Source organism: Oryx dammah, unplaced genomic scaffold, assembly GCF_014754425.2.
Source record: "Oryx dammah isolate SB20612 unplaced genomic scaffold, SCBI_Odam_1.1 HiC_scaffold_28, whole genome shotgun sequence".
NCBI lineage: Eukaryota > Metazoa > Chordata > Mammalia > Artiodactyla > Bovidae > Oryx > Oryx dammah.
Window position 1 is genome coordinate 12,565,119 of NW_024070212.1, and position 72,089 is coordinate 12,637,207.

At 42.9% G+C, this 72,089-nt stretch overlaps 2 protein-coding genes and 1 long non-coding RNA gene across 4 annotated transcripts in view; 1 reads left to right on the forward strand and 2 right to left on the reverse strand.

Annotated features, from left to right (window-relative positions):
- The window catches only part of LOC120855657, a 22,989-nt gene extending 3,104 nt beyond the window's left edge, over nt 1–19,885 (reverse strand). The window contains exons 1-8 of one of the 2 annotated variants that reach the window (XM_040230201.1): nt 19,690–19,885; nt 19,189–19,302; nt 15,066–15,446; nt 12,051–12,347; nt 10,135–10,269; nt 9,843–9,934; nt 9,089–9,571; nt 1–3,380 (exon numbers count right to left, since the gene is read on the reverse strand). The exon at nt 1–3,380 is cut by the window's left edge and continues 3,104 nt beyond it. In XM_040230201.1, the coding sequence (XP_040086135.1) occupies nt 9,479–9,571; nt 9,843–9,934; nt 10,135–10,269; nt 12,051–12,347; nt 15,066–15,446; nt 19,189–19,302; nt 19,690–19,729 (1,152 nt within the window). In that variant the 5' untranslated portion in view covers nt 19,730–19,885 and the 3' untranslated portion in view covers nt 1–3,380; nt 9,089–9,478. Of the gene's footprint in view, nt 3,385–9,088; nt 9,572–9,842; nt 9,935–10,134; nt 10,270–12,050; nt 12,348–15,065; nt 15,447–19,188; nt 19,303–19,689 lie in introns of both variants that reach the window. The other variant, XM_040230200.1, reaches the window with a different exon arrangement.
- A 10,241-nt stretch (nt 19,886–30,126) lies between these two features.
- On the forward strand, nt 30,127–55,632 carry LOC120855658. The gene is made up of 3 exons (XR_005719284.1): nt 30,127–30,142; nt 41,270–41,272; nt 55,433–55,632. It is a non-coding gene; the product is annotated as an uncharacterized LOC120855658 (long non-coding RNA).
- Nucleotides 55,633–60,360: 4,728 nt separating this feature from the next.
- Nucleotides 60,361–67,759, reverse strand: LOC120855659 (SLAM family member 8-like). Its single transcript, XM_040230203.1, has 3 exons — nt 67,539–67,759; nt 63,630–63,926; nt 60,361–61,823 (listed from the first exon to the last, which is right to left on the reverse strand). The coding sequence occupies exons 1-3, from the start codon at nt 67,732–67,734 to the stop codon at nt 61,639–61,641; spliced, it is 678 nt and encodes a 225-aa protein (XP_040086137.1). The 5' UTR covers nt 67,735–67,759; the 3' UTR covers nt 60,361–61,638.
- Nucleotides 67,760–72,089: the final 4,330 nt, after the last annotated feature.

Sequence of the window (72,089 nt, forward strand, 5' to 3'; positions counted from 1 at the left end):
GCTGTGTGGTTAGAGTTTAAGGAGAAGCTCCTGAGTTAATGTATCTTATTCTCTGGAGAATTCCAAAGTTTAATCATTGTTCTCCACACCCTCCAGCATAGGATTGAGACAGTCATTGCTTCAGGCAGAGGCCAGAACCCCACTGAGGATGCAAATCTCTGTTCATCCTTTGACTTCCAAAATAGGCAAGAGCCATATGTTATTGATAGAACAAAAGAGACGTGTGCTCCAAAACCAGACAGCAGACTAAGAAAAAGAGTTCATTTGGCAAGTCACAAACTTAAAAGATGCCAGGTAAGACATCGGAGTGGTTTTATATATATACCTGGAAGTAAGTAGTCATTTAAAATGCCTTAAGGATGAGACTGTAATTAAAAATTAAAAGGAATGTGGTATGTCATTCCCTAGGGGCTCAACAGAAAAGGTCTCTGTGGCAGGGGTGAGGAGCAAGCCAGGTGATAGGAATTCCAGATAAGATGAGCAGGAATGCAAATCAGAAGCAGCATGGGTCCCACTTCTTTTGTAGGATAGTACCTCCTCCTAGGGAATCATGTTTAGTAAATTGAGCCACATGTGTTTGGACAATAAAAGGCTTCTCTAGAAGCACTACAAGGTCCCTTTAGCTTGTGTTCCATGTTGGGGAGGTTCGGATGTTCTCAAGGGTTCCTAAAAGGGAGATGAGGTGCTGAGAGGGGCCATAGGCCAGAGAGTGCCTGAGTTCAGAATAAGAAAGGTCAGCATACAGGGACCTCACTCCAGAGGAGTGGCAGGGACTTAGGTCATCACCAGTGTTACCCACACTTGCCCCAGACAAGTAGGAATAGCCGCATCCACAGAAGATGCAGCAGAAGTAGAGTGAGAGCCAGACCAGGGCAAAGTTCCCTGGCAAAGACCCACAAGGATCAGAGAGAATAGCCAAATAAACTGAGCTCTCTCCCTGACTCCACAGGCACAGGGAAGCCATGAGGAACAGTGAGGAGGATGGTGGTTGACTCTTCCTATCGTGGCGATCAAGCTCTTGGGTTCTCTGGGTGTGACAGCATTTAGGCTTCTGGTTGTTCCTCTCACAGGGCATTTTCATAAGTCCCTTGGATGCCTCTCCTCTCCCATGCTGGGGATCTCACCTACCCTGTCATAGGTGACATTCTCAGGACAGCCACCTGTATCATTCTCTTTGGTTCCTGTGTTGGCTGGTCTGTTTTCATAGGCTCTCTTTGTTAGGAACGTATTGCTTCTCCAGATGCCTTTCTTGTCAAAGTTCTTTTAAGACCCTACTTCTAGTCGATTAAAAGCATGTTCATTTAGCTCATCAATGTGTTTGCAGTTTCTTTCCAATTAGAAGCTAACACCTGAATACTGCAGGCTGTTTCTATAGCATCTCATCCCTTCATTTTCTCAGGTGTAAATCAGACACCTGTCCAGTGCCTCCCCAAGCTGCAGGGAACACACATCCAGCTCTTAGAATGGTCTCACTGAAGCCTCTGTCACCATGTTGAGGTGAGAGGCAGGTACCCCTCAGATTAAAAGGGGACTTACACAGCACAGCTCTCCAAAGCCATTCTCTTCCCCTTTATCTCCAAATCCTAACTTTATGTCTTCAGTTTGGGTGAGAGAGGGTTAAGAATCTCAAATGGGTTTTCAGAACCTTCTTTAAAAATTCTACAAATGAAAAAAGTATTTGCCTAAGAAATTTTATTACACTGTCCAAGTGCTAGAGAGATTGTGAAGGTTCTTTTATTTGTTAATGTAAATGTATTTTCCCCATTGGTTGGATGGCATCACTGATTCAATGAACATGAACTTGGGTGAACTCCAGGAGATGGGAGGGACAGGGAAGCCTGGCATGCTGCAGTCAGTCCATGGGGTCGCGAAGAGTCAGACATGACTTGGTGACTGAACAACAACAAATTTACCCATATGTTATTTTATAATTTTTTTTTAATATTTACTTATTTGGCTATGCCAGGTCCTGGTTGCCACATGCAAACTCTTTATTGCAGCATATGGGATCTAGTTCCCTGAGCAGGGTCAAACCTGGACCCCTTGCATTGGGAGTGTGGAGTCTAAGCAACTAGACCACCAGGGAAGTCCCAAGAAGTTTCTGAAAATGCAAGTGGAGGGCAAACAGATGTGATTTCAGCTGTGTGTGGTGACAGTTGAGGGGTACCACAGATGAAAAAGAGCTGACAGATTGGCTGTCTGCACTTCTCTAAACTGAGATTTGGTACTGCTTTCTCATATAATTTTGAAAACTATTTTACGTCTCTAAGCCTCAGTTTCTTTAGCTGTGAAATGCCCTGTCTTCCCAGTTGACTGCTCAGAACGGCATGATATTGGGTGAGTAACAGTCTCTCCAAATACAATAATAAGCTTTTGTTCCCTCTTGCCCCTTTCCCAGATCCTGGCTGAGTAACAATCCATCACACAGGCTGGTGCAATGGTCACCCTGGACCACAGGGCCACAAAGGACCTGAAGATGACTTGGATAATCAAGAACCCCCCAGGGAGCTGGAGCAGAAGAACCCTGGGACCAAGCTCTGAGTCTGCCCCTGAGCCAGCCCAACTCCAGTCGCACCTGTGTGGTCAATGACCATGTGGACCAGAAAACTGCCACCATAGACCTTGGGGAGCTCTGTTTGGGATCAAAAGCATGCCAAGCAAAGTGAGTGTGCCCATATGTAGATTAATTTTATCAATTCATATATTTCTAGAAATTATCCATTTAATGAAAATTTAAAATTAAACAGACATTAATTAAGAACTACATTCTCTCAAGAGTTTCCCTAGTTATTATTGTTGCTTTGCTGTTTTAAATGTGAGATCTTGCTGAAAGGGTAAGTGATAAATTAGGTGACACTTCCAGCCCTGAGAGTCACAGGATCCCACAAACCAGTTTGTAGCTTGTCTTTCTGGGTGAAAAGCAAAAGCAATTTGGTGGCTCAGCTAGTGACAAATGGTGTATTGAGGGAGTATCTTCACCCTCCACATCCTCAACTACAATTTGGAAATGAGAGAAATAGGATGGGTATTTTAGAGGGATTATTTTTTACTGCTAGAGATTAAATAAAACACTATATATCTGGATCACAGGCCAGATATCAAGGAAAGTCTTATTCTCACATATGCCCATAACCAAAAGGATGTCAATCAGAAGAATGGTTAATAAGAAATGGGGCATAAAGAGAGATGAATGACAGAGGCAAACAAAATGCTCCATCAGGCTGGCAGGAGAATTCCATGCCCTGGGCGCTTAAGTCCTACCATGAAGATGAAGAGCTCAGATGAGAAGGCCTTTGGAATCCACACCAGCAGCATCTGCTCACCTGCCCCAACTCAGTGGTCCCCAAGTAGTCCAGTGGTACCTCGGCTTCCAGTGTAGCCTATCTTTGGGAAGAGGATGACTTGGTCAGGCTAACAGGAATATCCATCTGAGTTAGCAAGTATACTTCCCACTGTAAATTAATAAATAAACATTCTTGTTTTGTTTAACCAGGGTCATTTCACATCTATTATCAAGGTTTTGCACCCACAAGGCAAAAGGGTGAAATGGAGGTTCTGGATTTTGGCTCTGAACCTTGGTGAACATGTTGAAGTACAGTTGATCTTTGAATCATATGGGTTTGAACTGCTAGGTCCATAGGTATGTGGTGATTTTCTTCAATAAATGTATACAACAGTACACATGATCTGTGGTTGCTTGAACCAGTAGATGTGGAACTGTGACTACAGAAGGGTGACTATAAAGTTATATGGTGAATTTTTGACTGTACAGGGAGTGGGAGCCCCCTATTTTGCTCAAGAGTCAACTGTAATGACAAACTGTAGGGTTTTGTCATTCATTCATTCCTTAGCTCAATCTATTAGAAACAAAAGACACATTGAGAAACAATTTGGAAGATACATTCACAGACTTTCTTTGCCATGTACATTCCCATTTGAATTTCATGAAGACTTCGTGTAGGCCCAAGGTTTCAGTTCTCAAGCCTGAGCAAACATCTAATGAGTATTTCAAAACATAAGTGCACTGGGATGACCCAGAGGGATGGGATGGGGAGGGAGGTGGGAGGGAGGTGGGGTGGGAGGTGGGAGGGGGGTTCAGGATGGGGGAAAAAAGTTAAAAATAAAATATAAGTGGTGCCCAGTTTCAGGATACAGTCCAAGCATCTGTTCTAAAAGTTCTCTAGTTGATTTAATGAACATCCTGGGTTGTGCATGGGGAGTGTCCATTTGGATAAAAAATCAGACCAAAATTTTTGCTTTGCCTGAACTATATAGACTGATGTAGACCAGTTAGGGGTTATTTCAATAAAGCTCCTGAAGCCATAAATCAATAAAATAGAAAGTGGAAATAAGCACAAGTTCGTTAGCTTGTTTAGATGATAAAGTTCTTGTTGGCATATATGTGGCTTTATCTATCTGAAGCGTTTCTTATCATGTCACTCCACTGTTCAAAAATTTTAATAGATAATTTTTTTAGTTAGTGTTGTAAAGAAACTAATGATACAGAAAAGGAGACAGACCACAGAAGTTAGCTACTGTTAAATTCTTGACATACTTACTGTTGGAATACTTCATGCCCACATAAACATATTTATATATATTTATAATATAGGCTAATACCATGCACATTCCATAACTAATTTAATCCTTCATGAGAAACTTTCCATTCAAATATATAAGGATATAATTAACTCTTCTTAGTATACAAATAGTATTCCATCATATAGGGAAAATATAATTTATTTCACCAGTATATAGGGGTCAAGAGCTTCAGAATCCAACTCCAAGATTCCAATTCCAGCTCTGCCATCTATTAGTTATGTGACTTGAGTAAATTCATTGATTTACCAGTGTAGCCATTTCCTGGGAATGATAATTGTATTTGCATTACAGGATGGCAGTTTATATTTTGAGACATCAATACGTACTGTCTACAGCCCAGAATAACTAACTGTACCCTGTCACACTAGCTATGGAGAAAAATAGCACAGGGAGCAGGGAGGAGGCCACCAGAAAGAGTTTGCAGTTTTATATAGGGAGGTCCGTGTAGGTCTTACTGAGAAGTTCGCATCTATAAAAAGACTTGAAGGAGGTCAGGGAATGAGACATGGATACCTAAAAGGAAAGAATTCTAGAGAGGAAGGAGCATGCATGGAGTATTGAAGGACTGGCAGGAAGCCCAGTGTCCTATAGTGGATTAAGGAAGGAGGGGTGTGTGGGAGAGGAGGCCAGCTGATACAGAATCTTCCAGATAAAGTGGAAGGTTTGAGCTAACAAGTAATGTAATGAGGTAGTTTTGAGCAACAAGGAATGTGATGCAACTTAGGTTTTAAAAAGATTCATCTGGGTGATATTATGAAAATAGACATTAAAGAATTAAGGATAAAAGTGGGAGACTCTGAGGCCACTGTAATAATCCAAGTGAGAAATAATGACGAAATTGGACCAGGGAGGTGATAAGAGGCATTTTGTTACAAACATATTTTTTCATATAGATATACAAAAATAAGTATTCAACTATATCTAGAATGTTGAGCTATCAGTATTTTCTAATAGAGAGTGAAAAAGAAATGAAAATGAAGAAAAAAGAAGGAAGTTAAGGATGACACCCAAGTTTTATGGCCAGAACAAAGGGAAGGACTGAGGTGATATTAATAAACTGTATAGGAAGCATGTTTGGGGAAATGCCTGTTATACATGCAAGCAGAAATGTCAAGTAAACTGTTGGATATTCACACTGTGGAGTTCAGGGGACAGATCACATCTCTAAGTCCTTTTTACCAGATAAGGTCATATGGTCACAAGATTACTGCATGGCCAGAGCATCAAACAGAAATGAGTGCAGACAATGAAGCGAGGTGGTCTGAGTATGAATCTTGGTTATTCCAAAATTTAGAGGTTGGAAAGATACTGATAAAGAAAACTACAGAGCCACAACCCAGAAAATAGCAAAGTGAAAACAATATTTCCAGGAAATATATATCCACTGTGGCTTAGAACTTATGGGAATTGAGGATTGAGAATTGACCACTAAATTTAGCAATGTGGAATTCCCTGGTGACTGGGAAAAAAAGCAGACTCAGTGGAGATGCAGGGACATTGCATAACAAGAAAGAATTCAAGAGAGAAAGAAATTTCTTCAAGTAAAGTCAATATGCTCATGAAAACATGTCAGCATAAATCATTTGAGAAATGCAATTCAGAACCACAATGAGATACCACTTCATCAGCACTGGGATGGATACAACCTAAAAATAACAAGAGTTGGTGGTAATGCAGAGAAATTCCCACACACTGCTGGTGGAACTGCAAAAATGGTGGTGGAAGATGGGAATGAAAGAAGTGGAGGAGAATGGAGTACAGGGAGATTTATGAAGGATAGCACAGTGGAAGTTGGTAACTGATTGGGTGTCCAGAATGACAGAGAAAGGAATCAAAATGAGTGAGATTATTATCCCCTGTGATCATGCCTATGTAGCTTACACTCATGAGAACTTCTGTAGAATACTTAATATCTCTGGGTTTTAATTTTTTATTTGTACATTGGGGATTTCAGCATCACATAGTTCTCAAATGAAATTATGAATAATAATGAAAGGGAAGCTGACTTGAGAACAGAGATGCTGAAATCCACAACACACCTTGTACAGGAGGAAGGAATTCCCATAAGACCCAAGAAGAAGAACTCTGCTCTAAATGCCTCCTCTGAACCAGAGCACAGGACCTGTCATTGCATGTCTGCCACCGACATCTGCCACTCCATTGTCCTCTTAAGGAACAGTTCCCCTTTCACCTACCAACTGCTCCATTCATCGTCAGGATGAACTCATTCAAGTTGAGGCACTTGAGTCAGAACCAGGAACCTTGGAAGAGGATTGCTTGAGGGCTTGATGTCACCCACACTGTACTGTGGGGGGTCTTCTCCTCTCCCTGGGGGTCTTCCTCTCCTCAAAGCCTCTGTCTCCTGCCTTCAGTTCCAGCTCTTGAGTTGGAGATGGACTCACTCTGGTACAGAAAAGAACCCTTTTCCGAATACTCCAGGATTCCAAGAACTTCACTGACCACGTGGCAAAGGAAAAGATATAAATGCTGGAGTTACCTAGCCTTGAATTTAACAATTTGCTCTGCCACCAAATATTTTGGGATATTAGTTCCTTGTCCTACAAAATAGGAAAAGTAATTGCAACCCCATGGACTGTAGTCTACCAGGCTCCTCCATCCATGGGATTTTCCAGGCAAGAATACTGGAGTGGGTTGCCATTGCCTTCTCCAGGGGATCTTCCTGACCCAGGGACTGAACCCGATCTCCTGCACTGTAGGCAGACACTTTACCATCTGAGCCACCAGGGAAGTCCAGGAATAGTAATACCTACTCTAAAAGAGTCATGTCAATGTATGGCAAAACCAATACAATATTATAAAGTAATTAGCCTCCAAAAAATAAATTAATTTAAAAAAAAGAGTTCTTATAAGAAGAAATAATATTTATAAAATTCATGGGACAAAAGCTGGTTCAATATAGGCTTGGAATGTTGAGTTCCCTTCTTTTTTCTTTTTTGTCTTATGCTTTGGGAATCGAGGTAGGTGGGAGGCGGTCAACGGGTGGTCACATCACACACTGCTTCTGGGCTGATGGCACTGATACCAGCTATGACTGGTCACCTAAGATTCCAGTGAGAGAAGTCATCTTCTTCCCTTTAGCCTTCTGTTCAGCCTGACAATAAACAGACTAGAAACAGCCTTATTAAGGAAACACTGCTTCTCCCTTATCCAGCAGAATCCTAGCATTGCTTCTTATTGCTCAAGATTTCAGTTCAGAACTTTTCTTTCTGAGGTCAGAAATGAAGAAGCTAAGATTGCTGAGCTGGGTGGGAAACCAAGAGATTCAAGAATGCAGGCCAGCAGACAAAAGGACACAGATCATGGTACCAGAGTGAGTCCATCTCCAACTCAAGAGCTGGAACTGAAGGCAGGAGACAGAGGCTTTGAGGAGAGGAAGACCCCCAGGGAGAGGAGAAGACCCCCCACAGTACGGTGCGGGTGACATCAAGCCCTCAAGCAATCCTGAGTAGGCAGGATTGGGTTCATTACGTCCATCTTTGCTTCCTTGTGGACTTACTACCAGAAACACCTTCGGTAGACGCTGTGCTCTGAGATCAATCTGCTGAGTTCCTGTAGGAGTTGAGAGGAAGAATAGCTCAGACAATTCACAAAGAGAGGTGCTTGTCTCTTTGGCACTGGCCTCCTAAAGCCATGACACCCTCCTGAGGGAGCTCCAGGTGAAGCAGACAGGAAGACTGATGACCAACCCAAGTCAAACTATGGAAGCCAAATTGGTTAAGTCAATTGTGTTCAAAAATGTTAGATGTGGGAGAGACCATTTCCAAATCTTTGGGTACACGTAGACCCTGTGACCTGGAAGGGGGTCTAGAATTGGGTGGAATGCTAGGATTCCAACAGGCAGGGACAGGAGTAAGGGGCAGGGAGGGAGCCATCATTTCAGGCAGAAGTATGTGAGTGAGCAAACAGGAGGCTGACTAGCATCTGAGGCCAGCAGGTTGTGGGGGATGAGGGTCAGTAGAAGAGGCAGGAGAGGACTGGTTCACACCTTCCCACAAGCTTCACTTCTCACAGCAGCTTCATTACAGTGTGTGTGGGGGGAGGGTAGCACACTCTACTTCCATTCTAATGACCCCCCACACCAGGCAGGAATGCCCTGAAGCTGCTTTTCTATGAATACAAATCCCAACCTGGTCCTTCTGAGACACAGAAGGTTTTGAAGGGCCAGAAACAGTACAAATTCCCCTACCCACTCCACAGGAGGTGGATTTGAGGTCCACGAGCTGAAGCTGAGGTTAGTTAGTACTAGTGATCAGGAACAAGGGCTGGACCACTGTATAATGTGCACTGGCTCTCCCCCCAGCACACATACCGACAAACAGACATACACACACAAACACACTGCCCAACATACAACTTTTGCCCTACATAAGGGGCAAAGGAAACCTCAGGCCAGTCCTTTAGAAGCTACCACTACCCATGCTGTCTCCACAGACGCCCAACTCAGCACCCAGCACCAAAGCCTAACCTTGTCCTCTGTAGTCTGGTCAACACCTTTATACTGTCTCCATGCCTGGGCTTGAATGCTCAGAAAGATACACACCAGTCACACAGCAGAGGCTGTGGGGATTATCATGTGCAGGAAGGTCCTCTTTGGGAAGTTTCAGGAGAAGAGGGGCTGGACGCTGGGTCAATGATGGAAGAAGAGCTCTCGTCCTGCAGGGTGAGGATCTTGAGTGGGAAGACAGCTAGGGAAGTTGACGCAGGTTGTGAGCAGGCCACATGCACAGAGGGACTTGAGGGCGGGGGAGTCACGGGGCAGCTGGAGCTGGACCAGAGCTGGGAGATGCAGGTGTCTGCAGGAATCAAGCTCCGAGTGGAGGTGTCCTAGTAGTTTTGATTCCTCTGCTTTCTCTGATTAAGTTATCTTCATGGCCTTCCTTTCTGGCTTGTAGACCTCACTGTAGAGAGTACCAGACTCCTTTTCTTCCAAATGTTGTTTACCAACACCCTAGGAATTGAAGTCAGAGAGTTTCTAAAAAAGCTGAGAGAGGCCCTAGAGTGACCCAGAAGGAAGCAGTGCTGCTGACAAGAAATGCATGTGAATTCTCCCAAAGTGACCAGCATTACACTGACCCCAAGTTTTAAATTTTCTTAGTAAATACCACTGATGACCTGGAGAGAGTCAGAGACAGCTGGGCCAGGAACAGCAGATGACTGGGTTCACAGACCCAGGAGATAGACCCATGAGATCCCAGACTGGGCTCAGCTCCCATTCTCACCTTGTGTGTGACCTCTCCAGACCCCTGCTGGCTCAGCTCCGCATACTGGATGCCACCATCATTGTCCCTCTGATCGTCCTGAAATTCTACACCTGCGTCATACAGAGTGGAGCTTGAAACTCTGCCTTGAAAGCATATACCTTCCCCCCTGGCAATGAACCCAAGGCCAAGCCCACACCCACCTTCCCCTTCGGCACTGATATTCCTTGAGCAGCAAAATGCAGGAGGAAGGCAACCAAGGGTTCAGTGGGGAGGGGTGGGACCTGGGGCAAGAAGCAGAAATGCAACCTGCCTCTTCCAGTCTTCATCTTCCTCTTCTTTGTGTAGATCTTCCAAAGGAACAGTCCTGTTACGACGATCAACAGCATAATCACGACAGCCCCTATGATGCCTGGCAGGGTCTTTGCACTGTTGTTTCCAGGTGAATCTGTTTTCCTCACACAGAAAGAATAAAGAAAGTTAAGGCAAAAAGAACTTGAGACATCCCTTGCTGAGGAAAGATACAGAAGACCAAGTGGAGAGATCTGAAGCTAAAGAGGAAGGGGCAAGGCAGTATCATTCACTCAAGGTCCTGAGCTTCTGCTTGATGCCAGGGACACTGAGATAAACAATACAGGTCACCCGGGGGGAGGTGGAGAAAATACCAAAGTCTTCCAGCTAGAGAGACAGCGGTGCAGTATAAATTAACACCTTGTACACTGGTCTTCATGGAGGGCCTCCCAGAGGAGGTGATGCATAAACTTCACCTCTGAGGGAGGAGTAGGAGTTTACCAGATACTCAGGCTGGGCACAGCTTTCCAGAAAGGAGGAGACACAGCTATGTCAAATCTGTAGCCCTGAGGGTTGCAATCATTCCCGATCAGCAGGCAGGAGAGGGACAGGGCAGGGACAAGCAGGGTGAGGATGATCAGAGAGAAGAGAGTCTCTTTCCAGAGGGTCTTGTGGGTCATGCTGAGTGTTGAACTTTATCTGAGACTCCAGAATGGGACCAAGGGAAAGGTATCATGAGATTTTAAGTGATGCTGACATATCGGCTCCCACCAGCAGCTCATGAGGGATGGGTTAGAGGGGCTAGACTGCACACAGGATACCAGGTCATTTATTCACTCGGTGAAATACTGAGTGTGTATAGTGCCAGTAACTATGTTTGGTATAAGAATTCAAAGGAGAACAAAACATGTCTTTTGCCCTCAAGGTGTTCCAGGCTATGGAGAAGACAAACCCATCAACAGCATTGCTATTCAGTGTGGGGTGGCCATGGACTGCTCCTTAAAGCAGATGATGCCTGAGGCAGGACGGTTACAGCAGCTGCAGTGCCTGTGCAACATGAGATTGAGGCATCTTTTGTTCAAACTTGATTCATAACAGAACTATAACCAAGTGCAGGACACTGGTTATATGCCCGTGACCTGAAGGAAATCCTTCAATAGGAATAAGCAAGGAACTCTTGATTTGGGAGGTTTGATGGTAGAGGATACAGCATTTACAGAGGCTCAGAAGCTTACAACTTCAGGACACATTCAGGGAAGCCAAGCAAACAATTCAGTGTGAAGTGTGTGAGGTAAGGAACATGGGCAGAGGAGCTTTGCAGCCCTGAATCCTGCAGGGAGTCCCTGGGTCAGACTCCTACAGATGATACAGACCAATCACAAAATCCGATTGCTTTTCAAAAGACTACAGTGGATGACTCACTATGGATAATGAATGAGGTAGGAGAAGTGCTGGAAAACTATTGCCCTGGACCAGATCTGACACTGCCCTGCAGCATCTCAGAGGGAAGGAGCTCCCCAGAGGGCAACAGGTAGGCAGGTGCAGGCAGCAGAGAGCATGAGTCAGGGGAGGGGTGAGCCCTCAGGGAAATACATCTCTAGGGATTGCTTTTGCTGCTGCGGCCCCAACTCTCTTGGCCTCCCCAACACCACACCTGCTCTGTCTCCAAGGCCAGCTGGGACTGAGAGTTGCTCATCTGGAGGTGAACCAACTTGATTTGCATCAAAAACAAATTTCTTTTTTTCTTGGGGAAAAAAAGGGGGGTGGAGAGGCAGGCATGGACTTGAGAGAAAGTTAATGCAGACATGAGCTGAGTATACCTCCCAGGCTCCTAGAAGGGGTGACCTGGTAGGAAGGTGGTGCTAATAACATGGTGGGGAGAAAAGCCCAGAGCCCCTCGTTCTCAGAGTGCCCCTCCCCTCGGGCAGGTGCACTCACCAGAGACACAGACTTCTCCAAGGTCTAAGGTGGCAGTTTTCTGGCCCACCTGGTTGCTGACTGCACAGGTCAAGCTGCCACTCGGCTGGCTCAGGGGCAGGTTCAGAGTCAGGTTCCAGGAGTTGGAGGGTAGTTCTGATGTCATTTTCTGCTCCAGCTCCTTGGGAAGGCCCTTGATCTTCCAGGTCACCTTCAGGTCCTCTGTATCCCCTGGGGCTGTGCACTCCAGAGTGGCATTGCACCAGCCTGCTGTGAAGGATGCTGACTTGACAAGGATCCGAGGAAGGGGTGCAGGATCTGGGAGAGAAGAGACAAATCCCAAGGAATGGAGTTCACATGACTGGAGAACATTCCGGTCAGTACATTCTCATCCATTATCTTACTGAAACCCTGGCATTCTCCCTTTAATGACAGTGAATGCATTATATAGATAAACAGAATTTGCCCAGTACTTAATACTTGGCAAATGACAATAAAGAGGGAAGCCACTGAATTAAGCCATATGTGATTTCACTAGATTGTATGCATGTTGAGGAAGCGTTAAATATCTCCAACAAGAAAATAAATTCTGATCCCACCTTCCCAAGACCAATTATTTCTAAGAAAATGGGGCTCCTTCTAGACGTGGAAGAAATCTCAGACAGAAGGGCTAATCACAGATCAGGAACTTGGCCTCTTCTTCTGCTCAGATAATGCCTGGGATTTTATACTCTGTAGAGAAGAAGACGCCTGGTCAGAGTTGGGACCCCAGAGAAAGGTTCTGTGCTCCCAATAGTGGAGACATGCAGTGGCTGTCTCCTCTGCGGGAGATGCAGTGGCAGTTTCAGCTGCACATCGGCACTTGCTGTCTCCTTCTACAAGGGTCAAATCATGTGCTGCTGTAGCTGCTGGTCTTCACACGCCCCTGAAGGAGTTCAAGGTGGAGAGAAGAGACGAGGCACTCTGTGCTGGTGCGGGAGAGTGGGGACCAGCAGGACAGGTCTTCAGATAGCTCGATATTTTCAGGAGCCTATTTTATGAGCCAAATTCTGGTATCTCCTCATATCTAGAAAAGTACTAAAATCCTTCTTGGTGATGACTATTCCTGGTGACTAGAAAAAGCTTCTGGAGACTAGTAGAAAACTTCTGGAAAAAAATGTTCATATTGCTTATATTCCTCCTTCACCAAAGTCACATATACACTGACATTTCCCTCTCATTGGAGCAGTTTCTCAGAGCTAACTGGGGTGCTGTTTCCTAGGCTGCCGTCCTCATTTTGCTCCAAATAAAAACTTAATTCATAACTCAAACGTTGTGCATTTTTTTAAGTCAATAATAGCAACTAGGGGAATCCCAGGGATGGGGGAACCTGATGGGCTGCCATCTCTGGGGTCGCACAGAGTTGGACATGACTGAAGCAGCTTAGCAGCAGCAACTAGGAATGATAAGTCTGAGTCTGGTTATAACATGCCACTGAACTTGAGAAGTGACACACAGATAAGAGTGACATTGATAAGTGTCACATGGAGACCTAAAGCAGCTACGGTCACTCTCACAGCAGATATTTTCCTATGTAGGCAGGGACTTTCGAGAAAGAAAGTGTTGGCTAAGTGAGGCTCTCTGGAAGTGCTACTGTGTAACCATTTTCCTACATCTACCCCAGGCTTCTAGAGCTGGATTGCTGGGGTCTTTGTGAGTGAGGCTAGCCTTGGACTGACACTGAGTTAAAGGGGAAGAGGCACTGACTACACATGAATTTCTGGATTATGGTAGGTGAATCAGTTCAGTTCAGCCGCTCAGTCGTGTCCGATTCTTTGCGACCCCATGAATCGCAGCACGCCAGGCCTCCCTGTCCATCACCAACTCCCGGAGTTCACTCAAACTCATGTCCATCGAGTTGGTGATACCATCCAGCCATCTCATCCTCTGTCGTCCCCTTCTCCTCCTGCCCCCAATCCCTCCCAGCATCAGAGTCTTTTAAATGAGTCAACTCTTCGCATGAGGTGGCCAAAGTACTGGAGTTTCAGCTTTAGCATCATTCCTTCCAAGGAACACCCAGGGCTGATCTCCTTTAGAATGGACTGGTTGTATCTCCTTGCAGTCCAAGGGACTCTCAGGAGTCTTCCCCAACACTACAGTTCAAAAGCATCAATTTTTCAGCACTCGGCTTTCTTCACAGTCCAACTCTCACATCCATACATGACCACTGGAAAAACCATAGCCTTGACTAGATGGACCTTTGTTGGCAAAGTAATGTCTCTGCTGGTAGGTGAATAATGGGCCCCAAATACTTCCATGTCCGATCCTCAGAACCTATGACTATGATAGGTTACAGGGCAAGGTGGAATTAAGGTAAAAGAGTTAAGGTGGTAGTCAGCTGGCTTCAAAATAAAGAGATTGTTCTGATTACCTGGTTGGGACCAATGCAATCACAGCGGTCCTTAGAAATGGAAGAAAGAAGAGGAAGGGGGTCAGAGGGGTTTGAATGTGAGAAGAATTGGTCCCACTGTTGCCAGCTTTGAAGGTAGAGGAAGGTGTTCATAGCCAAGTGACGTAAGCAACCACTAGAAGTGTGAAATACAAGTAAATAAGTTTCCTTCTGGGACATCTATGGAGGAACACAGTCCTGCCAACAACTCAACTTTGTCCCAGTGAGACCTATGTCTGACTTCTGATCTAGAGCCTACTAAGATAAAAAATCTGTGCTGTGTTCAGCCTCCAAATTAAAGCAGCATTATAGCAGCAACAGATAAGCAATACATACATTAAACAAACCTAGACATATAAAGAACAACAATTGCTATGGCAATATCATTTCCCCAAATTTCCATTCACCTCTCTCAAAATTCTAAAGTGGTTTTATCCCTGGAGTGAATCTCAACTCCTCTCACCATTTGCAGTAAATCCATTTACCCTAATTCAAGGGAGAAAATAGTCTGAACACTGGTGTCTGGAAGGGATCCTGAAAACTGGGGCCTACCGTACACTCCTAGCTCAAAAGCAGGAGGGAAGCCATGGTAAGGAGGTGTCACTTACCATAGACAGTGAGGAGGAAAACCTGGGTAAATTCTCTTCCTCCAGTGAAGCTGGCTCGAGCCCGGTACTGCCCACTGTCCTCTGGGGTCAGGTTCTCAATCCTCAGGGACGTCACACTGGGCACACGGACCCTCTGCTGGTACTTGTCCTGGAGGCTGACCCAGGTTGGGGTGTCTGCCCCACGGTGGACTCGCATGAAGACACTGTAGTTTGACTCAGGGCCAAAGCCCCACGAGACCTCCTCTGGGTCAGCTTCTTGCTTCTTGGTCACATGAAACAACACAGACCCTCCTCGGATCCCCTGCAGGGGAACACGGGCTCCAGATTCCTGAACTCCAGGACCAGGTGCTACAGAACTCTTGACCCCAGTGCAGCAGACACCTAGGGCAGAGGTAGGACACAGGAACCATAATTTTTTTTTCAGTAACAATAAAGGAGAAAACTATATAACCTATATTTTAAATGAAGTTCATACCATATACTCTATTGATTCTTGGGAGGCAGCCTAGTAAAGTGAATTTAAGCAATTTTAGAATTAAATCTTGGTTCTAGGGAATTGTTACCTTGAGGAGGTAACTTAAATTTTCTAATCTGGAGTTTCACCACCTACCTGATAAATTGAATGGGATAATGGGGCTTCCCTGATAGCTCAGTTGGTAAAGAATTTGCTTGCAATGCAAGAGACCTGGGTTCGATCCCTGGGTTGGGAAGATTCCTGGGAAGGGAAAAGCTCCCTATTTCAGTATTCTGGTCTGGAGAATTCCATAGACTGTATAGTCCATGGGGTCACAAAGAATCAGACACAACTGAGTGACTTTCACTTTTACTTTCACTTTCATGTATCAAAAGCACCTAGCAGATTTTCTGTCAATACCAAATGCGTAACTGTAGGATTCGCTTCTTAACTGTTGTCTCCTTGTGTTCACATCCTTTTGTAATGCCCTCCTCTGGTGAATGGCTACATCTAGTGACTGGCTTCCAAGGAATAGACTAGAGCAGACTTGATGGATGTCACTCAGTGATACTAGGTTATAGAAGACTGTGACTTCCCTCTTGCTTACACACACATCCTCTCTTTCACACTCTGTTGCTCACTCTGAGGAATCCAGCTGCCATGCTGTCAGCTGCCTAAGGAGGGGCCCACGTGACAAGACACTGAGGGAGCCTCTGGCCAACATCTAGAGAGGAACTGGGACCCTCAGCCCGACAGCCACAGGAACTGCCTCCCAGCAGAAATCTCTCGAGAGATCTTGGAATCATAGCTTGCCCAGTGGACCATGGGCTGATGCAGCCCCAGCCCCAGCTAAGACTCTAACTTCAGTCTGGGAGACCTTGAGTCAGAGGACCTAGCCCTGACCCACAGAAACTGTGAGACTGAGATTATACCCAGTGGTGTTTAAGGTACTACGTTTTGTGGTGATTCATTACACAGCAATAGATACCTAACACAAATATGAAGGCTGTTACCCTTCCTGCTCTTTCTAGGCAGTGCAGTAGTCAGGAAACTATAGGCTGTGCTGTGTAACAAATAGTTACAATACCTCAGGGTCTTAAAATAAGGGGAGTCCATAGTCCCCACCACAGGTCCCCTGAGAGAGGGAGGGAGGGGCCCTGTCATACATGGAGGAAATGCCACCTCCTTGTAGCTGTATCCATGGAACTCACAGCATCCTCATAGCTCCAGCCCCACAGCAGGAGGGGAGAGAGGAGAATCACACAGGGGTTTCACTGCAACTGTCCACAAGTAGTGAGCTCTCTGCTCATGATTTTCGACCAGCACTCGTGACAAGGCCCTGGCTAACTGCCAAGGACTAGAATATGAGGGGGAGAACAAGTGATCATTTAATGAGCTTTACTGTCCCTGCCACCAAGACAACACTTCCCAGCCAGTCCCTGCCAGGCCACAGTGGGCCTTCCTCAGACACTTTCCTGGAGAGCTGTGACCAGTGGGCACATTTGCTGCAGGGCCACCACCTCCTGAGCCCATGTTCCCTCTTCAGACATAGGCCCAAGGGACCTGATACCCTCTACCCTTTCTGGGGATGAAGTAGGACAGAACAGGATGAGGGAAAGTCCCTTATCCTGAAAAGACGATCAATCTGCTTCTTCCAGCAGGTCAGGATGCACCTACTGGTCCCAGTTCCTCTCTAGATGTTGGCCAGAGGCACCCTCTGTTTCTTGTCAGCCTTCCACAGTCCCAATCCTCTTTCCAATTCAATAAATCCTCACCATTTCAGACCTGTCTCCCTCTGGCTATACTTATTCTCATTCCTGGCTCCCACTGGAAGCAGAGAATAACTCATGCCCCTGTTCATATGCCTAAGGATTTCAGATATTTCTTTGTATTCATTTACTCAGTCATCTTCTCCAGGTCAGGCCTTAGGAGGCATCTATCCAGGCTCCCCCTGTCACAGAGGAGGAGGCCCCCCAGGAGGTGAACCTGGCCTGGGTCACACAGGGCAGAGCCACACCTGGCACCAGGGCTCCCCGCTTCCAGCCCTGGCCTTCTCCCCTGCAGGAGCTCCCACCAGCTCCCCACCCTCTCCCTGACCTCCCCAGGGGCTCCCCTTCCAGCATTGCTGCCTCATCACCAGGATCTGAGAAGCTCCTGGAGGCTCATCCTCCAACTTTCCTCTCTTGAAAAAGGGGAAGTAAGTACTTAAAGGGGTTTAGCAGGGCAGGTACTTCTGGCCAGCTGAGGGTTAACCAGCAGCCTGTCCAAACTCCATACTTGCTGGAAAAACAGGAACCAGAGAGAGAAGAGGCTCAGCCCTCAGAGGTGGGGAGAACACACCCGGGGGGGATGGTGAGCTGAGCTATGAGGAAGGTAGAAGAAGACTTGGAAAAAGAAGGAAGGGAGTGAGAGATGTGATCTACAAAAGATCTAATCCTGAAGAAGAAAATAAAGCCAGGGACAGTGTGGTTACAAACAAGATAGAGTTTATTTAAATAATATAAAATTTAATAGTTGCAAATCAATTTACAGTTTTGTCCATTTCCCTCTTTTTCTTTTATGTAATCTTCCAACCCCAGAGCCTATGGAGAAAACTCTAACATAACTTATTTTCAAGTTACATAAAACTGAAGAGGAGAGAAGCTCTATATTTTACTGTTACCTTATAGAGTTACATTACTGAAAAAGACGTAAGGTTTTATAAAGCTCATTCTTAATTCAAGACATCTGTTTATAAACAGTCTATAATTCATTAAATTTCACATAATTCTTGAAAGTTCATTTAGTGGCTGGAATACTGAAAAAATAATTAAAAATTTTTAAACTTTAATTAAAAATAAAAGCTTAAACAATAAAAGCATTCTAACTTTCTCCAGAATTCATAACTCCTTGGGCATTAGTGTTCACTCATTAGTTTTTAATTTTCTCACACATAATCAGACAGTCTCCAGGAAGTCACGTACATAATTTGGGTTTTGTCCAGTCTTTAGCTCACTTTTCACTTAACTCCACATAGTTTTCTATGTCTCTTTCCCTTCTTTCCTCCTCTAGTTCACCCACTTAAGAGCCCACATTACCAGTCTACACTTCTGTTCTTAGTTTCGCCATATTCTTACAACAGGTGGTATACAGAAACCCTTAAATTTGAGAGGCTGCTGTTCTTTTTACAAAAGCAGAATTTAATTTCATTGTATTTAACATTTTGCATCTTGCCCAAGAAATCAAGACTACAATTGCTTCCTCCATCTCAGACACAGGAGATGTCTAGTCAAACTCCTCCACAGGACAGCTGCACAGACTGCCACGTCCCCTCTGAGTTGCTCCCCAGCCCGTCCAAGTCAAGGAGCCAGCTTCTTAGTCTCTCCCCCTCTCTGCAGGCAGCTCCCGGCTCACCCAGCTTCACATTTCTGCTGCAGAGACAGACTTACCTTCCCAGAAATGTTTTCCTTAATATAGTGAAGGCTGCCTGAGCCCAGGTGTCTCAGACTCACCACAAGAAGAAGATCATTTTGTTCTTTTCACCCCAGGTTTCTAAACCAAAGGCTCTGCATTTGCTAAATAACCGCAGAGCTGTTTCGTCTTTTTGTTCACCAAGGACATAGGACATGGAAAGGGCACCCTCCCTGCCTGCTCCAGAGGCCATCCCTCCCAGGAGCCCGGATCACTCACTGAGGAGGAGGCTGGTGAATCCCAGGAGCCTGGAGGCCCCGCAGAGGTGGGGGTCTTCTGAGCAGGGACCCATCACAGGCTGCCTGCCAGCCTGTGAGGCTACAGAGGAAGCATCTAGGAGGAGCAGAAAGAGAGGAGGGAGCGTCACTCGAAGGGCACTCATGTTTTCTCCACCCTTAGGGCGGGGCTAACATGTTTTAATTCCTGGGGTCGCAAAGAGTCAGACACCACTGAGGGACTGAACTGAACTGAACTGAACTGAACATGTTCTAAATGGATAGCCCACCAGCCTGTACTAAACCACTCGGAGGTTTCCTATTAATTTCACCAGCACCTACATTAAGACCTCAGCAAACAATTGCAGAATAAATGTATAAACAACTCCACTCTATTGCAAATACCCCAACCCTGTGGTCACATCAGCCTGGATAAACTCTGGAAAAAAATTTCCCAACATATCAGCCACTGTCCCATTCCACTATGAGGCTTCAAGCAAGTCACCTGAGTCCACTCTGTGCTTCCAGAAACTGCTCTGCTGCATCTCAGACAAGAGAATATCCAATACTGCTTTATTCCCTCCAACCCCATCTAGTTAGGGAGGAATGAATCCTTTGGTCAGAAACCTCTGTAAGGAGTCAAAATCCAGGCAACTTGCCCTCTGGTCACTTTCGGGGTGATGAGGAGAGCAAGCCTCATATTTTTTCTCTACTCTTGGAAGTACTGTGAAGGCTGTGTGGGTCTGCTCCAGGGTTGGGGAGGGAGGAGGAGCCTAGAGAAACAGCAAAGCAGCTACAGGCCAGGGTCACTGGGAGAGAGCCAGACAACAAATATTCCAACATTCCACGCTGGCAGAATACCAGGGACTTTTTCAAAATTCAGATATCTCAGGTCAGTTCAACATGTCACAACCAGCTATCCTGTGTAGCTGGAAAGCTAAATCTTTATCAACACCCCCAACTTGTCTAGGTCTTATTACACATTTCAAATTTATAGATTTATGAAAGACAGATATCATTACAATTATCCTCCTGTTTGACACATGTGGAAACAGGATCCAACGAATTTAGTGAATAAACCCAAGGTTGGAAAGTCAACACGTAGTACAGCATGGCCTGGGACCAGGTCCCTGCACTTTCAGTCCACTGGCCTTTAGAGACCCAAGTCCCTCTCAGTGCAATGAATTTCATACACAAGATGGTTTCAGCCCTTGAGAAGTCACATGATGGGGGAGGGAGACCTAGCCTGGTCCAGGGCAGACCCTCATCTTCCTTGCATCATTCTAGGCAGGAAAACTAAGATGTATGGCTGCATCTCAGCAGCCTCTGGGATCAAGGCAGCCCTTGCCCAATCACTGTTACCTCCGCTTGCACTCAGTGTGTCACAAACAGCCCAACCCAAACCTGCAAAGGCCGGTCTGAGAAACCGCAGTTGGTCCGTCTCCCAGGTCTGGCCCTCATTATCTGTGACCTGCAGGCTAGTGGACCCTGCCCTACTTCCCTGGGCAGTGAACGCTGTCTTCCTAGGGTGACTCATGGTCCAGATTTCACAAAGTCTTTTCATCTCTGTAGGGAAAGAGCAAACTAGCCAAGATAGCAGTGACCAGGCTCTCTTGCCACACACCCTTTTGCCCCACATTTTGTAAATACAGGTATGTAACAGTTGAGATCACTTATAGCACTGTGCTTGCACATCACGATGTACCCGCTTGGCCACAGGCCACTTTTGTTCTGTAAGCTTATGCTATGTCCACTGGGTCAACCACGAGAGGAAAGACTATAGCGTGTCTGCTGCTATAGCTGCTATGCCAGTCAGGATAGAATAAATGTGTCTACAGTTCCTATGACTCTTTGAGCTTTCTTCCAGCTTCCCCACTCGTGCCTTGCCTACCCTGGGTTCAGTGAACAGTGAGATACAGAGAGACAGTCTCAACGTCCTTTCTGTCAGTCACACCAAGTACATTACCTTTTAAACCTGAAGAAGCCTTGCCCACCCACCGGGTGGAGAGGTTGCTCTCGCCCTGTGCTTGCACCCAGCTCCTGGGAGGGCTGCTATCCAACCTGTTTGTCCATGACTCTCACCCCAGCCACAACATTCAGCTTCTTTCTGCTGGGCTTCCTTTACCTCTAAGATTCCCTAGTGATTCTTGGCTGGACTGGTTGCTGGCATCTCTCTTCTGTCCAGGAGGAGAGGACAGACCATGGTACCCAGCACAACCATCTTCCCACAACAGGCATTCAGACCACATTAATCTACCCCACAGGGAAGAAGTGGGCTCCTCAGATCCCTACTCAGAGCCCCTGAGAACATGCCCACAGGATTTTGAAACCCACAGAGGGAAGGAGAGTCCCAGCAGATGCAAATGACTGGGAAAAACCTCCCCATTTTAGGGGTCAAAACTCATCCTTTACAGGCCTAAGTAAGAACTCTATCAGCTTCCTGCCTGCATACCTGCCCACTCCATGGAGTAAAACCCTTTCCTCCCACTTACTGTCAAATGTCTCCTAATCATTCCAGATGCAGCTTGGATGGTGTCCTGGGAGTCTCCCCATCCTGCCCCAGATGAAATTAGGTCCTCTTGCCGCTGGGCTCCTACAGCAGTTCAGCAGGACATTGGTACTTGTGATATAACCAGGCAACATTTGCTCTTGCCCTTCCCTTGTGATACAGAATGTAGTTACTGTGAACAGAGGCGGAAAGGAGATCCCACTCTCAGTCTGGTGCCAATGATGAATCAGCAGCTGAGAGTGGGTGCCCTATTGACTCACCCTGATCCCAGCCCTCCTGTGAGGACCCTGGGGGTCACATGTGCTCTTGAACAAGAGAAGCAGCTTTCAGCTAAGCAGCCCATGGCACCTGTGACAAGTTTTCAGTAAGCAAATATTTACTAAGCACACCTGTGTCTCTCAGCACTGCCACGGTCTTCTTTCTGTCCAGGTCACCATCTGCTGCGGTCCCTGGGACCTGAGATGACCTCACCCAGCACTTTCCTTCTGACAGACACTTGGCCCCCGAGGACTCTGGGTGCTGTGTTCTGTGAGAAAAATGAAGGTGAGCTCCTCTATTGCCATATTTTCACAGTCTTGTTCTAGTGGTGCTGAAAATTCATCCCAAGAACATCCACCCCTCATGAGGATAATCTGTAATTCCACAGTGCTATCCTCAGAAATTCAAGTCTGAAAACTAAATTCTTACAGTATTCAAGAACCACCAAACTCTTGGAGACACACTCATGTTGACAAAATTAAAACAATGGTGACCTATAAAGTAGAATGTCAAGTTATTATAATAAAAATCTGGGGCTAGGTTCCCTTCCCATGAACAGGCTCTCTCCTCAGCAATAAGGAGGTTTGCTGGGCACAGACCCCACAATGTTCATGGTAGGGGCTTCTTTCTCCCTCATTTTGAAACTTCCTGATCCAACTAAAAACACTTTTCTGAGGGCAGATTGCTGTGACCCCAATCCTTTTAATGAGAACGGTGTGGAAAAAGGGAAAGAGTAATTTCACAGTGGATAAGCCTGAGGAACACTCCCTGAATTCAGCCAGGTGATGAAGGTCAGTATACATTGTAGTATATCATGGTGATTGTATGTACCCTTGATATGATGCAATGAAAATAGCACTTTCTTCTGTGGTCCTCCTCCCCAAATCCCAACCCCCCTGGTCTAATTATGAGAGAAACACTGGAAACTTCCCAGTTGAGGGATACTCCACCAAACACCCAACCAGGGCTCCTCAAAACTGTCATGAGAAAAAATAATAGCTGAGAAATAGTCACAGCCCAGAGGAGCCCAAGGAGACATGGTGATTAAATACAAGATGATGTCCTGAATGAGATCCTGAAACAAAAGAAGACACTGGATAAAATGGAGAACATGTGAGTAAAGTATGAACTTTGCTTTAAAACATATCAAGAGTATAAGGTGCTGATAATGTTGCAAGAAGGGGGACCCCAGAGTCTGAGGCTGGCTCTCATCTAACACTCAGAAAAGAATTGTCCGAGAGACACATATGCCAACAAAGCAAGAGTCTTTATTTGGGAAGGGGCACCTGAATGGAGAGCAGCAGGGTAGGGGAACCCAGAGAACTTCTCTGCCACGTTGCTTGCAGTTTTATGGTGACAAGATTAGTTTCTAGGTTGTTTCTGGCTAATCATGCTGACTCTGGGTACATCCTGGGGGCACCTACCTCACTCAGTCCAGATGGATTCCAATGAGGAGGACTCTGGGAGGTTGGTAGGACAAACGAGCTAATGTATCCTCTCTCCTTTTGACCTTTCCCAACTTCTTCAAGCTGGTGGTGGCTTGTTAGTTCCCTGTTTCTTATCTCCTGTCATAAAGTAACTCATGCAAATGGTAACTGTGATGCCTGGTCAGGGCTGGCAGTTTTAGAGTTTCATCTAACAATAATAAGGAAAACTGTATATAAGGTATATGGGAACTCTCAGTACAATTTCCCGAATTTTTCTGTTAATCTAAGAGATTTCTAAAAAAATAAATTTTACTAAAACAAAAACTGCTACCTTCCTGAGCTCATATCCCTTCTGGTTACAACTGCTCAAGAAAGGCATGCCCCTCACTATTTCCACAAAGGCCAGCAAGATCTATGCATGACTCTCTTCCTCTATTTATACAGGAATACTTGTTTGCAAATAAACCTTGTTCCCACTGCTGACTCTATGAAAACAGAACTGAAAACCCCACTCAGTTTCTGTCCCCAGGCCTGGCTCACAGATGCTTATAAAACATTTATTCCGCAGATGTTTCCTGAGCCCCTCCTAGATATCTATCATGTGCTGGATGCTCATAATGCACAGTAAACACAACGTCCCCATTCCTTGTCTGGACAGAGACCACACCACAGTGGGGAACAGATGTTAAACAAGGAAATACCTTATGTAGCTATCATGGCAGTTACAGAGAAGAGAAAGTACAAGGTGCTGGGAGGGCAGGAGGGCACTTAGGGGCAGGGAGGCCCCTCTGAGGAAGGGTGACTAAGCCAAGGCCTATAGATTCTGGTGGCCATGAGCTCCACGTGGGCAATCCCAGTGGGCTGATCCCTGTCTTCACCTTACTGACTTTTGGCACAGTTCATCACTGCTTTTTTCAAGAAACCTTCTTTACGTGGCTTCCTGGGCACCAGAGTCTCCTGATTTTCACCCTGCCTCATTGGCCACTCCTTCTCAGCCTCCCCTATCTGACTATGACCTTCTGAGGTCCAAAACTTGTTCCCCAGACCACTTCCCTGTCTAAACAAATCTTTCGCCTGAATCCCAGACCCATGTGTACAATTGCCAACTTGAAAACCCGATGTGAAGGTCCTGTACATCACAAACTCCAATTGCATGCCCGAGTCCCCAAACTGCTTCTTCCCTGGCGGTCCTTATCTCAGGAAATGGCACGTCAATCACCATAGTGCTCATGCCAAATTCCTGGTTTTCACTCAGACTCCACGTCTGACCCATCAGAAAATCCTTCTACCTCTCCATAATATTTCATGGATCCACCCCCTTCTCCATCCTAAAGGAGATCAGTGCTGGGTGTTCAGTGGAAGGACTGATGTGGAAGCTGAAACTCCAATACTTTGGCCACCTGATGCAAAGAGCTGACTCATTTGAAAAGACCCTGATGCTGGGAAAGATTGAGGGCAGGAGGAGAAGGGGACGACAGAGGATGAGATGGTTGGATGGCATCACCGACTCAACTGACATGGGTTTGGGTGGACTCCGGGAGTTGGTGATGGACAGGGAGGTCTGGCGTGCTGCCGTTCATGGGGTCGCAAGGAGACAGACATGACTGAGCGACTGAACTGAACTGAACTGAACCCCCTTCTCAACACTTCCTCCACTTCCACTGTAAGCTGGACCCTTGCTGGTGCCTCCCAACTCATTCCCAGACCTTACCCTTGCTGAACCACATGCACAGCCAAAGTGAACCTTCAAACCATTGTCACATCCTGTCTTTCTGCTGCTCCAAACACTCTGTTGTTACTCATTCCACTCATTCCGCTCTGATCTTGTCCTTCCAGGCTCCATGCCATTGTTCCCCAGGCCACCTTTCCCACCTCAGTTCTTCAGGGTCCTTCAATCATTCTTCTCCAGCATCACAAGCCTTGTGGACTTTCCTCCAGTGCTCTCGGTAGGCTCCCAGCTCAGGGCATTGGCACATGTCATATTCTCTGCCCAGAATGTCCTTTCACCTACTAAAATGGCTCTCATTCACACTCACTCAGTGCTCTATCAAAATGCCACTTTCCCAAAGAGGTCTTCCCTTGGCATCCCATCTAAAATAAAAACCCTCCTGCCTTCCTCTGCTTGTTCTGTCCTCACACACTTGCCACCACCTGACCCTGCATATCTATTTTGTCATTTGTGGATTACCACTATCCCCCTTAGGACGTGAGTTCTTGCGGGCCAGGAATTTATTCATTTTACTGTCTTCTGTATCCCTAGCACTGAGAAAAATAGTAAACATCTCATAAATATTCTTCAAAGGTGGAATAGCCTAATGGTTAAAAGTGTGGCTTCTGGACTCAGACCATTTGACTTGAAATGCCAAAAGTTTGAATTTCCAGAAGTTTAAGAAAAAAAAAAAAAGGTTTAGAAAGACAGGCACTTGTACATTGCTGGTAGAGATACAAAATGGTAGAACCCATATGGGACACAATTTTGGCAACAACCAAAATGTGAAATGGAGAAGGCAATGGCAACCCACTCCAGTACTCTTGCCTGGAAAATCCCATGAATGGAGGAGCCTGGTGGGCTGCAGTCCATGGGGTCGCTAAGAGTCGGACACGACTGAGCGACTTCACTTTCACTTTTCACTTTCATGCATTGATGAAGGAAATGGCAACCCACTCCAGTGTTCTTGCCTGGAGAACCCCAGGGACAAGGAAGCCTGGTGGGCTGCTGTCTTTGGGGTCGCACAGAGTAGAAGCAACTTAGCAGCAGCAGCAAAGAGTAAAAATTTTGGCTGCATCCGCTCTGCAATCCTATCTCTAAAATGGTTTTCTATGGTTGGCATTCATGCAAGATTATTTTGTGGAATTGTTTCTGAAATCAAATGATAGAACATGATCTAAAGATTTATCAGTAGGGACACTTTAATTGTACTATGAAATGTTCCCATGGTTGGATACTGCATGCCTGTAAGAATACCAGGAAGATATCAGAAAGCACTATAGATACTGATTGAAAAATTTGTAGAATATAACATTAAGTGAAAACAGAAAAGTGTTGACATCTATATATATATATATATATGTATAAAATATATATATATTATACACATATATACATATATGTTTTATACATACATATAAAATATGTAAGCATACATATAAATGTATAAAAAATGTTATATGTATACATATAAAAATATATACATAAAATATGTATATAATATATAATATATTCTACCACCAACTCTTCCTTATCCCTGACAATGCCAATCTATTTACAAAGGTATGGTTAACCTGTGACTTACCCAGCACTTGTCTCTAACCTCAGCTTTAAAGTAACATAATCATTTCAGAGAAATGTCAGCAAGGTGCCCTCTGTGCCTCTCTACTGCTATTGAGGGCCACTTCTACTAGACTGACGGTCACATAGAACCTACCAGTAGGCTTCTCTACCACAACTCTCACACAGTTAACTTAACAGGCTCATTGGGTCTGATAGACAGAGTGCCTGAAGAACTATGGACAGAGGTTGGTGACATTGTACAGGAAGCAGTGATCAAGACAATCCCCAAGAAAAAGAAATGCAAAAAGGCAAAATGGTTGTCTGAGGAGGCCTTACAAATAGCTAAGAAAAGAAGAAAAATGAAAGACAAAGGAGAAAAGGAAAGATATACCTTTTGAATGCAGAGTTCCAAAGAATAGCAAGGAGAGAAAAGAAAGCCTTCCTCAGCGATCAATGCAAAGAAATAGAGAAAAACAACAGAATGGGAAAGACTAGAGATCTCTTCAAGAAAATTAGAGATACCAAGGGAACATTTCATGCAAAGATGGGCTCAATAAAGGACAGAAATGGTATGGACCTAACAGAAGCAGAAGATATTAAGAAGAGGTGGCAAGAATACACAGAACTGTACAAAAAAGATCTTCATGACCCAGATAACCACAATTGTGTGATCACTCACCTAGAGCCAGACATCCTGGAATGCGAACTCAAGTGGGCCTTAGGAAGCATCACAATGAACAAAGCTAGTGGAGGTGGTAGAATTCCAGTTGAGGTATTTCAAGTCCTAAAAGATGATGCTGTGAAAGTGCTGCACTCAATATGTCAACAAATTTGGAAAACTCAGCAGTGGCCACAGGACTGGAAAAAGTCAGCTTTCATTCTACTCCCTAAGAAAGGCAATGCCAAAGAATGCTCAAACTACCACACAATTGCACACATCTCACACACTAGCAAAGTAATGCTCAAAATTCTTCAAGCCAGGCTTCAACAGCACGTGAACTATGAACTTCCATATGTTCAAGCTGGATTTAGAAAAGGCAGAGGAACCAGAGGTCAGATTGCCAACATCTGTTAGACCATCAAAAAGGCAAGAGAGTTCCAGAAAAACATCTACTTTTGCTATGTTGACTACGCCAAAGCTTTTGACTGTGTGGATCACAACAAACAGTGGAAAATTGTCAAAGAGACTGGAATACCAGACCACCTGACCTGCCTCCTGAGAAACCTGCATGCAGGTCAAGAAGCAACAGTTAGAACTGGACATGGAACAACAGACTGGTTCCAAATTGAGAAAGGAGTATGTCAAGACTGCATATTGTCACCTTGCTTATTTAACTTATATGCAGAGTACATCATGTGAAATGCTGGGCTGGATGAACCACAAGCTGGAATGAAGATTGCTGGGAGAAATATCAATAACCTCAGATATGCAGATGACACCACCCTTATGGCAGAAAGCAAACAAGAACTAAAGAGCCTCTTGATGAAAGTGAAAGAGGAGAGTGAAACAGCTGACTTAAAACTCAACATTCATAAAGCTAAGGTCATGGCATCCGATCCCATCACTTCATGGCAAATAGATGGGGAAACAATGGAAACAATGAGAGACTTTATTTTGGGGGGCTCCAAAATCACTGCAGATGGTGACTGCAGCCATGAAATTAAAAGACGCTTGCTCCTTAGAAGAAAAGCTGTGCCCAATCTAGACAGCATATTAAAAGCAGAGACATTACTTTGCCAACAAAGGTCCATCTAGTCAAAGCTATGGTATTTTTCCGTAGTCATGAATGCATGTGAGAGTTTGACTATAAACAAAGCTGAGTTTCTGAAGTCTTCAAAAGCCGAAGAATTGATGCTTTTGAACTGTGGTGTTGGGGAAGACTCTTGAGAGTCCCTTGGACAGCAAGGAGATCCAACCCGTGCATCCTAAAGGAAATCAGTCTTGAATATTCATTGGAAGGACTGATGCTGAAGCTGAAACTCCCACTTTGGCGAAGAAATGACTCATTGGAAGAGACCCTGATGCTGGGAAAGATTGAATGCAGAAGGAGAAGGGGACAACAGAGGATGAGATGGTTGGAAGGCGTCACCGACTCGATGGACATGAGTTTGAGCAAGCTCTGGGAGTTGGTGATGGACAGCGAAGCCTGGCATGCTGTAGTCCATGAAGTCACAAAGTGTCAGACACAACTGAGTGACTGAACCGAACTGAAAGGTTTATCCAGAGCAGTTTGAATCTTGCCTGTTAGTGAATTTGCTGATTAATAGTTAATGAAGAAAAGAGTTGGTAAATAAAAGATATTTTGCATTTGGGAAGGTTGCAGGAGGAGAAGAAACATTGACCAATATGACTATTTAGAGAATCCGAATAAGCATCCACTAACTCCTCTTAGAAGAACATGGAAGCTTTTATCTGTAGTATATAGAATAATTCTATTCATGTGCACTTTAGCAAATCGAGTGATAGAAACTAGGCTATCATCAGCTCAATATTAGTATTCTTGTATCTTGTTGAAATTTCTGATTTTATAATAGCCCTTAATAGAGTTTAAGCTTAGTTTTGAGATGTTTGGGACCTAGTATCAAGAATATCCATTTTTGAAACTGATGTGTCACCATGTCAATACTGTATCAAACTGAAAAAAACACTGTTCTTCCCCAGTACCCACATTCATCTGGTTTGTGCAGAATGTAGCTTAATGAGCTACTGAAGAAATGCGAGTATATAGTTTAAGAAGATTAATGCTAATTAGGGAATGCCTCAGAAGCATCCATAATATACAAGATCAAACCGTATTTCACAGTCCTAGTTAGTAGCTCAATCCAAATTCTGTCATGGCAACGCACTTCTGTAATTTAGATGTGTGTTTGCTTTGCCTGACAGATGGCTCTGTTTGCTTCACTGATAGCTAGGACAATAATAATTCCATTATTCTGGCCAAAAGAATATTAGCCTTTGGGTTTCAGCCATTTCAGTGTGTCTTCCTACAGGCACAGCATATGAACATATATTGATTAGATTTTTAAGGAAATTGATACATCTGGAACAGTGTGGCTCTCTGCAATGCCATCTGCTCAGTCTTAAATCAAATATGACAAAACAGAAACTGACTCACAGATATAGATAACAGACTAGTGATTATGAGAGGGAAGCAGATAAGGTAAGAACAAAATGGAGAAGAGGATTAAAGGTACAAACTGCTAGGCATATTATTTTATAAGATACAAGGATGAGATGTAAAGCACAGCAAATATGGTCAGTATTTATAATAACCATGCAGTATAATCTATAAAACTATCAAATCATCGTGCTGTACTTTTGAAACTCATATAATGTTGTAATTCAACAAAACTTCAATGAAGAGGAAAAAATTGGCTTTAACTCTGTTCTGGTTTCTCCTTTATTTTATGTCCTGGTTTCTCTCCTGTAGCATTATGTCATTTTTTTCTTGAAATCTGAGGCAAATAATTTAGGTTTCTCCAGAACAAAGGGGTTGTGCACAGAATGCATAGCAGCTTGCTACTTCTGTACAGTCATTCCCTGCTTTTGTACATGATGAGTTTGAACATGCTCACTGACAGTCAGAATTTTGACTTACCTAGGGGCAGATGCTGGCTTCAGTATGCTGTTCTTTCTCTGAGAGAAGTCTTCAGTGTTGTCAGAAATAGTCAAATATGCCAATAAGAGCTGTGAGATACATGACAGAGGTCTCCCTTTGGAGACCTTATGCATCCAAAATGATGAAAGTTAAATTACTAGAAAGTAATTTTGCATAGGTCAGTTTATGTATTTAGAGTTCAAAATTAAAGTTTTAAAATCAGTTCAGTTCAGATCAGTCTCTCAGTCGTGTCCAACTCTTTGCGATCCCATGAATCGCAGCACACCAGGCCTCCCTGTCCATCACCATCTCCCAGAGTTCACTCAGACTCACGTCCATCGAGTCCGTGATGCCATCCAGCCATCTCATCCTCTGTCGTCCCCTTCTTCTCCTGCCCCCAATTCCTCCCAGCGTCAGAGTCTTTGCCAATGAGTCAACTCTTCGCATGAGGTGGCCAAAGTACTGGAGTTTCAGCTTTAGCATCATTCCTTCCAAAGAATCCCCAGGGTTGATCTTCAGAATGGACTGGTTGGATCTCCTTGCAGTCCATGGGACTCTCAAAGAGTCTTCTCCAACAACACAGTTCAAAAGCATCAATTCTTCGGCACTCAGCCTTCTTCACAGTCCAACTCTCACATCCATACATGACCACTGGAAAAACCATAGCCTTAACTGGACGGACCTTAGTGGGCAAAGTAATGTCTCTGCTTTTGAATATGCTATCTAGATTGCTCATAACTTTTCTTCCAAGGAGTAAGCGTCTTTTAATTTCATGGCTGCAATCACCATCTGCAGTGATTTTGGGGCCCCAAAAAATAAAGTTTGACACTGTTTCCACTGTTTCCCCATCTATTCCCCATGAAGTGATGGGACCAGATGCCCATGATCTTCGTTTTCTGAATGTTGAGCTTTAAGCCAACTTTTTCACTCTCCTCTTTTACTTTCATCAAGAGGCTTTTAAGTTCCTCTTCACTTTCTGCCATAAGAGTGGTGTCATCTGCATATCTGAGGTTACTGATATTTCTCCCGGCTGTGTCTTAGCATGACAATAATCTCTTAATTGCATGGTATGTTTTTAAATGCCTAAAGAACAAGGGAGAAAATCTATGCCAAAACTTTAGGAAATGCTTTCCAACCCAGTTAAGGTTCTAAGTCCTCATAGGTTAATTGTGAGTCCTGAGACATAACTCTTCCAAGGTTTCTTCAATGCCTTCTTTCAGTTTTAGGGTGTAGGATGCTCATGGGTGACTTACGATATAAAATGTACTTGAAGTTAAGTATTTGCTTTTATGCACACACACACTCACACACACACACACACACACACACCCTTAATTAAATATGGACCAAATGCTCTGCTTGTGTCCTACAACTTTGACTCAGTGGTAATTCTATCAAATCTGTGATAAGTCTATAAAAAATTATTCTCCTTTCCTTTTTAGGTAATTCCATTAAATTAGGACAATGTAAAACTGTATCATTAAAGATACACCTTGTGAAATTGTTGGGAATATTGTGAGCTCATCCGTTTATTAGAGCATAGCTATGTCTGCATTCTTAACACTCAAGATATCCCTTCCTCGGTTTTATTCCATTTCAAAATATGTAATTAAATATGGTGGCGTTAAAATAGAAAAAAAAATATTTACTGAACACCAGCTGAGGCCTCATAGTGATAACAGGTGAGGGACATACAGGCCCTCCTGTAGGAATGTTATCTTCCAGCAAGGAGAATATGGGGACAGAGCACACGTCAGTGGGGGCCAACACTATTAAACATAAAAGCACTGAGTGGTCAAAGGAACAGTCTGGAAAACCTCAAGGAAAAGTGATGCCTTGAGCTACACCTCAACCCAGGGCCAGGATTTCACTCAGCTGACTTAGGAGTAGGAGGAAAGGCCACTCCAGGGGGAGGAAGCAGCTTGAACTAAATTACAGAGAGAAGACTACAAAGGAGGCTGTAGTCAAGTCTGCTGCTGTGCAGGGTTCAGGGGAGAGGAGTGATGGTATTTTGTGTGTCAAATCCTTGCACCCATGTTTTTCACATCTAACACTGTTGAACCTGGCACACATCTTTTGAGTCAATATTACTTAATGGCTCAAAAATATTGATGTTTCTAAACATCCAACAAATTTAGATTTGAAACTATTACTATTAATTGTAAGAAAACAAGAGAGGTTACCCTTGAAGAAAGTGGCTGTGGGAAACAAAGTTGGAAAGGATATTGTCTTTTTCTTTAAATATTTACTTGAATTTTTCAATATGTATGAGATCTTTGCCATCAACTGTCTCTTCCACAGAGAACATAATAAATTGTTCTCTTTGTGTCCCTATTGTCTTAAAAAGTAAACCAGAGCCCTGCAAGAACTCTGCCCGCTCCCCTCCCCACTGACGAGATCTCCATAAAGCAGCGTGTTGGGAGCAGTGCGCTCTGGAGTGGGTGCTCCTAGGTCTTGTTTAATCAAAGAAAACCTTCCGTTGTTTTTGAAGTGAACATGTTCTCCTTCTCTTGGCTCCAAGGACCCCAGGAAGGAGGACTCTTGTTGGGGCCCCACTTTAAAAGCTCTGCAAAAGTGTCTAGGATAAGGAGCTCTCAGAACTGGAAGATACAGTCCTCTTTCTTCTTGTCCTACAAAACCACCACTAAGAAGACAGACGAGAGGCGGTCCTAAGATGGCAGAGGAATAGGACGGGAAGACCACTTTCTCCCCCATAAATTCATCAAAAGGACGTTTAAATGCTGAGTAAATTCTGCAAAACAACTTCTGAATGCCGGCAGAGGACATCAGACACCCAGAAAAGCAGCCCATTGTCTTTGAAAGGAGGTAGGAGAAAATATAAAAGACAAAAAGAGAGACAAAAGAGGTAGGGATGGAGCTCCGTCCCAGGAAGGGAGTCTTAAAAAGAGAAAAGTTTCCAAACACCAGGAAACACTCTCACTGCCGAGTCTGTGGCGAGCCTTGAAACCACAGAGGGCAACATAACTGGGAAGAAAATAAATAAAACCCACAGATTACATGTCCAACAGTAACTCCCCCAGCAGAGAAGGAGCACAGATGCCTACATCTGCCACTAGCAAGCTGGTGCTGGGCAGGGAGGCCTGGGCTGCATTCTTTGTACCTTTAAGAAGCCAATCTTCAGTACCCGTTTTTACCTGGGAGTGAGATTACTGGCTTGACTGCTCTCTCCCCCTTTGGACTCTCCTTTTTCTCCGCCAGGTCACCTCTGTCTCCTCCCTCCCTCTTCTCTTCTCTACCCAACTCTGTGATTCTCTTTGTGTGTTCCAGACAGTGGAGAACACTTAGGGAACTGATTACTGGCTGGATCTGTTGCTCTCCTTTTGATTCCCCCCTTTATCCTCCTGGTCACCTTTGTCTCCTTCCTCCCTCTTCTCGTCTCTGTATAACTCCGTGAACATCTCTGAGCAGTCCAGACTGTGAAGCACACATAAGGAAGTGTTTACTGGCTGGCTTACTCTCTCCTCATTTGACTCCACCTCATCTCATTCGGGTCACCTCTAACACCCTCTTCCCTCTTCTGTTCTCCATGTAACTCTGTGAACCTCTCTGGTTGTCCCTCACTGAGGAGAAACTTTTCATCTTTAACCTAGATGTTTTATCAGTGGTGCTCTATAGATGGAGAAGTCTTCAGGCTAGTGTAAAAATAAGATTGAAAATCAGAAGCAGGAGGCTTAAGTCCAAATCCTGAGAACACCAGAGAACTCCTGAATCCAGGGAACATAAATCGATAGGAGCTCATCAAATGTCTCCATACCTACACTGAAACCAAGCACCACCCAAGTGCCAACAAGTTCCACGGCAAGACATACCATGCAAATTCTCCAGCAACACAGGAACACAGCCCTTAGCTTCAATATTCAGGCTGCCCAAAGTCACTCCAAACCCACTGACGTCTCATAAATCATTACTGGACACTTCATTGCACTCCAGAGAGAAGAAATCCAGCTCCACCCACCAGAACACCAACACAAGCTTCCCTAACCAGGAAACCTTGACAAGCCACCTGTACCACCCCACTTGCAGCGAGGAAACTCCACAATAAAGAGAACCCCCCAAACTGCCAGAATACAGAAAGGCCACCCCAAACACAGCAATATAAACAAGATGAAGAGACAGACGAATACCCAGCAGGTAAAAGAACAGGATAAATGCCCACCAAACAAACAAAAGAGGAAGAGATAGGAAATCTACCTGGTAAAGAATTCTGTATAATGATAGTGAAAATGATCCAAAATCTTGAAATCAAAATGGAATCACAGATAAATAGCCTGGAGACAAGGATTGAGAAGATGCAAGAAAGGTTCAACAAGGACCTAGAAGAAATAAAAGAGTCAATTTACAATTAATAATGCAATAAATGAGATCAAAAACACTCTAGAGGGAACAAATAGTAGAATAACGGAGACAGAATATAGGATTAGTGAAGTAGAAGATAGACTGGTAGAAATAAATGAATCAGAGAGGAAAAAAGAAAAATGAATTCAAAGAAATGAGGACAATCTCAGAGACCTCCAGGACAATGTTAAATGCCTCAACATACGAATCATAAGAGTCCCAGAAGAAGAAGACAAAAAGAAAGACCATGAGAAAATATTTGAGGAGATAATAGTTGAAAACTTCCCTAAAATGGGGAAGGAAATAATCACCCAAGTCCAAGAAACCCAGAGAGTCCCAAACAGGATAAACCCAAGGTGAAACACCCCAAAACACATATTAATCAAATTAACAAAGATCAAACACAAAGAACAACTATTAAAAGCAGCAAGGGAAAAATAACAAATAACACGCAACGGGATTCCCATAAGGATAATAGCTGATCTTTCAATAGAAACTCTTCAGGCCAGGAATAAATGGCAGGACATACTTAAAGTGATGAAAGAAAATAGCCTACAGCCCAGATTACTGTACCCAGCAAGGATCTCATTCAAATATAAAGGAGAAATCAAAAGCTTTACAGACAAGCAAAAGCTGAGAGAATTCAGCACCACCAAACCAGCTCTCCAACAAATGCTAAAAGATCTTCTCTAGACAGAAAACACAAAAAGGGAGTATAAACTCGAACCCAAAACAGTAAAGTAAATGGCAACGGGATCATACTTATCAATAATTACCTTAAATGTAAATGGGTTGAATGCCCCAACCAAAAGACAAAGACTGGCCGAATGGATACAAAAGCAAGACCCCTATATATGTTGTCTACAAGAGACCCACCTCAAAACAGGGGACACATACAGACTGAAAGTGAAGGGCTGGAAAAAAATATTCCATGCAAATAGAGACCAAAAGAAAGCAGGAGTAGCAATACTCATATCTGATAAAATAGACTTTAAAACAAAGACTGTGAAAAGAGACAAAGAAGGACACTACATAATGATCAAAGGATCAATCCAAGAAGAAGATATAACAATTATAAATATATATGCACCCAACATAGGAGCACCACAATATGTAAGACAAATGCTAACAAGTATGAAAGGGGAAATTAACAATAACACAATAATAGTGGGAGACTTTAATACCCCACTCACACCTATGGATAGATCAACTAAACAGAAAATTAACAAGGAAACACAAACTTTAAATGATACAATAGACCAGTTAGACCTAATTGATAATTTCACCTTTTTCTCAAGCGCACAAGGAACCTTCTCCAGGACAGATCACATCCTGGGCCATAAATTTAGCGTTGGTAAATTCAAAAAAATTGAAATCATTCCAAGCATCTTTTCTGATGACAATGCAGTAAGATTAGATCTCAATTACAGGAGAAAAGCTATTAAAAATCGCAACATATGGAGGCTGAACAACACGCTTCTGAATAACCAACAAATCACAGAAGAAATCAAAAAAGAAATCAAAATATGCATAGAAACAAATGAAAATGAAAACACAACAACCGAAAACCTATGGGACACTATAAAAGCAGTGCCAAGGGGAAGGTTCATAGCAATACAGGTATACCTCAAGAAACAAACAAACAAACAAAAAAAGTCAAACAAATAGCCTAACTCTACAGCAAAAGCAACTAGGAAAGAAAGAAATGAAGAACCCCAGGGTTAGTAGAAGGAAAGAAATCTTAAAAATTAGGGCAGAAATAAATGCAAAAGAAACAAAAGAGACCATAGCAAAAATCAACAAAGCCAAAAGATGGTTGTTTGAGAGGATCATCAAGAAACAAAGGGAGAAAAATGAAATCAATAAAATTAGAAATGAAATTGGAGAGATCACAACAGACAACACAGAAATACAAAGGATCATAAGAGACTACTATCAGCAACTATATGCCAATAAAATGGACAATGTGGAAGAAATGGACAAATTCTTAGAAAAGTACAACTTTCCAAAACTAAACCAGGAAGAAATAGAAAATCTTAACAGATCCATCATAAGAACAGAAATTGAAACTGTAACCAGAAATCTTCCAGCAAACAAAAGCCCAGGTCCAGACGGCTTTATGGCTGAATTCTACCAAAAATTTAGAGAAGAGCTAACACCTATCCTACTCAAACTCTTTCAGAAAATTGCAGAGGAAGATAAACTTCCAAACTCATTCTATGAGGCCACCTACACCCTAATACCAAAACCTAACAAAGATGCCACAAAAAAAAGAAAACTACAGGCCAATATCACTGATGAACATAGATGCAAAAATCCTTAACAAAATTCTAGCAATCAGAATCCGACAACACATTTAAAACATCATAAACCATGACCAAGTGGGCTTTATCCCAGGGATGCAAGGATTCTTCAATATCCACAAATCAATCAATGTAACACACCACATTAACAAATTGAAAAATAAAAGCCATATGATCATCTCAATAGATGCAGAGAAAGACTTTGACAAAATTCAACATCCATTTATGATAAAAAAAAAACCCTCCTGAAAGCAGGAATAGAAGCAACATACCTCAACATAATAAAAGCTATATATGACAAACCGTCAGCAAACATTATCCTCAATGGTGAAAAATGGAAAGCATTTCCCCTAAAGTCAGGAACAAGACAAGGGTGCCCACTTTCACCATTACTATTCAACATAGATTTGGAAGTTCTGGCCACAGCAATCAGAGCAGAAAAAGAAATAAAAGGAATCCAAATTGGAAAAGAAGAAGTAAACTTTCACTGTCTGCAGATGACATGATCCTCTACATAGAAAACCCTAAAGACTCCACAAGAAAATTACTAGAGCTAATCAATGAATATAGTAAAGTTTCGGGATATAAAATCAACACACGGAAATCCCTTGCATTCCTATACACTAACAATGAGAAAATAGAAAGGGAAATTAAGGAAACAATTCTATTCACCATTGCAATGAAAAGAATAAAATATTTAGGAATATATCTACCTAAAGAAACAAAAGACCATATATAGAAAACTATAAAACACTGATGAAAGAAATCAAAGAGGACACTAATAGATGGAGAAATATACCATGTTCATGGATCAGAAGAATCAATATAGTGAAAATGAGTATACTACCCAAAGCAATCTATAGATACAATGCAATCCCTATCAAGTCACCAACAGTATTTTTCACAGAACTAGAACAAATAATTTCAAGATTTGTATGGAAATACAAAAAACCTCAAATAGCCAAAGCAATCTTGAGAAAGAAGAATGGAACTGGAGGAATCAACCTGCCTGACTTCAGGCTCTACTACAAAGCCATAGTCATCAAGACAGTATACTACTGGCACAAAGACAGAAATATAGATCAAAGGAACAAAATAGAAAGCCCAGAGATAAACCCATGCACCTATGGACACCTTATATTTGGCAAAGGAGGCAAGAATATACAATGGAGAAAAGACAATCTCTTTAACAAGTGGAGCTGGGAAAACTGGTCAACCACTTGTAAAAGAATGAAACTAGAACACTTTCTAACACCATGCACAAAAAATAAACTCAAAATGGATTAAAGATCTAAACATAAGACCAGAAACTATAAAACTCCTAGAGAACATAGGCAAAACAGTCTGACATAAATCACAGCAGGATCCTCTATGACCCACCTCCCAGAATACTGGAAATAAAAGCAAAAATAAACAAATGGGACCTAATTAAAATTAAAAGCTTTTGCACAACAAAGGAAACTATAATCAAGGTGAAAAGACAGCCTTCAGAATTGGAGATAATAATTGCAAATGAAGCAACTGACAAAGAACTAATCTCAAAGATATACAAGCAACTCCTGCAGCTCAATCCCAGAAAAATAAACCACCCAATCAAAAAATGGATCAAAGAACTAAACAGACATTTCTCCAAAGAAGACATACAGATGGCTAACAAACACATGAAAAGATGCTCAACATCACTCATTATCAGAGAAATGCAAATCAAAACCACAATGAGGTACCATTTCATGCCAGTCAGAATGGCTGTGATCCAAAAGTCTACAAGCAATAAATGCTGGAGAGGGTGTATAGAAAAGGGAACCCTCTCACACTGTTGGTGGGAATGCAAACTAGTACAGCCACTGTGGAGAACAGTGTGGAGATTCCTTTAAAAACTGGAAATAGAACTGCCTTATGACTCAGCAATCCCACTTTGGGCATACACACCAAGGAAACCAGAATTGAAAGAGACACGTATACCCCAATGTTCATTGCATCACTGTTTATAGTAGCCAGGACATGGAAGCAACCTAGATGTCCATCAGTAGATGAATGTATAAGAAAGCTGTGGTACATATACACAATGGAGTATTACTCAGCCATTAAAAAGAATACATTTGGATCGGTTCTAATGAGGTGGATGAAACTGGAGCCTATTATACAGAGTGAAATAAGCCAGAAAGAAAAACACCAATACAGTATACTAATGCATATATATGAAATTTAGAAAGATGGTAATGATAGTGAGACAGCAAAAGAGACACAGATGTATAGAACAGTCTTTTGGACTCTGTGGGAGACTGTGAGGGTGGGATGATTTGTGAGAATGGCATTGAAACATGTATATTATCATATATGAAACAAATCGCCAATCCAGGTTTGATGCATGATACAGGATGCTTGGGGCTGGTGCACTGGGATAACCCAGAGGGATGGTACAGGGAGGGAACTGGGATGGGGGTTCAGGATGGGGAACACGTATACACCCGTGGTGGATTCATGTTGATGTATGGCAAAACCAATACAATATTGTAAAGTAATTAGCCTCCAATTAAAATAAATAAATTTATATTTTAAAAAGTAAACCAATAAATGTTGGATTGCTTTCAAATAGGTACTATTTGATGAATATTTATTTTGCCACTGACTGATACCTTATTTTATTTAATCATTACAATAATTAATGACCCCTGTCCCATTAAGATCCTCATTGGGCTCATGAGAAATCAGAAGTTCAGGATCGCAAAACAGGGAAGGCAGGAACCCAGCTGTGAACACTCAGGCTGAGAACAAGGTAGGAAGCGCCCTACAAGTTCCAGAGTGCTGTGCATCCATCAGCCCAGGCTGTCTCCAAACTGACCTGAGAGGCAGGAATGAGCCTGTCCACATTCTGTAGAAAAACAAGGCAACTAAAACAAAACAAAAATGCTCACAGAGGAAATGAAGTGAGGATTGACAGGGAGACAGAGAGATAGTTGGGAAAGCCAGTCTCCTCACTCTCCTCTCTGTGGTAGCTCCACCTCAGAGGTCTCTTATCTGGATTAAGAGCTCAGATCTGAGACATGGGATTCTCAAGGGCCCCCCATACCCAGTGATACCCACCATACTCCCAAACCTTTACTATCTCCCACATGAATCTAAATCCCACCCTGAAGTATTAACAATTCTCACCACCCTAATCATGAATAGGAACCCTCTATGTAGGTATCCCACTATGACTTCTCACCTGGGCTCATATCGCCCAGGGACCTGACCCTTGATGCCTGAATCCAGGCTGTGTCTTTACATCTGAATTAAGGCTTCACCTTCAATCCACCTCCCACCCCCCATGCATCTAGTTCTAACCACACCTATAAGCCCCTGAAGGCAGTGTTAAAGGCTGAATATTTGTATCCCCACACAATTCATATGTTAAAGCCATAACCCACAATGTGGTGGTTTTAGGAGATGGCCCTTTGGAAGATGGTTACTTTATGATCAAGTCATGAGGGTAAAGCCCCCAGGATGAGATTAGTTCCCTCATTAGAAGAGGAGGAGAGAGCAGAGTTTTCCCTGTCCCTCATGTAAGGATACAGCAAGAAGACAGCAATCCTGGAAGAGGGCCCTCGCCAAAAAGACAACAACCAGCAGCTTGATTTTGGATTTCCAAGCCTCTAGGTCTATGAGAAAAGTAATTTCTGTAGTTTATGCCATCCAATCTATGCGATTTTGAAATAGTTCTCTCAGAAGACCAAGCAGTAACTCTTGGAGAGAAAAGGGAATGATTTCATGACCCACCAGAACAAGTTGCAACCAACATTCAAAAATTCCTCAAAGCATCTTCCTTCCCAAAAGTCTGGCTTCCCTGGTAAAGAATCTGCCTGCCATGAAGGAAACACAGTTTCTCTCCCTGGGTCAGAAAAATAGCCCAAAGAAGGGAATGGCTACCCACTCCAGTATTCTTGCCTAGAATTCCATGGACAGAGGAGCCTGGCAAGCTATAGTCCATGGGCTCACAGAGTCTGACACCACTGAGCAACTAACACTTTTGCTTTCACTTTTCCCACCTCTCCCACAGCACCTGAGCATTGGTGCCACCTGGCAGCTGAATATCAAACTGTCCTACAGATTTCCTGAGTGTGTCTTCTAATATTAGGTAAACATTCAACAGATGTATAACGTGTTTCAACTGTGTGCAACTGTTTGTCTTTGGGATACAGAAACGGGAGGAAAAGTCATTGTATTAGAGGAGTCCAAACTCCAGTGGGGGGAGATGGAAGCAGAAATCACTTCATTGTTGATTGTTTGTGCTACAGTACAGAGGCTTTTAAGAAACATTTTCTTTCACCAAAGATAACAAAACAGATCGTGTGAAAACTGAAAAAAAATTTAAAAAGCAAGAAGGTTTCTTGGAGGAGGCATGCAGGATGACCTTCAGAAGGCAAGCAGAACACACACAGCCACAAAGAGGGGAAGGGTTACAGAAATCATAAGTGATACAGCTTGGGAGGCCTGTGGCCAGGGTGTCTATTCCTGACAGAGGCCACAGCAGGTACAAACTAGAGGAGACTGCTCCAAAATGTGGAAATCAGGCTACTGGGTCTGCATGTGAGTGCTCTAGGGATGTGAGAAATAGCCAGAGCAGAGGATTTAGAGTTAATTTAAAAACAGGGGGAGGAGTCAAGATGGCAGAATAGGAGGCAGGACAAGTAAGAACTAAACACAGGGTCTACAACTACAGCTCTGTGCATCCCAGTCTGAGTTGTGAATTGCCTGCTGTAGAGGTGGTCTAGGTGCTGGAAAGTAGAATTTGGAGTGTGGACCCAGGGAGAGGACAGCTGCTGGCTATGGAAAGAGTGCCTGAAAGGACAGGAGTAAGCAGCTCCACAACCAGAAAAAATTGTGAAAAAAGCCCAGGACACCATAGAAGTTAGATATCATTGCTGAGTGGCTTGCAAGGGGCAGGGCCACAATTACAACCCATTTCTCCACCTGCCAGCTTCTTTGGCCTCCCAGGCACATAGAGGGCACTCATCTGAGCAGGCTGGCCTGCTTCTCAAGCCAAGGCTTACTCCAACAGTGTAGGCTCTGGGGTCCTGAGCACCATCCATCCCAAAGCCTCCTTGTGAATCTGCCCTGAGTGCCTCTGCCTGAGATGGAAATCCATCATTGCAGGCAGGAACTGAACCCTAAAGTGCTGGGTTAAGAGAGAGAATCCTTGGAGAGTACTGCTGCATAAACACAACAGAGGGGATGGGAGTGAGGGGTTTCGTGGCTGGGAATGGTCCTGGAGGAATCCGTCTGCTTAGGAAATGAGGCTTTTAACTTTATTGTTTTTTGGTTGCTTTTGTAAGTTTGTTTTCTTCTATTTTTTTCCTTATCTTTTTATTTTCCTTTTGTTTTGTTTTGTTCTGTTAGTTTGTGTCCATGCTAAGTCTGTTCTGTTAGTTTATATGCATGCTAAGTTGCTTTAGTTATGCCCAACTCTGTGCAGTCCTATAGACTGCAGCCTGCCAGGCTTCTCTGTCAACGGGATTCTCCTGACAAGAATACTGGAATCAGTTGCCATGCCCTCCTCCCAGGGGACCTTTCCAACCCAGGATCCATCCCACATCTCTATGTCTACTTGCATTAGCAAGTGGGTTCTTTACCACTACTGCCACCTCGGAAGCTCTTTTGTTAGTTCAGCACTTACTGATTGTTCTCACTTTTTTTTAATGTATTTATTTTTCAGTAAAGGATAACTGCTTTATAATATTCTGTTGGTTTCTGCCATACATCAATATGAATCAGCCATTGGTATACATATGTCTCCTCTCTCTTGAACCACCTTCCTACCTCCCACCCCATCCCACCCCTCTAGGTTCACAGAGCCCCAGGGTGAGTTCCCTGAGTCATACAGCAAATTCCCACAGGTAATATATTTTACATATGGCAGTGTATATGTAAAATACAATGGCACCCCACTCCAGTACTCTTGCCTGGAAAATCCCATGAATGGAGGAGCCTGGTAGGCTGCAGTCCATGGGGTCGCTGAGGGTCGGACACGACTGAGCGACTTCACTTTCACTTTTCACTTTCATGCATTGGAGAAGGAAATGGCAACCCACTCCAGTGTTCTTGCCTGGAGAATCTCAGGGATGGGGGAGCCTGGTGGGCTGCTGTCTATGGAGTCGCACAGAGTCGGACATGACTGAAGTGACTTAGCAGTGTAGCATGTTTCCAAGCTACTCTCTCCATTTGTCCCACCCTCTTTTTCTCCCCACCCCACTCCCAGGTCCATTAAGTCTGTTCTTTATGTCTGTGTCTTGATTTCTGCCTCCAAATAGGTTCATCAGTATCATCTTTCTAGATTCCATATATGTGTGTTAATATACGATATTTGTTTTTCTCTTTCTGACTTACTTCACTCTATATAGTAGGCTTTAGGTTCATCCACCTCATTGGCACTGACTCAAATGTGTTCATTTATATGGTTGAGTAACATTCCATTGTGTATATGTACTACAGCTTCTTTATCCATTCATCCATCAATGGACGTCTAGGTTGCTTCCACAGCCTAGCTATTGTAAATAGTGCTGCAATGAACATTGGGGTATATGTGTCTTTTTTTATTATGGTTTTCTCAGGGTATATAACCAGTAGTGGGATTGTTGGGTCATATGGTAGTTTTATTCCAGTTTTTAAAGGAATCTCCATACTGTCTTCCATAGTGGCTGTATCAATTTACATTCCCACAAACAGTGCAAGAGGGTTCCCTTTTCTTTGAATCTTCTCCAGCTTTCATTGCAGGTTTTTTGATGATAGCCATTCTGACTGGTGTGAGATGGTGTTTCGTTGTAGTTTTGATTTGCATTTCTCTAATAATAAGTGAAAATTCACAGAGTCAGATACAACTGAGCGACTGAAATGAATAAAGAGCAATGTCGAGCATCTTTTCATGTGTATTATCTATACATCTTCTTTGGAGATATGTCTCTTTAGGTCTTTTGCCCTCTTTTTGACTGGGTTTTTCTTTTTTCTGGTATTGAATTGCATAAGATGCTTGCATATTTTGTAAATTAGTCCTTTGCCTTTTGTTTCATTTGCTATTATATTCTCCCATTCTGAGGGCTTTATTTTTGCCTTGTTTATAGTTTTCTTTGCTATGCAAAAACTTTCTTTTAAGTTTAATTATAACCCACTGTTTATTTTTGTTTTTATTTCCGTTACTGTAGGAGATGGGTCATAGAGGATCCCTTTGCTGTGATTTATGTCATAGAGGGTTCTGCCTGTTTTCCCCTAAGAGTTTATAGTTTCTGATCTTACATTTAAGTCTTTAATCCATTTTGAGTTTACCTTTGTGTGTGGTGTTAGGAAATGTTCTAATTTTACTCTTTACACATAATTGTCCAGTTTTTCCAGCACCACTTGTTGAAGAGACTGTCTTTTCCACATTGTACATTCTTGCCTCCCTTTTCAAAGACAAGGTCTCCATAGATGCATGGATCTATCTCTGGTCTTTCTATCTTGTTCCATTGGTCTATATCTCTGCTTTTGTGCTAGCACCATACTGTCTTGATGATTAGAGCTTGCTCCAATCTTATATCCCAAGATTGCTTTGGCTATTCAGAGTCTTTTGTGTTTCCACACAAATTGTGGATTTTTTCTTCTAGTTCTGTGGAAAATGTCATTGGTAATTTGATAGGGATTGCACTGAATCTGTAGATTGCACTTGGTAGTATAGCCATTTTCACAATATTGACTCTTGCAATCCAGGAGCATGGAACATGTCTTCATCTGTTTATGTCATCTTTGATTTCTTTCATCAATGTCTTACAGTTTTCTGTATACAGCTCTTTTGTCTGCTCAGGTAGGTTTATTCCTAAATATTTTATTCTTTTTGTTACAGTGGTAAATGGGATTGATTCCTTAATTTCTTTTTCATTGTTAGTGTTCAGGGATGCAAGTGATTTCTGTGCATTAATTTTGTATCCTGTGACTTTACTAAATTCATTGATTATCTTTAGTAAACTTCTGATAATATCTTTAGAGTTTTCTATGTATAGTATCATTTTATTTGCAGACAGTGAGAGTTTTATTTCTTCTTTTCCAATCTGGATTCCTTTTATTTCTTTTTATTTTCTGATTGGCATAGCTAAGACTTCCAAAACTATGCTGAATAACAGTGGCAAGAGTGGGCACCCTTGTCTTATTCCTAATCTTAGAGAGAACGCTTTCAGTTTTTCAACACTGAGACTATTGTTTGCTGTGGGTTTATCATATATGGCCTTTACTATGTTAAGGTAGGTTCCTTCCATGACCATTTTTTGAAGATGCATTATCATAAATGGGAGCTTACTTTTGTCAAAAGCTTTTTCTGCCTCTATTGAGATTTTCATATAGCTTTTATCTTTCAATTTGTTAATATGGTGTATCACACTGAGTGATGTGCATATAGTGGACTCCTTGCATCCCTGGGATGAACCCAACTTGATCATGATGTATGATCTTTTGAATATGTTGTTGAATTCTGTTTGCTAGAATTTTGTTGAGGATTTTGAAACTATGTTCATTGGTGATATTGGCTTATAATTTTATTTTTTTCTGATGTCTTTGTCTGGTTTTGGTATCAGGATGATTGTTGCCTCATAGAATGAGTTTGGAATTGTTCCTTTCTCTGCAATTTTTTGAAAGAGTTTCAGAAGGACAGGCATTATGCCGTCTCTAAATGTTTGATAGAATTCACCTGTGGAGCCATCGGGCCCTGGGCTTTTGTTTGGGGGGAGATTTTTGATCACTGTTTCTATTCCAGTGCTTGTAATTACCTTGTTCATAATTTCTATTTCTTCCTGGTTCAATCTTGGGAGGTTGAACTTTTCTAAGAATCTGTCCATTTCTTCCAGGTTGTCCATTTAATTGCCATATGTTTGCTCATAATAGTCTCTTTGTATTTATGCATTGTCTGATATAACTTCTTTTTCATTCCTATTTTTTAAATTTTATTTTTCTCTCTTTTTTTTTCTAGATGAGTCTGGCTAGTGATTTGTCAATTTTGCTTATCTTCTCAAATAACCAGCTTTTAGTTTCATTAATCTTTACTATCATTTCCTTCATTTCTTTTCATTTATATCTGCTCTGATCCTTGTGATTTCTTTGCTTCTACTAATATTGGGGTGTTTTTTGGTTCTTCTTCCAGTTGTTTTAGATATAAGTTAGATTGTCTTTTCTACGTTTTTCCTGTTTCTTGAGGTAGGATTTTATTACTATAAACTTCCCTCTTAAAGCTGCTTTTGCTGCATCCCATAGATTTTGGGACATTTTGTTTTCATTGACATTTGTTTCTATAAATTTTTTTAATTTCCCATTTATTTCTTCAGTAACTTGTCCATTATTTAGAAACAAATGATTTAATTTCCGTGTGCTTGTGCTTTTTACATTTTTTCCCTGTAATTTACATCTAATCTCATAGCATTGTGGTCAGAAAAGATGCTTGATATGATTTCAGTTTCCTTAAATTTCCTGAGGCTTGATTTGTTTTCCAAGTGTGGTCTATCCTGGAGAATGTTCCATGTGCACATGAGAAGAAAGTGTATTCTTCTGCATTTGGATAGAATGTCCTGAAGATAACAATTAAATCAGTCAGTCAGTCAGTCAGTTCAGTCACTCAGTCGTGTGCGACTCTGCGACTCCATGAACCGCAGCACATCAAGCCTCCCTGTCCATCACCAATTGCCAGAGTTCACCCAAACTCATGTCCATCGAGTTGATGATGCCATCCAGCCATCTCATCCTCTGTTGTCCCCTTCTCCTCCAGCCCTCAGTCTTTCCCAGCATCAAGGTCTTTTCAAATGAGTCACCTCTTCACATGAGGTGGCCAAAGTATTGGAGTTTCAGCTTCAACATCAGTCATTCCACTGAACACCAGGACTGATCTCATTTAGGATGGACTGGTTGGATCTCCTTGCAGTCCAAGGGACTCTCAAGAGTCTTTTCCAACACCACAGTTCAAAAGCATCAATTCTTCGGCGCTCAGCTTTCTTTACAGTCCAGCTCTCACATCCATACATGACTACTGAAAAAACCATATCCTTGACTATACAGACTTTTGTTGACAAAGTAATGTCTCTGCTTTTTAATATGCTGTCTATGTTGGTCATAACTTTCCTTCCAAGGTGTAAGCATCTTTTAATTTCATGGCTGCATTCACCATCTGCAGTGATTTTGGAGCCCCCCAAAATAAAATCTGACACTGTTTCCAGTTTCCCCATCTATTTCCCATGAAGTGATGGGACCGGATGCTATGATCTTAGTTTTTTGCATGTTGAGCTTTAAGCCAACTTTTTCACTCTCCTCTTTCCCTTTCATCATGAGGCTCTGTAGTTATTCTTCACTTTCTGTCATAACGGTGGTGTCATCTGCATATCTGAGGTTATTGATATTTCTCCTGGCAATCTTGATTCCAGCTTGTGCTTCTTCCAGCCCTGCATGGGTCAGAGGATAAAGCCCCTGCCTGCAATGCGGGAGACCGGAGTTCGATCCCTGGGTTGGGAAGATCCCCTGGAGAAGGGAATGGCAACCCACTCCAGTACTCTTGCCTGGAGAATCCCATGGATGGTGGAGCCTGGTGGGCTACAGTCCACGGGGTTGCAAAGAATCGGACATGATTGAGCGACTTCACTTTCACACTGCATGTAAGTTAAATAAGCAGGGTGACAGTATACAGCCTTGACGAATTCCTTTTCCTATTTGGAACCAGTCTGTTGTTCCATGTCCAGTTCTAACTGTTGCTTCCTGACCTGCATACAGGTTTCTCAAGAGGCAGGTCATCTGGTCTAATGTGTCACTTAAGGCTTGTGTTTCCTTATTAATTTTTCTGTTTTGATGATCTGTCCATTTGTGTAAGTGGGGTGTGAAAGCTCTTTACTAATATTTATCAGTTTCTCCTTTTATGTCTGTTAGTGTTTGCATGTGTATTGAGATACCTCTATGCTGCTGCTGCTAAGTCGCTTCAGTCGTGTCTGACTCTGTGTGACCCCATAGATGGCAGCCCACCAGGCTCCTCCGTCCCTGGGATTCTCCCGGCAAGAACACTGGAGTGGGTTGCCATTTCCTTCACCAATACATGAAAGTAAAAAGTGAAAGTGAAGTCACTCAGTCGTGCCCAACTCTAGCAACCCCATGGACTGCAGGCCACCAGGCTCCCCTGTCCATGGGATTTTCCAGGCAAAAGTACTTGAGTCCAGTGCCATTGCCTTCTCCAGATATCCCTATGATGGGTGCATAAATATTTACAATTGTTATAGCTTCTTCTTGGATTGATCCTTTGATCGTTGTGTAATGTCCTTCCTTATCTCTTCTAATGTTCATTATTTTAGGTGTATTTTGTCTAATATAAGAATTGCTACTCTGGCTTTGTTTTGATTTCCATTTGGATGGAACATCTTTCTCCATCCTCTCACTTTCTGCCTGAATGTGTCTCTCAGTCTGAGAGGGTCCTTTGTAGACAGCATATACATGGGTCTTGTTTTTGTATCCATTCAGCCAGTCTGTGTCTTTTGGTTGGAGTGTTAAGTCCATTTACATTTAAAGTAATTATTGATATACAGGTTCCTACTGGAATTTTCTTGTTTTGTTTGTTTTGATAGGTCTTTTGCTTCTCTTGTGCTTCCTGTCTATAGAAACCCCTTTAATATTTGTTGTAAAGCTAGTTTAAAGTGAAAGTCGCTCAGTCGTGTCCGATTCTTTGCCACCTCATGGACTTCTCTCAGTTCACGGAATTCTCCAGGCCAGAATACTGAAGTGGGTAGCCATTCCCTTCCCCAGGCGATCTTCCCTACCCAGGAATCGAATCAAGGTCTCCCGGATTGCAGGCAGATTCTTTTTTTCTTTCTTTTTTTTTTTTTTTTTACCAACTTAGCTATCAGGGAAGCCCTGATAAAGCTGGTTTGGTGGTGCTAGATATTCTTAACTTTTCCTTATCTGTAAAGTTTTGATTTCTCCATTAATTGTGAATGAGATTCTTAACAGGTAAAGTAATCTTGATTGTAGATTTTTTCCTTTTCAAGACTTTAAATATATCCTACCATTCCCTACTGGTCTTCAGAGTTTCTGCTGGAAGATCAACTATTAATTGTATGGTGTTTCCCTTGTATATTACTTGTTGCTTTTTTATATATTAAAATTTCAGCTTTATTGAGATACAGCTGACATGAAAGAGATTGAAAGTTTAAGGTGTTTAGTGTGATTTGATACACATATATATTGTGAAATGATTAAACAATAAGTTTAGTTAACCCCACACAAGTGGTTTTCTTTTTTAATATAATAGATTTACATTTAATTAATTTATATTAATCTTCTATATAAATATATTTAAAATTTTGTATTTCATACATTGCTATTAAATGTCCATAGGGCATTTAGAAAAGATAAACATTACTAAATTTCAAAAAGTAGAATTCTTTTTGTGTGTGTGATTCAGTTATACATATACACATATATTATTTTGGAAATTATTTTCCATTATAGGTTATTATAAAATATTGACTATATTCTCTGTGCTATACAATAAACCTTTATTGTTTCATATATTATTTTTAATTTAGAAATCTAGTGTTTTAGTCATACTGAATCAAACATGGAATCAAAATGTCATACTATTTTAGTTATGCAAAAATTCATATTTTCTAAATATATATAATACATATTGTTAATATATATATGCATACAAAAGCCTTTCTACTATGCTTGATAAAGTCTTGAGAAAGAACTTTTTTTTTTAAAGATATGGAAAAACTGGAAAACATAAACCAAATTAAATGGGAGCACTGAATATCAACTAGAAAAAATGAAACAAACTAGATAAAAGTAAAAGATTCTCATATAGTCCAGTTGTTTTAAACATGTCTGTTCACTGGAAACATATTTGAAGCTTTGTCCAAAAAAAAAAAAAGGAATACCAAGCATTTGCATTTTTTCCAAAAAATTCCAAGATAATCTGATATGTATCTGCATTTTAAAAAGTGATAACAGTTTTTTCTATTAATTGGTAGTTTTGACGATATGTGCTGTGCTGTATTTAGTCACTCAGTTGCATCTGACTCTGTGAACCCATGCGGTGTAACCCACCAGGTTCCTCTGTCCATGGGATTCTTCAGGCAAGAATACTGAAGTGGGTTGCTTTGCCCTCCTCCAAGCGATCTTCTCAACCCAGGGATCGAACCCATGTCTCCCACATTGCAGGTGGATTCTTTATTGTCTGAGCCACCAGGGAAGCCCAAGAATATTGGAGCGGGTAGCTTATCCCTTCTCCAGGGGAACTTCCAGTTTCAGGAATCAAATTCGGATCTCCTGTATTGCAAGTGGGTTCTTTACCTGCTGAGCTACCAGGGAAGCTGTTTGATGATATAGAATTCTATTATTTTTCTGTTTACTAATCACGATACAATGGTATTAAGTAATAGTTACATAACCACAATAGTAAAAAATGTTTATCAGTTTTCACAATCAATAGCCAGACAAAAAATAACAGACAATTACAGTTGGAAGCCATAATGGAAATATAATTAACCTAACAATATAAAGTAATTACATACCATTTGGGGGATCAAGCAGAGTAATGTGGTAAGTGCATACATGTACACATCTTCATCTGCTCTGCCAGTCTATGTCTTTTGGTTGGTGCATTTAATCAACTTACATTTAAGGTAATAATTGAGATGTATGATCCTATTACCATTTTTATGATTGTTTTGGATTTATTTTCTGTAGGTATGTCTTTTCTTTCTCTTTCTTCTTGCCTAGAGAAATTCCTTTGGCATTTGTTGTAAAGCTTGTTTGGTGGTGCTAAATTCTCTTAACTATTGCTTCTCTGGAAAGCTTTTGATTTCACCAACAGATATGAAGAAGAGTCATGCTGAGCAGAGTATTCATGATTGTAGGTTCTTTCCTTTTATCCTTAAATATGTCATGCCATTCCCTTTTGGTATCTAGAGTTTCTATTGAGACATCAGCTGATAGCCTGAGGACAGTTCCTTTGTATGTTATTTGCTGTTTTTCCCATGCTGCTCTTAATATTTTATCTCTGTCTTTAATTTTTGTCCTTTTGATTACTATGTGTCTCAGTGGGTTCCTCCTTGGTCTTACCCTGCCTGGGACTCTCTATGCTTCCTGGACTTGGTTGACTATTTCCTTTTCCATGTTAGAGAAATTTTCAGCTGTTATCTCTTCAAGTATTTTCTTAGATCCTTTCTCTCACTCTTCTCCTTCTGGCACCCCTATAACACAAAAGTTCATGCATTTAGTGTTGTCCCTTAGGCCTCTTAGATTCTCTTAATTTCTTTTTTCTGTATTCTATTCTATGGCAATGATCTCCAGCATTCTGTCCAGGTCATTTATTTGTACTTCTGCCTCATTATTCTGCTATGGATTCCTTCTAGTATATTATTCATCTCTGTTTACTTATTCTCTAGTTCTTCTGGGTATTTGCTAAACATTTCTTGTATCTTCTCAATCTTTGCCTGCATTCTTTTTCCAAGATCCTGAATTATATTCACTATCATTATCCTGAATTCTTTTTCTGGGAAGCTGCCTATCTCTGATTCATTTAGTTGTTTTTCTGGGGATTTATCTTGTCCCTTTGGGACATAACTTTCTGCTTTTTCATACTGATTAACTTTCTGTAATGATTGTTTTAGTCACTGTGGGATTGTGGTTCTTCTTGTTTTTTCTGTCTGCCCTCTGATGGCTGAGGTTAAGAGGCTTGTGTAAGGTTCCTAATGGGAGGAACTGGTCTGGTGGGCAGCAACTTGCTGAGTAAAACTTTAATTCAGTTATCTGCTGATGTATGGGGTTGAACTCCTGCCATGAGGAAACTCAACCCTTGAATCTATAGCTCTATCAGTTCAATTCAGTCTCTCAGTCATGTCTGACTCTTTGTGACCTCATGGACGGCAGCACGCCAGGCTTCCCTGTCCATCACAAACTCCCAGAGCTTGCTCAAACTCCTGGAGCTTGCTCAAACTCATGTCTATCAAGTCAGTGATGCCACCCAACCATCTTATCCTCTGTCTCCCCATTCTCCTCCTGCCTTCCATCTTTCCCATCATCAGGGTCTTTTCCAATGAGTCAGTTCTTTGCATCAGGTGGTCAAAGTACTGGAGCTTTAGCTTCAGCATCAGTCCTTCCAATGAATATTCAGAACTGATTTCCTTTAAGATTGACTGGTTGGATCTTCATGCAGTCCAAGAAACTCTCAAGAGTCTTCTCCAACACCAAAGTTCAAAAGCATCAGTTCTTCAGTGCTCAGTTTTATTTATGGTCCAAGTTTCACATCATACATAACTGCTGGAAAAACCATAGCTTTGACTAGATGGACCTTTGTCAGCAAAGTAATGACTCTGCTTTTTAATATGTTGTCTAGGTTGATCAAAGAGTTTCTTCCAAGGAGCAAGCATCTTTCAATTTCATGGCTGCAGTCACCATCTGCAGTGATTTTGGAGCCCAAGAAAATAAAGTCTGGCATTGTTTCCCCAACTATTTGCCATGGAGTGATGCCCCAAAACAGATGCCATGATCTTTGTTTTTGGAATGTTGAGTGTTAGCCCAGCTTTTTCACTCTCCTCTTTCACTTTCATCAAGAGGCTCTTTAGTTTTTCACTTTCTGGTATTATCTTCATATCTGAGGTTATTGATATTTCGCCTGGCAGTCTTGGTTCCAACTTGTAATTCATCTAGACTGGCATTTCTCATGATGTACTCTGCATATAAATTAAATAAGCAGGGTGACAACATACAGCCTTGGCATACTCTTTTTTGTGTAGGTGGTTTTTTGGGGGGTGTCCATGGGAATCCTCTCTGTTGATGACTGGGTTTATGTTTCTGTCTCACTTGTTGTTTGAGTGAAGCTTCCTGTACTGGGTGCTGCTGGAAATTGGGCAATGTTAGGTCTTGTATACAGGTGGAAGCCTTCATGGGAATTCTTACTATTTAATACTTCCTGGGGTTTGGAGTTCTGTGGCAGTCAAGGGTCCTGGACTCAGCGTTCCTGCTCCAAAGAGTCAGGACTGGTCTCTGGCTGGAAAACCGAAATTGCACAAGTCATTTATTATGGTATTAAAGGGGTTAAAACAAACACACAAAAACAAAATGAGAAGCAAATGACGAACCCCAGATAAATGGTACATACAAAGTTAGACATTAAAAACAAAAATAATGGAACATACACACACACACACATATACACCCAAAGAATACCAAAACAATCCAAAGAAAAGAAAGTACAAGAGAGTGACCTGGCAAACAAAGAAAACCAAAAAACGATATAAACTAATTAAAAACAAAACTAAAACACCAACTAGAAAGCAAAACCAAAACTAAGTGCCAACTGAGGAATAAAGCAAAGAAAACTAAACAAACTAACAAACATGTTGAAAAAAAGAAAGCAAAAAAAGAAAGGAAGGAAAATAGAAAAGCAAAGTTAAATGGAAGTATATTAAAAAGATATATATATGTGTGTGTATATATATATATATATATATATATGAATAACTACAGCAGGAAAAGAACAATAAGAAAAACAAAACCAAGGAAAAAATTTAAATTAAAAAAAAAAGATTTTAAAATAAAATTATATATTAAAAAAAAAAAAACCCACAGAACTGCAAAGGCCAACATAGATGTAGAAGTATATGAAGGAAATAAAAAGCGCTATTTAAAAACAGTTCTCAAAAGCTTAAATATGTTAATAGTAACAATCAAATCAACAACCACAGCAACAGAGGAAGAAAAGAAAAATCCCGAACCAACTGCAGAACAAATCAAAATATAAGAATAATAATAGATGTTTTTCTCAGATATCATCTGCCAACATCCTTTCCCTCGCTGTGAGCCACAGTGCACCTCTGTCTCCCTAGGATGCCCTCCAACACTGGGCTGCTCTCTGGACCTGCTATGGGGACAGCTCAGACTCTAATGTGGTCATACTGCTACGTATTCTTGCCTCCAAAATGCATATCAGCCAGAGCTACTGCTTTTTCTTTTGTGGGGCCTCGCATTGTCCTTTTATATATTCCATAGACACAGAGTCTACCTAGTTGGTCGTGTGGATTTAATCTGTAACTTGTACAGCTGGTGAGAAGGTTTTCAATCCTCTTCCTAATGCACACTGCTGCTGGATTTCAATTGTGGTTTTAACTCCACCTCTGCATTTGAATTCTCCATAGAAGTTTTTTCCTCAGGCTGCCCTGGAGGAGTTGCATCTGACCCAGTGAGGACCTACAAAATGGACTACTGGGAAGAAGTGGGTAAATTCTTGGAAAGGCACAGTTTTCAAAAATAGAATCGGGAAGAATTAATAATATAAATAGACCAATCACAAGTAATGAAATTAAATTTTAATTAAATATCTTTCAACAAACAAAAAAGTCCTGAATCAGATGGCTTCACAGGTGAATTCTATCAAACATTTAGAGAAAAACTAACACATATCCTTCTCAAACTCTTCCAGAAACTGGTAGAGAGAACACTACCAAACTTATTCTATAAGGCCACCATCACACCAAGGCCAGACAAAGATATAACACACACACAAAATTACAAGTCAGTGTTAGAGACACAGTCACAAAAATCCTTAACAAAATACTAGCAAACTGAATCTAACAATGCACTAAAAAAAATCATACAATACAATCAAGAGAGATTTATGCTAGGGAGGCAAGGATTGTTGACTATATGGAGCTTTAGAATCCAACACTTAGATTTCAACTCCAGCTCTGCCACCTATTAGTTATGTGCCATTTTCTGGGGATAAAAATGGTATTTGCATGATAGGATTGCAGTTTATTCTTTGAGGCCTCAATACCAACTGTCTTTAAACAACAGCCCAGAATAACTGTACCCTGTCACACAGCCTTGTGAAAGTACTGTGGAGAAAAGTAGAGCATTAAGGAGGAAAGAGGCCACCAGAAAGAATTTGCAGTTTTATATAGGGAGGTCAGGGGTCTTACTGAGAAGTTAACATCTGAATAAAGACCTGAAGTAGGTCAGAAAATGAGACATGTGGATACCTGGAGGGAGAGAATTCTAGAGAGGAAGGAGCATGCACAGAGTATTGGAGGAATAGCAGGAAGCCCCGTATCCTAGAGTGCATTAAGGAAGGAGGGGAGTAAGGAAGATGGGGTCAAATGATACAGGACCTTCCAGATAAAGGGAGCTAATGGCGTAGTTCCGAGCTCATGAGTAATGTGATGCAACTTAGGTTTTGAAAAGATTCATCTGGGTGATATTGTGAAAATAGACATTAAAGGATTAAGGGCAACAGTGAGAGATTCTGCAGCAACTGTGATAATCCAAGTGAGAAACGATGACCCAGTTGGACCAAGGAGGTGGTGAGAGGAGAGGCATTTTGTTACAAACATATTTTTTTCATATAGATACACAAAAATAAGTATTCAAATATATATAGAATGCTGAGATATATTTTCTAATGGAGAGTGAAAAATAAATGAAAATGAAAAAGAAGAATGAAGTCAAGTATAAACCAAGGCTTTATGGCCAGAAACATATATATATATATATATGGAGGATTGAGATGACATTTGGAAGGATGAGAAACTCTATAGAAAGAATGTTTGGGGAGTTTGAGTTTAAACATGTCAAGATATCTATTATACATGCACATGGAGATGTCAAGTAAACAGATATTCACACTATGGAGTCCAGGGATGGATATCATCTCTAAGTCCTTTTTGCCACAGAAAGTCACAGGATTACTGCATGTCCAGAGCAACAGAAAGAAATGAGTGTAGACAGTGAAGCGAGTTCATCTAGGTATGAACATTGACTATTCAAAAATTTAGAGGTTGGAATGATACTGATAAAGGAAACTTAGGAGCAACCATCCAGTAGGTAGAAAATAATGGTAACTGCAAAATGAAAAGTGTTTCCAGGAAGTATAGGTCCACTGTGGCTGAGAACTTATGGCAAATAAGGACTGAAAATTGACCACTGGATTTAACAACATAAAGTCAGCATGGTGACCAGACAAAAGCAGACTCAATGCAGAGGTAGGAGCAATGCGTGGGAAAAGGGAGAAAGAAATTGAGAGAAAGAAGTTTCTTCAAATAAGGCATACAAATTGTCAAATTCAACATGTTCAACATGAATAATTTGAGAAAAACAATTCAGGACCACAAGTAGTTTCCACTTCTTCAGTACTAGGGTGGCTAAAATTAAAAAAAAATAAATAGTGAGAGTCTGAGATGATGTGAAGAAGTTCTCATATATTGCTGGTGGAAATGTAAAAGTGTTGCAGCTGCAGGTGGAAGATGGGAATGAGAGAAGTAGAGCAAGTAGAGGAAGATTTAGGAAGGATAACACAACAGATGATAGTAAATGTTTGGGTGTCTGGAATGATAGAGAGAAAGGATTAAAATGTGTGAAATTATTATACCCTCCCTGAGATTATGCCTACATCACTTACAACTAGGGAGAGTACTTAATATCAAAAAACTTTAATTTTACATTTGTATATTGGGGATTTCAGCATCACATAATTCTTGAATATTCATGAATAATAATGGAAAGGGAAGCTGACTTGAGAATAAGGATGCTGAAATCCACAACACACATTGTATGAGAGGAAGGAACTCCCACAGGATCAAGAAGAAGAAGCATTTTTGCTTCAGGTGTCTCCTCTGAGCCAGAGGGCAGGACTTGTCATTGCATGTCTCCCACCCGCATCTACCATCTCTTTGTCCCCCTAAGGAGCAATTCCACTTTCAGCCACCAGCTGCTTCATCCATCATCAGGATGAACTCATTCCACGTTGAGGCACCTGAGTCAGAACCAGGATCCTTGGAAGAGGAGCAAATAAATGGAAGATAATCTCTGAATACTCCAAGATTCCAAGGTCTTCAGTGACCATGTGGCAAAGGATAAGATATGAATGCTGGAATTATCTAACATTCAGTTCAGTTCAGTTCATTTCAGCCGCTCAGTCGTGTCCGACTCTTTGCGACCCCATTAATCGCAGCACTCCCTGTCCATCACCATCTCCCGGAGTTCACTCAGATTCAAGTCCATCGAGTCCATGATGCCATCCAGCCATCTCATCCTGGGTCGTCCCCTTCTCCTCCTGCCCCCAATCCCTCCCAGCATCAGAGTCTTTGCCAATGAGTCAACTCTTCTCATGAGGTGACCAAAGTACTGGAGCTTCAGCTTTAGCATCATTCCTTCCAAAGAAATCCCAGGGTTGACCTCCTTCAGAATGGACTGGTTGGATCTCTTTGCAGTCCAAGGGACTCTCAAGAGTCTTCTCCAACACCACAGTTCAAACGCATCAATTCTTTGGCGCTCAGCCTTCTTCACAGTCCAACTCTCACATCCATACATGACCACAGGAAAGACCATAGCCTTGACTAGATGGACCTTAGTTGGCAAAGTAATGTCTCTGCTTTTGAATATACTATCTAGGTTGGTCATAACTTTTCTTCCAAGGAGTAAGCGTCTTTAAAGTCTGACACTGTTTCTACTGTTTCCCCATCTATTTCCCATGAAGTGATGGGACCAGAGGCCATGATCTTCGTTTTCTTAATGTTGAGCTTTAAGCCAACTTTTTCACTCTCCTCTTTCACTTTCATCAAGAGGCTTTTTAGCTCCTCTTCACTTTCTGCCATAAGAGTGGTGTCATCTGCATATTTGAGGTTATTGATATTTCTCCCAGCAATCTTGATTCCAGCTTTTGTTTCTTCCAGTCCAGCGTTTCTCATGATGTAATCTGCATATAAGTTAAATAAGCAGGGTGACAATATACAGCCTTGACGTACTCCTTTTCCTATTTGGAACCAGTCTGTTGTTCCATGTCCAGTTCTAACTGTTGTTTCCTGACCTGCATACAGATTTCTCAAGAGGCAGTTCAGGTGGTCTGGTATTCCAATCTTTTTCAGAATTTTCCACAGTTTCTTGTGATCTACACAGTCAAAGGCTTTGGCATAGTCAATAAAGCAGAAATAGATGTTTTTCTGGGACTCTCTTGCTTTTTCCATGATCCAGCAGATGTTGGCAATTTGATCTCTGGTTCCTCTGCCTTTTCTAAATCCAGCTTGAACATCAGGGATTTCACGGTTCACATATTGCTGAAGCCTGGCTTGGAGAATATTGAGCATTACTTTACTACCACGTGAGATGAGTGCAATTGTGTGGTAGTTTGAGCATTCTTTGGCATTGCCTTTCTTTGGAATTGGAATGAAAACTGACCATTTCCAGTCCTGTGGCCTCTGATGAGTTTTCCAAACTTGCTGGCATATTGAGTGCAGCACTTTCACAGCATCATCTTTCAGGATTTGAAACAGCTCAACTGGAATTCCATCACCTCCACTAGCTTTGTTCGTAGTGATGCTTTCTAAGGCCCACTTGACTTCACATTCCAAGATGTCTAGCTCTAGATTAGTGATCACATCATCATGATTATCTGGGTCATGAAGATCTTTTTTGTACAGTTCTTCTGTGTATTCTTGCCACCTCTTCTTAATATCTTCTGCTTCAGTTAGGTCCGTACCATTTCTGTCCTCTATCAAGCCCATCTTTGCATGAAATGTTCCCTTTGTATCTCTAATTTTCTTGAAGAGATCTCTAGTCTTTCCCATTCTGTTGTTTTCCTCTATTTCTTTGCATTGATCGCTGAAGAAGGCTTTTTTTATCTCTTCTTGCTATTCTTTGGAACTCTGAATTCAGATGCTTATATCTTTCCTTTTCTCCTTTGCTTTTTGCCTCTCTTCTTTTCACAGCTATTTGTAAGGCCTCCCCAGACAGCCATTTTGCTTTTTTGCATTTCTTTTCCATGGGGATGGTCTTGATCCCCGTCTCCTGTACGATGTCATGAACCTCATTCCATAGTTCATCAGGCATTAGATTTAAGAATTTATTCTGATACAAACTATATCTTGTCCTGCAAAATAGGAACAGTAATATCTACTCTAAAGAGTTCTTATAAGAAGAAATAATATTTATAAAATTCACAGGACAAAAACCTGGTTCAATACAGGCTTGGAATGTTGAGTTATTTTTCCTTTTTGTCTTATGTTTTGAGAACCGAGGTGGGTGGGAGGGAGTCAATGGTGCGTCACAACTTACACTGCTTTTGGACTGATGGCACTGATACAGGCCATGACCGATCATCTGGGATGCCAGTGAGAGAGGTCATCTCTCTAAGCCTTCTGTTCAGCCTGAGCTAAACAGGCTAAAACAGCCTCATTATGGAAACTATTTCTTCATTATCCATATACCACCCAGCAGGATACTAGCATTGGTTCCTAATGCTCAAGATTTTAAGTCAGAATCTTGCTTTCTACAGTCAGAAATGTAGCAGCTAAGCTTGCTGAGGTGAAAGTGGAATCAAGAGACTCAGACATCTAGATCAGCAGACAAGGGACCACAAATCATAGAACTACAGTGAATCTATCTCTGACTCAAGAGCTGGAACTCAAGGCAGGAAGCAAAGGCTTTGATGAAGTGAGGACTCTCAGGAGGAGGAGAAGCTCCCACACAATTCAGTGCAGGCTGCCTCAGGTCATCAGGAGGCTGGAGGTGGGTAGGGAAGCCAAGCAGAGTGGTTGAAGGTCATCACGTTAATCTTGCTTCCTTGTGGACTTATTATTAAAAAGACTTCTGTAGACTGTGCTCTGGGTCTCAGCCTTCTGAGTCCCTGTGGGAGCTAGGTGGAAGGTTGCTTACACCCTTCACAGAGAGAATTGCTTATCTCTTGGCACTGGCCTCCTAAAGACACAGCACCCTTCTGAGGGAGGTACAAGTAAGGTTAGCAGAGAAGAGTGATGACTAACCCAAGGCTAGCTATGGTAGAGGACTTGGTTTTGTCAATGTGTCTGAAAAGGTCAGATGTGGAAGAGACCATTTCCAAATTTTAAGGAACATATAGAACAGGTGACCTGGAAGGGGGCTTTAGGTTGGATGGTAGAATTCAAACAACAGGGATGAGAGGAAGGGACAGGGCAGGCATCACCATTTCAGGCAGAAGGATGTGAGTGAGCAAAAAGGAGGCTGACTAGCATCTGAGGCCAGCAGGTTGTGGGGGCTGAGTGTCAGAAGAGGCAGGAGAGGGCTGGTTCAGATCTTCCTTAAACTTCACTGCTTACAGCAGCTTCATCAGAGTGTGTGTTGTAGGGGGGAGCACCCTGCACTTCCATTCTAATGACCCCCACCCCAGACAGGAAAGGCCTGAGGGTGCTTTCCTAAGAATATAGGTCCTGGGTCCTTCTCTGAGACACAGAAGATTTGGGCTTCCCTGGTAGCTCAGAGGTTAAAGCGTCTGCCTGCAATGTGGGAGACCTGGGTTCGATCCCTGGGTCGGGAAGTTCCCCTGGAGAACGAAATGGCAACCCACTCCAGTATTCTTGCCTGGAGAATCCCTAGGACGGAGGAGCCTGGTGGGCTTTAGTTCACAGGGTCACAAAGAGTCAGACACGACTGAGCGACTTCACTTCACGTTCAGAAACAGTGCAAATTCCTCTTCCCACTCCACAGGAGGTAGATTTGAGGTCCATGAACTGAAGCTGAGGTTAGCACTAGTGATCAGGAACAAGGGATATGGCGCAGGGTATAATGTACACTGGCTACTCCCCCAATGTACATACAGACACACACACAATGCCCAACATGCAACTTTTACCCTACACAGGGTGCAAAGCAAAACTCAGGACAGTCCTTTATGGACTCCCACCAACCCATGTGGCTTCCATAGACTCCCAAATCAGCATCCAGCACCAAGGTCCTAACCGCTCCGTGGTCTGGTAAATATCTTCCACACAGTCCCCATGCCTGAGCTGATGTCCTCAGAAATATATACACCACCAATAGGAGAGGCTGTGGGGATTATTATGTGCAGGAAGGTCCTCTTTGGAAAGCTTCAGGAGAAGAGGGGCTAGGCACTGAGTCGATGATGGAAGAAGAGGATTCATTCGGGAAGGTGAGGATCCTGAGTGGCAGGGCAACTTGGAGAGGTGTCAGAGGATGTCAGAAGGACACGTGTACCCAGAGAGTTGGTGGCAGGACAGTCAGAGTAACAGACCAAGGGCAGCTGGAGCCAAACCAGAGCTGGGGGAGGCAGGTGCCTGCAGGAATCAGGCTGTGAGTGGGGGTGTCCTAGGAGTGCCGAGTCTCCTGCTTCCTCCATTAAATTATCTACATGGGTCCACTTTCTGGCTTGTAGACCTCACTGTAGACTCTAAAAGGCTCCTTTTCTTCTAAATATGTTCACCAATTACCTATGACTGGAAGACAGAGGGTTTCTAAAGAGCTGAGAGAGGCCCCAGAGTGATCCACAATGAACCAATGCTGCTGATATGAACTGCATGTGAATTCCCCCAAAGTGACCACGTCTACATTGGCCCCAAGTTTGAAATGTTTTTTATAAATATTATTGACCACATGGTGAGAGACAGCAGGACCAGGAACAGCAGATGACTGGGTTGACAGGCCCAGGAGAAACACCTATGAGAGCCCAGGCTGGGCACAGCTCCCAGTTCTCATCTTGTATGTGGCCTTTGCAGATGCCTGCTGGCTCAGCTCTGCATACTGGTCTCCACCATCATTGTCCCTCTGATTCTCCTGAAATTCTATACCTGAGTCATACACAGAGTAAATCTTAATCTTGGCCTTGAAAACATATACCTTCCCCCATGGCAATGAACCCCAAGGCCAAGCCTACACCCAGCTTCCCCTTCCCCAGAGATAATCGTTGAGCAGCAAAATAAAGGAGGAAGGCAGCCAAAGTTTCAGTGGAGGAGGGGTGGGATATAAGACCGGAAGGAGAAGTGAAACCTGCCTCTTCCAGTCTCTATCTTCCTCTTCTTCCCACATGTCTTCCAAAGGAACAGGCCAAGTCCAGGGATCAACTGCATAACCACAACAACCTTTATGATGCATGGCAGGGGGTCAGCACTGACCTGTCCATGTGAATCTGTTTTCTTCACACAGAGAGAATGAAGAAAGTTAAGGAAAGACCCAACTTGTAATACCCATTGCCAAGGGGAGATATATAGAGAGGAGATGGCGAAGTCTGAGTGAAAGAGGAAAGAGTGAAGCAGTATCATTCATTCACCCAGGTCTCGAGCTCCTGCTTGATGCCAGGGATGCTGAGAGGAGCAAGCCAGGGTCACACAGGGGGAAGACTGAAAATACCAAAGTCTTCCAGCCAGAGAGATGGCAGTGCCATATAAGTTTATACCTTGTACACTGGTCTTCAAGGAGGGACTCCCAGAGGAGGTGATGCAAAAACTCAGCCTTGAGAGAGGAATAGGAGTTTACCAGACATTCAGACTGGGCACAGCTTTCCAAAAAGGAGTGGAAATGGCTGTTTTCACTTCCATTTGTTTGTTCCATGACAAATCTCCAGCCCTAGGGGTTGCAATCACCCTAGACCAGCAGGCAGGAGAGGGTAGGGCAAGGCGAGCTGGGCAAGAATCAGAGGGAGGAAGAGGCTCTTTCCAGAGGGTCTTATGGGTCATGCTGAGTGTTGAACTTTACCTGAGACTCCAGAATGGGACCAAGGGAAAGGTATCATGAGATTTTAAGTGATGCTGACATATCAGCTCCCACCAGTAGCTCATGGGAGATGGTTAGAGGTGCTGGACTGCACACAAGATACCAAGTCATTCATTCAGTGAAATATTAACTGAGCAGTGCTAGAAGCTTTGTTTGGTATAAGAATTAAGAGGAGAACAGGACAAGCCCTCTGCCCTCAAGGTGTTCCAGGCTATGGAGAAGACAAACCCATCAATAGAATTGCTGTTCAGTGTGGGGTGGCCATGGACTGCTCCTTAAAGCGGATGATGCCTGAGGCAGGATGGTTACAGCAGCTGCGGTGCCTGTGCAACATGAGATTGAGCCACCCTTTGTTTAACTTGATTCCTAATGTTACTACAACCAAGTGCAGGACACTGTTTACAGGCTCGTGACCTGAGGAAAATCCTTCAATAGCAATAAGTAAGGAAGTGAACTCTTGACTTGGGAGGTTTGATGGTAGAGGAAACAGCATTTCCAGAGGCTCAGAAGCTTGCAACTTCAGGACACATTCAGGGAAGCCAAGCAAACAATTCAGTGTGAAGTGTGTGAGGTAAGGAACATGGGCAGAGGAGCTTTGCAGCCCTGAATCCTGCAGGGAGTCCCTGGGTCAGACTCCTACAGATGATACAGACCAATCACAAAATCCGATTGCTTTTCAAAAGACTACAGTGGATGACTCACTATGGATAATGAATGAGGTAGGAGAAGTGCTGGAAAACTATTGCCCTGGACCAGATCTGACACTGCCCTGCAGCATCTCAGAGGGAAGGAGCTCCCCAGAGGGCAACAGGCAGGCAGGTGCAGGCAGCAGGCAGCATGGGTCAGGAGAGGGGTTAGCCTTCAGGGAAACACATCTCTAGTGAATGCGTTTGCTGTTGCTCTAGTTCTCTTTGCCTCCCCTACACCACCCTTGCTCTGCCTCCAGGGCCAGCTAGGACAGGGAATAGATCATCTTGAGCTGGGTGGAGATTTTCATTAAAAACAAATCCCTGTTTCTTGAGGGAAATGTGGGGATGGAGTTGGACTGGCAAGCAAGGTCTTGAGAGACAGTTAAAAGCAGACATGCTGTGGGTGTACCTATCAGACTCCTTTATCGGGTGACCTATTAAAAGGTAGGGCTAATAACGTGGTAGGGAAAAAAGCCCATGACCCTCACTCCTGAGCTCTGACAGTGCCCCTCCCCTCTGGCAGGTGCACTCACCAGAGACACAGACTTCCCCCAGGTCTAAGGTGGCAGTTGTCTGGCCCACCTGGTTGCTGACTGCACAGGTCAAGCTGCCACTCGGCTGGCTCAGGGGCAGGTTCAGAGTCAGGTTCCAGGAGTTGGAGGGTAGTTCTGATGTCATTCTCTGCTCCAGCTCCTTGGGAAGGCCCTTGATCTTCCAGGTCACCTTCAGGTCCTCTGTATCCCCTGGGGCTGTGCACTCCAGAGTGGCATTGCACCAGCCTGCTGTGAAGGATGCTGACTTGACAAGGATCCGAGGAAGGGGTGCAGGATCTGGGAGAGAAGAGACAAATCCCAAGGAATAGAGTTCACATGATTGGAGAACATTCCAGTCTGTACATTCTCATCTATTATCTCACTGAAACCCTGGCATTCTCTCCTTAATGATAGTGAACACATTTTACAGATAAAACACAATTTGCAGAACTAGAACAAATAATTTGACAATTTGTATGGAAATACAAAAAACCTCGAATAGTCAAAGCAATCTTGAGAAAGAATGGAATTGGAGGAATCAGCCTTCCTGACTTCAGATTATACTACAAAGCCACTGTTCAAGGCAGTATGGTACTGGCCCCTAAACAGAAATATAGACCAATGGAACAAGATAGAAAGCCCAAAAATAAACCCAGGCACCTATGGGTACCTTATTTTTTAACAAAGGAGGCAAGAATATACAATGGGGCAAAGACAGCCTCTTCAATAAATGGTGCTGGGAAAACTGGTCAACCACTTGGAAAAGAATGAAACTAGAACACTTTCTAACACCATACACAAAAATAAACTCAAAAAAAGTAAGACCAGAAACTATAAAACTCCTAGAGGAAAACATAGGCAAAACACTCTCCAACTTAAATCACAGCAGGATCCTCTATGACCCACCTCCCAGAGTAATGGAAATAAAAGCAAAAATAAACAAATGGGACCTAATTAAGTTTAAAAGCTTTTGCACAACGAAGAAAACTATAAGCAAGGTGAAAAGACAACACTCAGAATGGGAGAAAATAATAGCAAATGAAGCAACTGACAAGGAATTAATCTCAAAAATATACAAGCAGCTCCTGCAGCTCAATGCCAGAAAAATAAATGACCCAATGAAAATATGGACCAAATAACTAAAGAGTGAGCTGCAACAGCAAAAGCATTCACTAAAGAACTAAACTTCTTTTTCCAAAGAAGACATACAGATGGCTAACAAACACATGAAAAGATGCTCAACATCACTCATTATCAGAGAAATGCAAATCAAAACCACAGTGGGGTTCCATATCATGCCAGTCAGAATGGCTGCGATCCAAAAGTCTACGAACAATAAATGCTGGAGAGGGTGTGAAGAAAAGTGTAAAACTTTTCTTACACAGTGTAAAAATCCTCTTACACTGTTGGTGGGAATGCAAACTAGTACAGCCACTATGGAGAACAGTGTGGAGATTCCTTAAAAAACTGGAAGTAGAACTGCCATATCACCCAGCAATCCCACTGCCTGGCATACACACCGAGGAAAACAGAATTGAAAGAGACATGTGTACCCCAATGTTCATTGCAGCACTGTTTACAATAGCCAGGACATGGAAGCAACCTAGATTCCAGCAGATGAATGGATAAGAAAGCTGTGGCACATATACACAATGGAATATTACTCAGCCATTAAAAAGAATGCATTTGGATCTGTTCTAATGAGGTGGACGAAACTGGAGTGAAGTAAGTCAGAAAGAAAAACACCAATACAGTGTACTAACGCACATATATGGAATTTAGAAAGATGGTAACAATGACCTGAAGACGGTAATGGCACCCCACTCCAGTACTCTTTTGCCTGGAAAATCCCATGGATGGAAGAGCCTGGTAGGCTTCAATCCATGGGGTTGCTAAGAGTTGGACACGACTGAGCAACTTCACTTTGACTTTTCACTTTCATGCATTGGAGAAAGAAATGGCAACCCACTCCAGTGTTTTTGCCAGGAGAATCCCAGGGAGAGGGAAGCCTGGTGGGCTGCTGTCTACAGGGTCACACAGAGTTGGACATGACTGAAGCAACTTAGCAGCAGCAGCAGTAACGATAACCCTATATGCGAGACAGCAAAAGAGACACAAATGTAAAGAACAGCCTTTTGGACTCTGTGGGAGAAGGTGAGGGTGGGATGATTTGAGAGAATAGCATTAAAACATATATATTATCATATGTGAAACAGATTGCCAGTCCAGGTTCGATGCATGAGACAGGGTGCTCAAGGTTGGTGCACTGGAATGACCCTGAGCAATGGGATGAGGAGGAAGATGGGAGGGGGGTTAAGGATGGAGAACACATGTACACCCATGGCTGATTCATGTCAATGTATGGCAAAAACCAGTACAATATAGTAAAGTAATTAACCTCCAAATAAAATAAATAATTTAATTTTTTTAAACCCACAATTTGCCAAATACTTAACACACAGCAAGTGACAATAAAGAGGGGAGCCACTGAGGTAAGTTGTATGTGATTTTACTAAATTATGTATATGTTTAGAAAGCCTTGATGATCCCCAACCAGAAAATAAAGCCTGATCCCACTTTCCCAATACCCATTATTTCTAAGAAAATTGGGTTTCTCTTAGAAGCGGTAGAAGTCTGGGACAGAAGGCCTAGTCCTGGATCAGGATCTTGCCCTTCTCTCTTGCACAGATGATGCTTGAGATTGTATAGCCTCTAGAGAAGACAGACACTTGGTCAGCACTGGGACCCCAGAGAAATGTTCTTTGCTCACAGGGATGGACAAATTTGTGGGAGATGCAGTGGTAGCAACTACTATGAGGAGTCTGAGTCTGGTTAGAACATGCCACTGAACTTGAGATGTGATATACTGATCAGTTGGTCATAGAAATCACATGGGAACCTAAGGCAGCAACAGTCAATCTCTCACAGCAGATATTTTCCCAGGCCATTGGACTTTAGGGAAAAAAAGTGTTGACTAAGTGAGGGTATCTGGAAATGTTACAGAGTAACTTTTCTCCTATATCTACTGAAGGCTTCTAGTGCTGGATTGGTGGAATCTTGGCATGTAAGTCTGGTCTTGCGCTGGCTCTGAGTAAAAGGAGAAGGAGGTACAGACTACCCGTGGATTTCTGAATTGTGATAGAAGAATAATGGACCCCAAATAAGTCCACAGCCAATCCTCAGAACCTGTGACTATGTTAGGTTATGTGGCAAGGTGAAATTAAGGTAACAGATGGAATTAAGGCTGCTAAGTAGCTTGCTTTAAAATGAGGAGATTATTCTGATTACCTAGATGGGACAAATGTAATCACAAGCGTCCTTAAACATGGAAGGAAGAAGAAGATGAGGTCAAGGGGATAAGATATGAGAAGAACTGGTCCCAATATTGCAGGCTTTTAAGATGGAGGAAGGTGACCCTGAGCCAAATAATATAAACAACCACTAGAAGGTGGAAAATACAAATAAATTAATCTCCTTCTGGAACCTCTAGGAACAGCACAGCCCTGCCAATACCTTGACTTTGGCCTGGTGAGACCCATGTGTGACTTCTGACCTGTAGCTCAGAAAGATAATAAGTTTGCTCTGTGTTAAGTCTCCAAATTAAAGCAGCAACAGACAACTAATACACACATTAAGTAACCTGTACCTAAAAAGAACAATAATTGTTATGGCAATATCATTTCTCCAAATTTCCATTCTCCTCTCCCAAAATACTAAAGTGGTTTTATCCCTGGTGTAAATCTCAACTCTTCTCACCATTTGCAGTAAACCACTTACTTCCTAATTCAAAGGCAAAAAGGAGTCTGAAGGTTGGTATCTGGAAGGGATCCTGAAAAATGGAGCCTGTGTGACATTCCTGGCACAAAAGAACAAGGGAAGCCATAGGGTGGAGTGAGGAGTGTCACTCACCATAGACAGCGAGGAGGAAAACCTGGGTAAATTCTCTTCCTCCAGGGAAGCTGGCTCGAGCTCGGTACTGCCCACTGTCCTCTGGGGTCAGGTTCTCAATCCTCAGGGACGTCACACTGGGCACATGGACCCTCTGCTGGTACTTGTCCTGGAGGCTGACCCAGGTTGGGGTGTCTGCCCCACGGTGGACTCGCATGAAGACTCTGTAGTTAAACTCAGGGCCAAAGCCCCATGAGACCTCCTCTGGGTCAGCTTCTTGATCCTTGGTCACATGAAACACACAGAACCTCCTCGGATCCCCTGCAGGGGAACATGGGCTCCAGAATCCTGAACTTCAGGACCAGGTGCTGCAGAACTCTTGACCCCAATGCTGCAGACACCTAGGGCATGGGACACAGGAACCATATTTTTTTTTCAGTAACAATAAAGGATAAAATTATATAGCCTATATTTTAAATGAAATTCATCCAATATACTCCCTTGATTCTTAGGAGGCAAACTAGCAACATGATTTTGAAGCAATTCTACTATTAAATCCTAGTTCTAGTGAACTGTTACCTCGAGTAGGTAAGTTTAACTAATCTTCAGTTTCCTTACCTACATTATAAATTGAGTGAGATCATGGATCAAAAGCACCTAGCACACTTTCTATCCATACCAAATGCATAACTGTAGAAGGAGCTTCTTAATTATCCCCTTATGTTCGCATCCTTATGTAGTGCCCTCCCCTGGAATGGGGCTGCATCTAGAGAGTGGCTTAGGGCTAGACTAGAGCAGATGTGATGGATGTCACTCAGTGATCCGAAGTTATACAAGACTGTGACTTCCCTCTTGCTCACACTCTCTCTCCTTCACTTTCACTCTTGTTTGCTCTGAGGAACTCAGTTGCCCTAAGGAGTGGCCCACACGACAAGAAACTGAGGGTGCCTTTGGCCAACATCTAGGGAGAAAATGGCACCCTCAGTCCAACAGCCACAGGAACTGCCTCCCATCAGCAATCCATGAGAGCTCTTGAGATCATATCTTGCCCATTTGATCCTAAGCTGATGCAGCCAAGACTCTGATTTCAGTCTTGAAGACCCTAAGCCAGGGGACTCAGCTGATCCAACTCTAAGCCCTGAACCACAGAAACTGTGAGATTATATCTGATGGGGTTTAAGGCAGTAAGTTTTGGGATAACAAGTTACACAGAAATAGATACCTAATACAAACATGAAGACTGCTCTCCTTCCCAGCATCTTCAGGGCTATGTAGTGTTCAGGACAGGCTAGGCTGTGCTAGGTAATGAACAGTTACAGTACCTCAGTATCTCAGAACAAGCAGGGTTTATATCTCCTACCACAGGTCCCCTGAGGGAGTGAGATATAACTCCCCTAACTCAAATGTTGGGGGATTTACTACCCTGTAGCCACAACCTAGATAGCATATTCAAAAGCAGAGATATTACTTTGCTGACTAAGGTCCGTCTAGTCAAGGCTATGGTTTTTCCTGTGGTCATGTATGGATGTGAGAGTTGGACTGTGAAGAAAGCTGAGTGCCAAAGAATTGATGCTTTTGAACTGTGGTGTTGGAGAAGACTCTTGAGAGTCCCTTGGACTGCAAGGAGATCCAACCAGTCCATTCTGAAGGAGATCAGCCCTGGGATTTCTTTGGAAGGAATGATGCTAAAGCTGAAGCTCCAGTACTTTGGCCACCTCATACAAAGAATTGACTCACTGGAAAAGACTCTGATGCTGGGAGGGATTGGGGGCAGGAGGAAAAGGGGACGACAGAGGATGAGATGGCTGGATGGCATCACGGACTCGATGGACGTGAGTCTGAGTGAACTCCAGGAGTTGGTGATGGACAGGGAGGCCTGGTGTGCTGCGATTCATGGGGTCGCAAAGAGTCAGACGCGACTGAGCAACTGAACTGAACTGAACTGAGCCACACCCAAGGAGCCCACAGCATCCACACAGGCTCCCAGCCCCACCACAGAGATGGGAGACAGGAGAAGCACTCAGGAGTTTCACTGCATCTGTCCAGAAGTAGTGTGCTCTCTGCTCATGTTTTTTGGCCAGCACTCATCACAAGGGCTTCCCTGGTGGCTCAGAGGTTAAAGCGTCTGCCTCCAGTGTGGGAGACCTGGGTTCAATCCCTGGATCGGGAAGATCCCCTGGAGAAGGAAATGGTAACCCACTCCAGTGTTCTTGCCTGGAGAATCCCATGGACGGAGAAGCCTGGTAGGCTAGAGTCCACGGGGTCGCAAAGAGTTGGACACGACTGAGCGACTTCACTTTCACTTTCATTACAAGGCTAACTGCCAAGGAATAGAATATGAGGGGGAGAGCTAGTGATCAAGATGTCCTTGCTTATTTAAGTTATATGCAGAGCACATCATGAGAAACAGTGGGCTGGAGGAAGCACAGGCTGGAATTAAGACTGCCGGGAGAAATATCAATAACCTCTGATATGCAGATGACACCACCCTTATGGCAGAAAGTGAAGAAGAACTAAAGAGCCTCTTGATGAAAGTGAAAGAGGAGAGTGAAAAAATTGGCTTAAAGCTCAACATTCAGAAAACTAAGATCATGGCATCCAGTCCAAAACCTCATGGGAAATAGATGGGGAAACAGTGGAAACAGTGACTGACTTTATTTTTGGGGGTCCAAGATCACTGCAGATGGTGATTGCAGCCATGAAACTAAAAGACACTTACTCCTTGGAAAGAAAGTTATGACCAACCTAGACAGCATATTAAAAAGCAGAGACATAACTTTGCCAGCAAAGGTCCTTCTAGTCAAGCCTATAGTTTTTCCAGTAGTCATGTATGGATGTGAGAGTTGGACTATAAAGAAAGCTGAGCGCCAAAGAATTGATGCTTTTGAACTGTGGTGTTGGAGAAGACTCTTGAGAGTCCCTTGGACTGCAAGGAGATCCAACCTAAAGGAGATCAGTCCTGGGTGTTCATTGGAAGGACTGATGTTGAAGCTGAAACTCCAATACTTTGGCCACCTGATGCGAAGAGCTGACTCATTTGAGAAGACCCAATGCTGGGAAAGATTGAGGGCAGGAGGAAAGGGGGACGACAGAGGATGAAATGGCTGGATGGCATCACCGACTCAATGGACATGGGTTTGGGTAGACTCTGGGAGTTGGTGATGGACAGGGAGGCCTGGCATGCTGTGGTTCATGGGTTCGCAAAGAGTCGGACAGGACTGAGCGACTGAACTGAACTGAACTGTCCTTGTGACCCTGAGTTGTGACCAGTGGGCATATTTGCTGCAGGCCACCACCTCCTGAGCCCACCCTCCCTCTTCAGACATAGGCCCAAGGGATCTGACACCCTCTGTCCTTTCTGTGGACCAGGTAGGACTGAACAGAATAAGGGAAAGTGCCCTATCTGAAAAGATGATTAATCTGCTTCTTCCAGCAGGTTAGGATTCATCTGCCATGATTGGTCTCAGCCTTCCACAGTCCCAGTTTTCTTTCCAATTCAATAAAATCTCATCATTTCAGACCTGTCTCCCTCCTGCTGCTGCTACTGCTAAGTCACTTCAGCGTGTCTGACTCTGTGCAACCCCATAGACGGCAGCCCACCAGGCTCCCCTGTCTCTGAGATTCTCTGGGCAAGAACACCGGAGTGGGTTGCCATTTCCTTCTCCAATGCATGAAAGTGAAAAGTGAGAGTAAATTTGCTTAGTCATGTCTGACTCTTAGCGACCCCATGGACTTCAGCCTACCAGGCTCCTCCATCCATGGGATTTTCCAGGCAAGAGTACTGGAGTGGGGTGCCATTGCCTTCTCCTCTGTCTCTCTGCTACTGTACTTATTCTCATTTCCGACTCTCACTGGAAGCAGAGAATAGCACATGCTAGTGTTCATATGCCCAAGGATTTAAGATATTTCTTTGTATTCATTTAATCACTAACTCATTTAATCAGGCATCTCCTCCAGGTCAAGCTTCAGAGGGCATTTGTCCAGACCCCTCTTGTCACAGAAGAGGAAGCTTCTCAGGAGGTGAACTTGTGCTGGGCAAAGCCACACCTGGCACCAGGGCTCCCCTCTACCAGCCCAGCACTTCTTCCCTGCAGAAGCTCCCACCAGCTCCTTCACCCTCTCCCTATCCTCCCCAGGGGCTCCCATCCCAGCACTGTTGTCTCATCACCAGGATCTGAGCAGCTCCTGGAGGCTCATCCTCCAGTTTTCCTCTTGAAATGAGGAAGCAAGAACTTTGAAGGTCTTAGCAGGGCAGGAACTTCTTGCCAGATGAGGGTTAAACAACAGCCCACCCAAACTCCCCACTTGCTGGGGGGAAAAAAAAAGAAAAGAAAAAAGAAAAACAGGAACCAAGGAGAGAGGAAGCTCAGCCCTCAGACTACAGAGAGGATCCACTCAGAAGGGAATAGTGAGCCCACCTGTGAGGATGATGGAAGAAGACTTTGAAAGAGAAGGAAGAGGGCAAGAGCTGTGATCTACCAAAGGTCTAATCCTGAAGGAGAAAAAGTCAGGGAAGGTGTAGTTAAAAACAAGATAGTGTAAAAGTTTACTTAAATAATGTAAAATTAAAAG

Coding starts and splice junctions, on each gene's coding strand:
- LOC120855659 (XM_040230203.1), bottom strand. CDS start 67,734: ATGCGAGTCCACCGTGGGGCAGACACCCCAACCTGGGTCAGCCTCCAG. Junction 63,927..67,538: donor TTTCCTCCTCGCTGTCTATG/GTGAGTGACACT, acceptor CTTCTCTCCCAG/ATCCTGCACCCCTTCCTCGG. Junction 61,824..63,629: donor GGGGGAAGTCTGTGTCTCTG/GTGAGTGCACCT, acceptor TGAAGAAAACAG/ATTCACATGGACAGGTCAGT.